The 72089-nt window shown below is 37.9% G+C and overlaps 1 protein-coding gene across 1 annotated transcript; it reads left to right on the forward strand.

Moving 5' to 3' along the window:
- The first annotated feature begins 15313 nt into the window (after positions 1-15313).
- Positions 15314-27474, forward strand: BTBD3 (BTB domain containing 3). The gene is made up of 4 exons (XM_036751439.1): positions 15314-16082; positions 16573-16663; positions 17272-17390; positions 23146-27474. The coding sequence occupies exons 1-4, from the start codon at positions 15766-15768 to the stop codon at positions 24176-24178; spliced, it is 1560 nt and encodes a 519-aa protein (XP_036607334.1). The 5' UTR covers positions 15314-15765; the 3' UTR covers positions 24179-27474.
- Positions 27475-72089: the final 44615 nt, after the last annotated feature.

The raw sequence follows: 72089 nt of genomic DNA on the forward strand, positions 1-72089 counted from the left end.
GCTATTATCTTCTAAGCTATTTCTGTAAATCTGAAACTGTAGCCAGAAAAGTAGATGTGTGGAGGCACTAACAAATTGATATACAGCCATTTTTGCATCAAATCCAGATGGTATACAAATCTAAAATAAAATGTGATTACTTAAATATTTATTTTTCAAGTTTTCCTTTCCTTTCTTCCTCCCATTTCATGACACAGGCATTATAGTAAACTGCCGTATTTCACAGTAATTAATGCAAATCAACATGGGTAATAACTGAAGATATATTGGCAAGCCCCTAACACCTTTTAGAGAAAAATTACGTAGAATGGGTCCTGTGTTTTGGAACAGGGCAAGGATGCTGCTAGAGGCCAGTGACAAAATGGTTTCACCTTTAATGACAAATTAATTATCTTTTTATCTTTGCAATAAGTTTGCTTCTAATTCTTTAGTGATTATATGATTAAATACATATTGTTTATTATTTACAATTGTTTAAATATTATTTTTATAAAGATTACATAAATGAAGAGATTTTGTTCTCATAATCATACCACACTGCTGTATATCTTCAAAGAAAGGCTAAATTAAAATTCAACTTGATGTAATAAATATACTGGAATTACAAAAACAAAGAAACAGTTACTGATCTCTGGTCTACTAGAGAGAAAAAACGTGTACACAGACCATCACTCCTGCCATCTTTCCTGCCACTCACACCATAACTTGTTACTTTGAACTGTACTGTGACTGCACTATCAATACATACCCCTTACCACAGACCAAAAGTCTCTTCCCTGGTGACCAGACTTCTTTATAATTTGTCTATCCCTATTAAAATGTAAATTCTTTAAGGGCTGGAATGGTATTACTTTTATATCTGTGTGCCCAGCACTTAACACTGGGACAAGTATGCCAAGTTCAAATATCTTTCAAAACATCTCTGATTTCACCAAAGCAGTTGATATCTCCAACTGACACAGATCTTAATCTCTCAGTTTCTCTACAGACAGTATTTCAGTAGCTGTGGTCAAAATGAATATCACTTGGTGATCAAACTTATGATTCTAAATGTCTGTAAGCTTAGACTATAGATTGCTCCTTCTGTTATCTCCACTCTCACTCCCATGTCTTCCTATCTTCAAAATAAAACACTTCACTGGATCCTTTTATCCTCCATAATCATCTTCCTACACATCCTCTGCCCTTTGTAGTTCAACTCCTTGAAAGGGCCTTCTCCAATAGGTGCCTCCTTCCACTTTCTTTTCTCTCTTTTTCTTCTTAGTCCCTTACAGTCTGGGTTCCAACCTCATCATTCCGCCAAAACTGCTCTCTCCAGTGTTACCAAAGATCTGGATAACTGCCAAATCTAATTGACTTTTCTCAATCCTCATGCTTCCTAACTTTTCCGAAGCCTTTGCTGCAACTGATCACTCTTCTTGATACTTTCTTCTCTCAGGGTTCTTGGATAACTCTCTCTAGTTTCTCCTCCTACTTTTCTGACCACCCCCCCTGCTGTTTCCTCTTCCAGATCAAGCCCTCTAACACATCCGTCAGAGTTTTGTCCTGGGCTTACTCTATACTACACTTGGTGATCTCATCAGCTTAAATGGATTTAATTCAGCACGACTGGTGGAATATAATAAGTACATAACAGTGCTTCACGTGAAATACTAATGAGAGTTCAGAGGAAATGGGATATCATTTTAGCTGGGGGATGAGTATTGCTGATGGCTCCATAGAGGAGATAACTTAAAATCCAGGTTAATTTGAATCAATATTTTGAATTTTGGTAACAGTAGCTGGCATTTGTATAGCACTTTAAGATTTGCAAATCACTTTGCAGGTTCATTCCATTCCCACAGTGACTACTTTTACATAGGGACTATTAGTGGTTCCATGAACTGAGTCTCCTTTAAAACTGGGATTTGAGGGAGGTGTCAGAGAATCACACCCAAAACTGGAAATTACTTTAGAAATCATCTGATCCACCACCCTCATTTTGTAGGTGAAGAATCCGAAGCCCACAAAAGTGGCATTTCTTTCCAGATACCCAGTTGCACAGCTGAGAACATTAGTATATTCCATATATTCATTTACCCATATCCTCTCTGGAGAAAAATTTGTAGAAATGAGAAATCCCTGTATCTCCCTAGATAAGAAACTGATCCCTGCTTGATTTTTCTTAAGGAGCACTTGTGATGTTTACTATCAAGATGAGATTATTGGATATTGCCATGTAGTGACAGAAGCAGTCACATTCATTACCTAAAGCCAGAAACATCTGTGAAGCAAATACTTTCTGCCTTTGGGTGATCAAAAATTCTGTTGTCCACTCAACTAACATTTCAGACTTTTCTGAGAGTGCTTATGAAGTAAATGTAGGATGGGGATAATCCATTACAGAATTTTTGATTGGGTTTAAGTCCTAGATTGTAATCTTGTTGCCACCAGTGCATCCTAGCTTCCTGTCCTCTCTGATAGTTTTAGGAGGGCAAGGATTGTGTTTTTTCTTTGACAAAGATCTGTATCTTTGATGCATATAGAGAACAAAGCTTGTAAACATAGTATTGTATGTGATCAGTGTTACTTTGTGATGAGGCCTATTTCTCTTAGCCTAACATTTTATGTAGGCTCTGTTTATATGAAAATAGGAGATAACTGTATTGATGTAATCTTTTGTCACTTTATTTGTTTTGCAAAGATTGGGTACATTTGTAAATATCTGATTGTTTGATGGAATACGTTTGACAAATGCAACTCTCTAGGACTTAAATGTGGCTATTAATTTCTCTTTATCTGTAGTTATATATCATAAGAATCCATTAGAAATATGAGGGTGATAGTAGGCCTTTACAAGTTTAATCAGTGGAAATTCCTGTTTTGGCATATGTTTCTAGAATTTTCGCCATACCAACAGTTGTCATAGTAGCAGCCCCAGTTGAGAATTGTGATTATATACTTTCTCATTCAGCTAGAGGATAAAAGCACAATTATTCTAATCTATTTCAGTCAGAATTCTATATTCCCAAGGGGTAGTTGATGACCAGCTTGTAAAGAAGATATTCTTTACCCTTGCTTAAATAAAACATTAAAATATACCCTATTTGGGGCACACTAATAAGCAGCATATTATGTCATTGAATTAGAATGTAAAGCAAAGTCATAACTAAAGATATCAGAGTTTATGCCCAACCGTATACTGATATACCTCTATTTGTGTAACCTTTTATATATTGTAATTAAGGTGGATTTTAGTGTGTGAGGTAGATTTTTGTTATTCTTTCTTAGAGTTTAGTTTCCCGGGATCCATGGCCATAACAACCTCTATTTGCCAGGCTCATGTTCAAAACATCTCCACGACACTTGCACAGCATTATATAATGTTAAATAATATAAACATTTGTGCTAAAATTGTAAATATTCACTGCTACTGCTCAGTGAGATATAATGGTAAGATAATGTAAACTTGTGAGGCTATTGCCAGCAATATGCCTTCATTGTGTGTTGCCCTGTAAAGAGGGTGGGCACTGGTCAGTGAGTGGGGAACGCTTAGGGTTGAATGTGCAAGCTGGAATGCTGTGTGTGCCTTGATCAGCCTGCATCAAGGTTTGGGGGGAATCTGTGTTTGCCTCAACTGGTCCCCATTGAGGCTTGAGGGGATTTAGGGAAATGCACAAGCTGTGTCTGTCTCGATTGAACCCATGGAGATGTAGGGGTAGTTGCCCTTGCCTTCTTGCCAGCCCCTGCGAGAAAGGTGATTAGGAAATATTGTAGGAGTTGGTGCGGAGTGAACCTGTGCTAGCAGCCCTCCTATGTGCTAGTATTATCTGTCTTACATATATGAAACTCTAAAAATATATAAAACAATTGGGAATTTACTATTTTCCTTTTACAAAAGACTCTTTCACTTTTTTCAAATTTACTATTTTCCTTTTACAAAAGACTCTTTCACTTTCACAAAATTATTCACAATAAGGTTTCTCTAAGTAAGAATCATCCCAATTTATTTAAAATATAATTTAGCTTACACATTGCATGAAAGTAGCATGGTATAGGCCAGGGGATAGAATATGGGTCTTGTATATATTTAGGAATCCTCCTTCAGACTCTTACTAGTTGTGTGACACTGAAGCAGATTATTTAAGCTTGGAGTCTCAAATTTCTCATCTGCAAAATGGGATAACAGTAGCACTTACCTCACAGTCTAAATTGTGAAGAGCTCATGAGATAATAATAGACTCTCAGAACTTCAGAGCTGGAAGGCACCTTAGTGGCCGTTTAGTCCCATCCTATTAAAGAAAAAGAATCTTCTTTAGGACATACCTGACAAGGTCATTATCTAGGATTTGTTTGAATACATCCATTGAGGATCCCACTAGCTCCTGAGGCATAGCATTTCAGTTGTGCATAGCTCTACTTGTTAGGAAGTTTTTCCGTACATCAGCCCTTTTCACATTTTCCCCATTGCTTGTGGTATTACTTTCTGCAAGAGGGATTAGAAGTCTTTTCTACATCACATCCCTTCAAACAATTGATGACAGTAATGTCCTACATTCTACCTCCCCAGTCTTCTGTGCTCTGGTTAAGGACTCTCAGTTCCTTCAGCTGATCTTTATATAATCATGAACTCCTTGCCCTTTACCATCCTGATTGTTCTCTTCTAAATATTCCCCAGCTTGTCACTTTCTTTCCTGAAATACGGAATCCAGAACCAAATAAATGTATATGAAGCACTTCACAAACCTAAAAATCAGCTATAATTAGCTACATAGACTTTTCAGAAGCACTTCTGTTGCTTCAAGGTAGGACACAGTAATATGATTTTAATTCAAATGATTTCACAGCAGTTACTCAATAACTGATTTTTTTAAATTGAAATTAGTCTTTTAAATATGCTTTAGTGTCTAGGAAAACTGTGTTCAGACCATTAAATAGTTGAGTAACCCAGTGACAGTGGCATCATGTTAGATTTTATTTAGAGTAGTAATAATTGTTTAAAGGCATGATCCCTGCCTTTCGTGAGTTTTCATAGAATTATGAGCACTCAACATATTAAGGCATTTTTCCAAATTAAAAAAAAAATCCTAACACCCCACAACCACTTTTTTCTAGGTCTTATTTTGCACAGTGGGAGGAAGAGATGATTCATTGGGAAAATAAGCCTGTAGCAGGTTCCACCATTTGTAGACCGTATTGCAGTGTGACTATATTTACTGTCTCATTATGTCCTGTTTATATAACCACTGTCTTTTGTATTAAAGGTAGCATTGCTGTTGTTTTTAACTATAGTGGAATGAATAACGAAACCTTATATTTTGTAAAGTGGAAGCTTTACAAAAAAGCTTCTAATTTTTCCAAAGTGCTCTCTATATATTATTCTTTTAGATCCTCATAATAACTGTTAGATAGAACAAGTTTTTTCTCTACTTGACAGATGAAGAAATTGAGGTATACAGGATTTAAGTGCTTTCAGAAAGATCACTCAGATGGTTAGTGGCAGAACCTGGGGTAAAATCCAGTTTGACAATTCTGCAAACATTTATTTAGTGCTCATTGTATGCCAGGTCTTGGTTCCCAGAATAGCATTTTCTTTCCTCTTGCTTGTCATTTCAAATTTATGAAAATGTATAGGCCATGTTTTGCTTTTATTGCTTTTTACAGTGATTCTTTTTTGTCTTGTTCAGAATGAACTACTTTGCTCCTGATTGTTGTATATTTGATTGCTGTTTACCACTGTCTTCCTTCAGACCATTAGATATTGTATTTTAGCAGATTTTTACTATGTTTCTTTTCATTCCGTAGACATTTCTAACTTGAATTCATCTCACCATATCATAGCTATTTAGGTTGCTTGCTGTAATCAGCAGACATGTCCAGAGAATCAAAATTGAGTTGTGATAAATTTGCCATTGAGTTCTCCCCTTAGTAGGGTATTTCAATCTCAGTTGTCAGTATCTAATTATTTGGTCGAAACCATAGTACATCTGTTTTCCAACTTTCATTGTACCTGTAGAATCTCCTTTTTTGCTTTCATATACTTTTCATATCAGTTATACTCCATCTCTAGCTGTAGTTTCCTTATTGAATTGACAATATGCAGACTACACAAAATAGGTATCTTGCTGACTTTTGCAGATGTAACTCTTAAGGAATCCCCTACTTTATAAAGGCAGCCAAGAATATTGTGAGTGGAAGGAACACTACTAACGTGGAAGCCAGGAGACCTATGCTCTGGTTCTGATGCCACCAAACAGTGCCTAGCATAATGCTTTACTCATAAAAATTTAATGTGTATTCAAGCTGGTTGTGTGACACTGACAAATTACATAGGCTTCATCTACAATATTGGGGAAGAGCTTGGGGAGTCAGCTCTACCTTTCAGCTGTGAAATGATCTGATCTATGAGTAGGAAGTCAGACGCGTAATTCTGAAATAAGATGTTTGAAAGCCCTACAAATTGTGGTGATGGTAGATAGTAGACTGTGCTCTGTTTTAGGACTTCGTGGATGATTTTTTATTTTTAAAAACTTTGTGCATGAAGCAAAAATAGTGGCAACCAATAATAGGCTAAATTTTAAGACTGGTGCTGTGCTGATATGTTGCTCTAGATTCCCAAAGATTCTGTTAGCTCTTTTAGTTAAATTCTCACTAGGATGGATTAAAAACATCTTTAGCCCCCAAATTCAGGAGTTCAGGTGAAATGATGGCCAACCTCCTAGCTGGGTAAAATTCAGAGTAAACATAGGCCTTGGAGGTGGCCCTTATTCTCTCATTCAGGTGGATATTATTTCTGAGTTATTGATAATATCCTTTGTCTTAAGCACTGTTAGATGGGTCCTTTATGTTTATTATTAAAATTAATATTTTTCTTTATCTTTAGGGCCATGTACCTATAGAGTTTGTCAAGTAAAGTCTTTACTGAATCTTCTCATGTTCCCTTTTGACTTTTTCTGCACCTACTCTAAATATATTCATTATTTGAGTATTGATTCTGTCGTCATCAGTGCTCTTTTAAAGATCTGCTTCCAGAGAATAGAATTAACAGAAGCAAACAGATAAAATGTATTGTATTAAAACAGCAAGTTTTTTTAAAAAGTCAGAAAACATTTATGAAGCAGCAACTTTGTTCCAGGCACCGTACTAATTACCTGACATATATAGGGGCTATATGTAAATGTTAGCTATCCTTAGCTCTTATTATGATAGGGAGCCATTGGAGTTTGTTGAGTATGGGTGTTGACATGGTTGGACTTGCACTTTAGGAAGATCGCTTTGACACCTGCACAGAAGATTGATTGGAATAGGGAGAGACTTGTGTCAAGGAGATCAAATAGTAAGCCATTGCAGTGGCCCAGGCTTGAGGTAATGAAGGTCTACAGCAAGATGGTGGCAGTGTCGGAGGAGAGATAGGTATGTATGTGAGAGATGTTATGAAGGTAAAATTAACAGACCTTGGTGCAGCTGATTGGATGTGGTGGGTAAGAGAGAGTTCAGCATGACGCCTTGGTTGCAAGCCTGGGGGACTGTCAACATGGTGGCAATCTCAACAGTAATCTCTACTTGTGGTTTGTTTATGAAAAAGGAGGAATGAAAAAAATTGATAACACTAATTTGGTATTTTATATTTCCTTTTAAAAACCAATTATTATTTAAAATATTTCTTTAGTACTTTCTTATGTCTGTATCATCTCAGTTTTTTCTTAAAACAAACCTGTGAGGTAGGTTGTGTGGGTATTAGTCGTTCCTTTTGTACAGAGCAAACTGAAACTCAAAGGAATGAAGCAACTCATCTGAAGTCACATGATAATGTAAGTAACAGAATCAGAATTTAGTATTAAAGATTGAGACCTGAGAAGACGGAAGGCAATAAATAGCATCTCTTATGTGCTAGACACTGTGCTAAGTACTTTACAAATATTATCTCATTTGATCTTCACAACAATTGGGTAAGGTAGATGTTATTATCCTCGTTTTACAGATGAACAAACTGAGGTAAACAAATTAAGTGACTTAACCAGAGCTAGTCAGTGTCTGAAGTCACATTTGACCTCAGGTCCACCTGACTCCAGGTATCTGAAAAGATACTTTAGTGGTCAGCTTGTCCACCTCCCCATTTTTTCAGTTGAGGAAACTGAGCTTCTTGAACTATCCATGTTTTGATTCCAGGGCTATTATTTTTCTCCCACATTACACTGCTTTTCATAGAGCATCCTCTATCCTTGAAGATGTATCTTGAACTTGTTATATTAAATATTATCTAGTTATAATTAAGTCCTATAAAACTGTGTCCCAGGTTGTTGATATTAGTCATGGCAGCATATTTTGTGATTGATTTTTTCCAAGTCATAATTATTATTTTGGATTTTATTTTTTTTTTAAACTAGTCACCCAGATTTCCCCTTTTGCCCTGGAAATTGAGAATTGAGAAACAACCAAAAAAGATTCCATAGTCATCTCAAAGTAGGAATAGGAAGAACCCAAATAAATACTCAGTTGTTTGAACAGGACACTTTGTGGCTTTTAAATAGTGTTTTTTTGGTAAAGAAACTCATGCTCATGAAAATTTAAATTCTTTTGGGAAATTATTTCATTAGCTATTAAAAACATACCCTTGAAGGAACCATGAAAATCAGTATCCATGGCAGTGTGAGGAGAGGGAAGAAGTATAATACAGCGATTATCCACAAAAACCCTTAAAATCTAGATATAATATAGATAACAGCACAATTTACTTTAGCTCACAGGCTTCCTTTCCCTTCTTCTCCTTAAAACCTATTTTGACAATGCAGAAAAAGTATAAATTATTAGATCTAGAGGGGCATATAACTTGATTTCTAACATGACTGTTATCTTACACATGTCTAATGTTTTTAAGTTGGTCAAAGTATTTTTCATGTATTCTTAAGGTTACATAAAGATTTTTGAATGAAAGTAAATAATTCTTGTTTTCTTCTTTTTATGTGATTCATCTTGTCAATTTATATAATCATGTAGCCTTTCAAGTATATAGCCCTTCACAAAATCTTAAAAGTCCAGAGTTGAAAGGAACCTTAGGGGCCATGTAGCCCAACTGAGAGCCCATAAAAGAATCCTCCTGCAACGTACCTGATAAGTGGTCATTTAGCCCCTGCTTGTATTTCCCCTCTCTTTCAGCACTTTCTCCCAAACAATCTCCCATTCTCTTTTCTATAACTTGAATTGAAGAGTTTTTTTCCCCCCTGACATCAAGCTTGGATTTGTCTTTTTACACCTTTTGACCACTTCTACTTCTACCCTCAGGAGACAAATAGAATTAATTGAAAACTCTATTAAACATAATAGTTCCTTCCAGTGCTTGAAGACAGTTGTCAGGTTCCCATTGAATCTTTTCTTCAGGCTAAATATCCTTGGTTTCTTCCACTGATACTTAGAGGGCATGGACCTAAAGTTCTTTTCCATTTTAGATATTCTCTAGGTCTTCCATGTCCTTCTTTAAAATGTGGTACTTATGAAGCTCAATATAGAGTCATGCTTCTCTTAATGTAATTTTACATTGGCTTTTTAGCTGCTGTATTGCACTGCTTGCTAATTGAGCTTGCTATCTACTGCTTTCTCCCTGCACTTTTTCTTCAGACTGATTGCCATCTAATGTCTCTCTCTTTGTACTTACTAAGTTGAATTTTTTTATATCCAGATTTTTGACTTGTCATTTATCCATGTTCAGTTCCATCTCAATAGATTCTGTTCAGTGTTCTAGATTATCAAGATTATTTTGGATCATGGCTCTGTTCCTCTCAGTTGTGTGTCTGCACTCTTGAGAAGTGCACCATCTACTTTTATCTAAGCCATTGACAAAAAGTGTTTGTGTAAGCTTAGCACAAATCTCAGGGGCATTTTACTCCATATTTTCTTACAAGTTGACAATGACCTATTGATGACCATTTTTTTCAGCCCAACCATTTAACTAGTTCTAGATCTATCTTTAGTAATTTTTCTAAAATGTATTTGAGAAGTAGTACGCTCCCCTGGAAAGTGTTCAGAAATAAGGGTTAGTTGGTCTCTCTCAGTCTTATTTTTCTCATATATAAAATAAAGTTTGAATAGATGTACTAAAAAATCTATTCTAGCTATAAAGTTATATGCCCTATATTCTTTATATTTATCTTATTTTATGATGGTAATGAATAACATGCTATTTCATCCTCTACTTGCTTACTAACATTTTTCTCCTCTTTTTAGATATAGTAATTTCTTATTTTTTTTCTAGGCTCTCCAAGAAATAACTTTAATTCACTTTCGATAGTGTTTGTGATTTTGGTCAATGTAGGTCCTTTCTCCATGGATGCTGATTATTGACCTTTTATGAATTAGTAATGGTTCTTGAGAAGTTGCTATTGTGAAAAAAATCATTACTTAGTGGATAGCCTGGGGATAAGCCTCCCTGAATGTAGGTGGGCTGTACGTTAAATATATGTCACCAGGTCCGTGTTACTCTATTCTTTCTTGACAGGATCTTCCAGAGGTTTGTTCTTTGATGATACAGCCTTCAAGAATCTAGAATCTTTTCATGTTTTCTCTTCCACTTATTCAGTGATCTAGTAACACTGTCCTCCTTGCTGTTGCTCGTACATGACACTCCATCCCTTGAATCTCGACATTTTTATTGGCTTTTCCCCAAGCCTGGAATTCTTCTCACCTTTTCCACCCAGCTTCCCAGGCTTCCTTCAGGTTTCAGCTCAAGTCCTACCTTCTGCAAGAAGCCTATGTTGATTCCCCCTTAATGCTCATGCTTTCCTTCTGAGATTATCACCAATTTTCCCTCTGTGTATCTTGTTTGTACATAGTTATTTGCATTTGGTCTTCCCTATTAGACTGTGAGCTCCTCGAAAACAGAATTGTTTTTTGCCTATTTGTTTATTTATTCATTCATTCATTTTTGTATCCCCAGCACTCTGCACAGTCCCTTAGGCACTTAAAAAGTGTTTGTTGGCTTGTTCAATTACAAGCCCATATCATTGTCCATTTGTAGTGTCCCATATATACCTACTTAAGGGCAAAGTCTATAGAGAGACTTTGTATAGACATTAATTGCCATTGTACAGATGAGGAAAATGAGGCTCAGAGATTTTAAGGGATTTGATATTGGATATATAGCAACTAAGTGTCTGAGGCAAATAATGAATTCATTGACCTGACTGCAAGACTGATTTTCTTTTCTACTATACCATGTTTTTTCTAATCTAGTATGGGTTGGCAAACAAAATAACCTTATTAAAATTGAAACGCAGAAATAGATCTGAACTTGGAGGCAGAGGAGCAGAGTTCAACCTCTGGCTTTGCCATCTACCACTCCCCCCCCCCCAGGGGTTTCATTGGGCAAGTCACTTACTGGACCTCCATTTGCTCACATGTAAAATGATGGGGGTTGGATGATTTGACTTCTGAGATTCCATTTAGATGGTACCTGTGAGCCTCTAAGAATTATATCTGAGGCATGAAATGAGTGAGGAAAGGTCTGAGGACTTCTCTTGTGAACATAATGCACTGGTGCTTAGAGACCTTTTTTTTGTTTCCTTCAGGTTTTTTTAGTGGATTTCATATTATTTGAATTGGCACAGTTTGATTCAGCAAACTTGCAGTATGTGTTTACCACATGTAAAAAACCTCTGGATAAATAAGATATTACTCTGTGTGGTTTTCTTATGCAAAGCTGAGACAGGATTCACATATTTTGCTTTACTTCCTGAAATGTCTTAGATACTGGTACTAATATATCCTTTCAGAGTAGTTTATTTAAGTTCTTGATATTTGTGTGGCTTTTTATTTGAAGGCCTCATCTGAAACTTTGCCTTTGTTTACATTTGTATGGCAACTCTGGATGTTTGTTATGTTCCAGAAAATAAGCTGTAGTGTACTCCGTCTCTTTCAAATAGCAGTAGAAAAGTTTGCATCAAAGGTTGTGGTTTTATCCATGAGTCAGTGGGCCAAGAAAGATAGAAGACTTTTCCACTATTAATACTTCTTTTAGTGGCTCTGACAAACTGCTATGGCAGTGATGATGATGAAAACGGGAGACCCTAGCATCTAGGAAAGTTTCAGTCCAACTTGAGATGTATTACTTACAATAGGTGTTTAAGGAATAATTCTGGGTACTAGAGATACAAGGATGAGTCAAATGTAGGGATGAGCTATGTACCTAATAAGTATGGTACAGAGTAGACAGTGATTTGGGCAAAGGAGAAGTCTAATCCACATACTCAAAGAAATAGGAGGAGGGACACCACATTCTAGCTTGAGAGATGAGGAAAAACAGTGCGGGAGATGTCATCTTAACTGGACTTTCAAGGAAGAGTTGGATTTCATAAGTCAAAAATGAGGAAGAGAGTACATCATAGTCATGTAGGAAGTCACCCTAGTTGGAATGTAGAGTACTTGATGAGAATTGAGTGGTATAAGGCTGAAAAGGTAGGTTGGAAGCAGAATGTTGAAGGCTCTAGGTCTGAAGCTAAGGAGTTAGTATTTTATATTGTACACAATCATGTTTTTGAGGAGGGGAGTGATATTATTTTGGCAGCTTTGTGAAGGATAGATTGAAAAAGGAATAGACCAATGACTATCAACAGAGATACCTGTAAAGTTATTACAATAGTTCATGTGAGAAGTAATAAGGTCCTAAAATAAGGTAGTGTAAGTAGAACATAGAGGACCAGTTGTGAAAAACATTGGTGGAAGCAGATTCAACAAAGTTTGGCAATTGCTGAGGTGTATGGGTGAGGATAAAGAGGGAAGAGTCAACAGTACTAAAATTTTTAACTAAATAATTTGGAACATGATGCCACTAACAGAAACAGAGAACTTGAGGAGATGGTCAGATTTTAGAGGGGAAAAGATGAATTCAGATTTTGGCCATGTTTTAAGTTTCAGATCTGGTGGGACAAGTTAAAAACAAGTGTCCAGTAGGCAGTTGGAAGGAAATGTGGGACTCAGAGACTAAGGTTGGATTTACTAATTTGATAGTCATCTACATAAAAATGATTATCAAAAACATGAAAATAGATAATATCATCAAGTAAAAAAATACAGAGAGAAGAGTGTTGAATATATACACTGAGGGATTATATTTGGTCCATACAATCTGGTTTCTTGGTAGGTTCAGAGCTAGGGTCTATAGAGGAGTGGCAGTGAGGATGAAATGTTCCTGCTTATATAAAGGCAGGCAAGGTGGTCCAAAAAACCAAGACCTGGAGTCTTGTGAACAGACCAAGCAGCTGAAAGGAAGAAGAGATGGAAAGCAGTATGAAACAGGAATAAAATTAAAAACCCACAAACTCTCAGCAAGATCCAAGAAGAAGGACTGGCAAGAGATAAAACTGAAGGTTGTTGGCTGCAGGAATTCAGTGCTTAATATCTAAAGGAGTCAGGTTAATCAAAGAATATGAGTTCAACTTATCACAAAAGCAGAAGAGACATTAGCAATTTTTAACTTTGGCTGTTGCTGTCTAATCCCATTTACCTGATAACCAGTGGGATTTTGAGGGGTAGGGACAGGGGATAAGGAAAAAGGAAGTGAACTAGCAAAAATGATTGAGTAGGAGGAGAACCAGGCTAGAATAGTATCATGGAGCCAAGGGAAGAGAAACTATCAACATGATGTCCTGATCATATTCTACCTTTTGATTAGGCAGTTGAGATTACTGGATATCTTGAAGTTGGGAGTTTTTATGAAGTAGGTTCTGAAGCCCTTGCAGGGTTGAACAAGTAGACGTTGAGGAAATGGAAGCAACAGATCATATAGCCTGCTATTTCTGGAAGTCTAACAGTAAGAAGAGGAGAAATATAAGACATTCAAATAGATTCCAGGATAAGAAAGGGATGTGTGTGCACATATATGTGCATGTGTTGGCATGGAAGAGACCTCAGAATATTTAGTCAAGTCACAGGATAGATTGTGAAGGTGAGAGAGAGAGAGATAGAGAGAGAGAGAGACAGAGAGAGAGAGATGATGAGAGATGATGAATGGATTGAGGTTTTGTAAAATAACAAGATACAGAATCGAAGGTACAAATGGATGGTCTGGTCTTGACGAGGTAGAGGGCCCGCCTCATCCTCTAGAAGTAGAAGGAAAGAGAAGAGGATAGATAAAGATATAGATAAGTTTAGTGTGGAAGATGGGAAATGAAAGACGAGATGATGTATGACTGCTGCTTTCTGTGTGATCTTCAGTAGGTTATTCATAAGGATGGCATCATAAGGAACAAAGGAAATGACAAGCGTGACAATGAGACACGTGGAGATAGAAAGTGGCTTGTGCTTTGAATGAGCCAATGAGGAAGCAATCAAAATAAATATGGGCATAAGATTAAATTATCCTCCTCATCAGCTCCTCTTTACAAATACGCACATTAAGAATATAGAACAGTTGCTTTGACTGTAACACTGCTTTTTGTTCCCCTTACATGAATGTTGGACTTAGATATGCCATTCAGTAGCTCCTATTTTTATGACTCAACGCAGGGAAAACCTGCCTGTGTCATTTAAAAAACAAAATAGCAGCGTCCTTAATGCTTTAAATGGGCTTATTATTAGTTTGATATTAAAAGCTTCTGGTTAATTTGCTTTAAATTTATGACAAAACTAAATAAGACTATCCACTCGAAGTTAAATTTCAAATCCTGAACCCAGTAAGTAATGCCAGCTTGTGTATTTTCAGTGAATTACAGCCTTTAAACAGCAATGTAATCTGTCTCATGAATATTATTTTTATATCTAGAAGTTGTTTTTTTAAGTGGTGTAATACAACCAGGTCTCTATAAGTAGGTCTAATTAAATGTATTGAGATTTGGGATTCCTATCAATAAGCATTATTGAAGCTACAAACACAATAAATTAAAACAAATGCATGATCTCATCTCTTTCTTGTTTTGCACTATGATATAACTTGCATCAAAAGAGACTATTAAAAAATGTTCCTGCAATAAATTTGTTTAATATGGTTTTGCTATTAATTCGTTTAAGCTTTTAGGCTTGAGAATTGTGTTAAAATACTCTGAATTAAATGCTGCCTGGAAAATTATTCTGGTGGAAATAAAAGGAGAAAACGTCCTTTGTTAATTGGTGCTATTTGTTTTTCCCTGAAAAAAATTATCTGCCTATAGAGGAGGGGGAAAAAGCACTATAGGGATAAGCTCATTTCTTGCATTTTAAATGTGCTCTGTATGTAGTTTCTTTTTTGAATGCACAGTGAGCATGAAAAAGCAACTGCTGTCCCTTTAATATAGGAGCTATGCACATTACAATAGGTGTCACTGTGTTTCTCGGTCCAATCATTGTCGGTGACTTCAGCTATTGGCTCAAAGCACTGGCTGTCTGACTCCATCTGCAGGGCTGTAATACCTACTCTCGTCAGATCCATTCAACACACAACTTCAGCCAGCTGAACAGACTCGCACTGCTACAGCAAGCACATCTTGTTAACCTAATTCAGAAAATAAGTGCTACAGCTCTATGTATATCTTCTTTGCACAGTGTAGCATTTTCAGGTGATCTGGGAAACTGAGAAAAGCTCTTAGAAGCAAATAAAAGAATCAAGAATCATAATGGAGATATATTTAACAAATCAAGTACTGGATCAAACTTAAAGCCAGTTTCTTATTCATCATAGTGAAAAGGTCACCTTGCCTCACTGGAAGAGAAGCAAAATATCAGCTTTGTTGCATACTTTTAAATTCTTGGCATCCATTCTATTTTTCTTAATGATCTTACCTATGTAGGCTATCTAGCTACACAGACAGAGATACGGTCCTCATGGTAGATGACAAGGGAAAGAACATGAAATGTCTGACTTTTTTTTTGATGCTTCCAGAGACTGTCAAGAACAGGTCCAAGAAAAGCTCTAAGAAGGCAAATAACAGCAACAGCAGCAAGTTGCCACCAGTTTGCTATGAAATCATTACCTTGAAGACCAAAAAAAAGAAGAAGATGGCTGCTGATATTTTTCCCCGTAAGAAGCCAGCCAACTCCAGTACAACCACTGTCCAGCAGTACCACCAGCAGAATCTCAATAACAATAATACTATCCCAGCCCCTAATTGGCAGGGGCTTTATCCCACCATCAGAGAAAGGTAAGTAAACAGACTGTTCTTTTTACTTTAAAAGTTTATATTCATTTGAAGTTTTTACTTTTGTACATCCTGCAACTTGTTTTTAACTCAAATATGTGTTTCCTATCTTATTCAGAAGCTTTGTTGGTAATGAAAATGTGTCTCATATCTTTTCCAAATAGTGCAGCTGTTTTCTTCTAAGATAAAAATGTTTTTGCAAGCTGTATTATTTAACTCATGTAGTTGTGCCCATGAGACATGCATAGTTAAATTCTTAGATAATGGGAACTCTTTGCTCTATAAAAAGCTTGGATGAGTTTTTTGTTTTAGTTCACAAACATTTTTAGTGATTACAAGCATGGTTATATATTTTAAGATCTTTGTTGATTGTTTTACCTTGAAGTAACTGAAATATTGCTTGGCTTTTCGATCTTTGTGGCCAGTGGGAGTGTGGACCGGGTGTGTGAAAAATGCTGGATGCTGTGAATTAATGAACTGCCTCTGTTTGTAGAAATGCGGTGATGTTCAACAATGATTTGATGGCAGATGTTCATTTTGTGGTTGGGCCACCAGGTGGGACACAGCGGTTGCCAGGACACAAAGTAAGCAACAGCTGCATTATCAGTTTCGACCTGGGAATAACAAAGAGGAAACTTTTAACTATTAGGCTGGAACTTAGTGTGAACAGATTTCCTTTGACAAGCACTGCATGGTTGGTTGTGTCTAAGCTTTATTTATTAGAGGATTGGGAAGTAGCACATCAGGAAGGGAACTGCTGCTGTGTGGTGCTTTGGCTGCTTAATAAGTCTTCCTTTGCCCACATTTATGCATTTCTATAACCCTCGCAAATATATACACACTCTTGAAGTTTCGGTCATATGATAAAATCTGTTGTGACTAGAAGTTGCTATGACAGGCTGGCAAAGTAGTGTGTGTTTACCACTCTCTGAGAGTTGGTTTGTTAGATAAGATTTTTCTGTGGGTGCCAGTTCAGCAGTCACTTTTAAGCATTTGGGCAACTAGTATAGCAGCTTAAAGGCTATTTTTACATGTAAGATTTATGAGTTTAATGTTTTTGCTTTTTCAGATGAGCTGGTGTTGGTGCTACATAGCTATTAAAACTGATTGTTCTTAGTAACTCTCCTGGGTAGTTTTTTGTTAAAAGTGCTTTCAATTTAGAGCATGAAATAAGATTTCCCTTTCTCCACAGTATGTTTTAGCTGTTGGGAGCTCTGTATTCCATGCAATGTTTTATGGAGAGCTTGCTGAGGACAAAGATGAAATCCGTATACCAGATGTCGAACCTGCTGCTTTTCTCGCTATGCTGAAGTAAGCATCATTTATGTGTTGGAAAAGAATTGTTCATGCTGTATGGTTACTCTGCTAGTGACACAGTTAAAATGTGAATTAGATTTTAACATCAACAGAAGCATGAATAGAAAAAGTTTGCTTTTTTGATATTTACATTTAATACCCAAAAAGGACTGCACATGATTACATTTAAAAGCACATTGTGTAATACAAACTTCTTAATTGAAAATTTTATCATGTGGTCTTTGGACACGTGGTCTGATTTTAGTTTTAACTCAGTATCCCTGAAGCAATAGATCTGACTAATTTAAGCATTAACTTTAAAAAAAAAATACTTTGTTCTTTAATGGAAAGAAAACTGAACCAGGAGTGAGGAGACCTGGGTTCTGGTCCTAGATGTGTTACTAATTAGTGATATGATCTTGAGTAACTCAGTCTTTCTGGACCTTCCTCAGTTTCCCCAACTGTGAAATAAAGGTTTTGAAAAGGATGATTTTTGTGGGCTCTAAAATTCAATGACTTTTTAAGATAGTGCAAAAAGTTTTTTAAACAGACATTACTTAGAATATCTTAACAGATTTAAAGCAATAATGGAGAGAACTACAGCATTATTTTATTTATCATCGATGTGCCTTAATTCATATGCTGACTGCTTGTAACCATTTACTCTCACATAATTCTGAAAGACTAATGCCCGTAGATAATATGTCATTATTTTTAAAGCTATGCTTATATTTTGAACTCATTTCCTTAGACAACAGAGTACAGAAATTTCAGTGTTTTCTAAGAATTGTCTTTTTAGGATATCACCAAGATCTAGAACTTGAACTACCTTTTGAAATAAAGTGATATTCGTTTTATGCTACTGTTGTTTTGGTTCTGACCTACACTTTCAGCAGTATGGAGAACTCCTGGTCTGGAAACTCCCTCTACCAGTGAATATCAGCAGCTTGTCTCTAACTCATCTCTTGGGTTAAATGACTTGCCCGCAGTGAGACATTTAGTATAACTAAGAGGCAGAAGTTGAACTCAGGTCTTCCTGACTCAGAGGTTCCCAGAAAGACCATCTTTTATTTTTTTTAACATGGAAATTAAAATATAGAAACAAAGAGTTATACCACATTGTTTTTCTTTCTTTCTGTGTTTACTGAAGAGTCATTTGGTATGTAATGAGCACTAGTATCTCCCAGAATTATGTGAACATTAAGCAGTTAAAAATGATCAGCCTATGTAGCATGGTACTAATGCTATATAATATAATGCTGTAGTTCTCAATTACTGCCTTTTAATCCATTAGTCATCCTAAATAATGCTTGTCAAATGTCTTAACCTTTAGTATGCCAGAATATAGTAAACAGAGCTAAAGGTAAAGTACTGCTGCAGGGATCTCAATTCATTGGAATCAAAAGCATATATACAAAGCATACATGTTGACAACTATTTACCGATTTATTGTGCAACTAACCCACCACATTCTGTTGTGATTCCATGAATGGCTAAAAATAAATGTTACATTTTACAGGCTATCTACTGAAAATAGAAATATTTTTGATATCTCTGAAGCTTGTACTTGAAAGTATTTAGTTCCTCATTTCAGCTGTGATTTGAAAGCCTGCTAAATTTTGCAAGCTGATTAGTGCTGCTGAATATAACTTTAACATTAGAGTACAGTGAAATTAGACGCATAGGGAAACATATAGCTTCAAAACGTAATAAAACAGCCATTTCTTTATTCCCTTTGCAGTCATGTTAGATATGTCCATGTGAAGAAAAAATAAATTTCACCTTCAGGTTATTTCTGCAGTGAAGTTCCAGTCTCTTATGTTTGACATTGCCTTCTTTTACTGAAGAAAATAATAGTATGTCATTAATTCAGCATTCTGACTTAACTGCAGAGTCAGGTAACACATTTGGATCAGTACATGTCTTCAGCAGTTAGAGAATATGACAAGGAAGAGCAAAGACAAAAGAAATATATTGAATGTAGCTTATATAACATATATATATAATAAGATTCTATGTAAAATCACAAGTTTTGTCTTTTCTTTAAAAGTCCTGGTAATCATTTGTGCTTCAAGATTAAGCTTCTTATGAACATATCAACATCTAAGGAAGTTGATTTATTTATAGTTTCTTAATGAGCATATTCAGTTTTCCATAAAATTGTAAAATATGGGTTTATGCCATATGATACTAATATAGTTGATATGTTATTCTGTTAAAGTCAAGGGAAATGGAATCCATAAGGTAATTGCTACTCTCTAACTTTGTAGTCAGTAGCGTATCATATTCACCATGGCTGGTCTCAGATTGGGAGACTCGGTATTGCTACCAAGGAGGAATTAGTAAATATTGACCATACCCAAAGGGGTATTAATATTTCCTCATCCTTCTATTGAAAGGGAAAAAGGGAAAAGAATAGACATTTGTATAGTGCCTACTATGTGCCAGACACTGCACCAAGTGCTGTACAGGTATTATCTCATTTGATGCTTATCACAGCTTTGCGAGGCGGGTGCTGTTATTATCCCCATTTTAAAGTTGAGGAAACTGAGGCAAACAGGGTAAGTGACTTTCCCAGAGTCACACAACTAGTAAATGTCAGAAGCTGGATTTGAACTCAAGTGGTCCTGACTTGAGGCTCACATACTAACTGCTGCACCACCTAGCTGCCTTCAGCTGATGTTGAAGCATCAATACCTCGTTAGTCCTTCGTCATGTGCAGCAGTTATTACATTCACTTGACATATTAGACTAGACTTGATCCCTGGTAATAAAAGATCAAGGTTATGATTTTGGTTATATAACTTCACTCGTCAACTACCATCATTATTTCTTTGTACTGTCTCGAGGATGGATCTAACTTTTTGAGTTACATTTTTCACGAGCTTGAATCATAATAGAAAAACCAAAGCAACCTTCAGAAATTCAATATTTTCAACTAAGGGATTCCCAAAGCAGGTGGCTATCCCATACTAGTTACAGCCAGTTCATTTAAATATCTTTTTGTCACTGTATGTCTTTCCATCCGTGTGAATTTCTCAATGACTTAGAAAAAGTACTTCAGATAAGAAGAGATTGAAAAATATAAAGGATATTACTTGCTTATTTATTTTACTTTGAGGGTGGGAAATGGTGATCTGATCAGGGGAAGAGAATTTAGTAAACATAGCAGGCAACAATTTTTGGAGATGAAAATGATCTGTTATATTGAACACAAGAGGCAGATAATAGGTTCAAGGTCTGACATTGTTTCCAAAGTGTGCTACAATTCTAGGTCATTCTCTGGTTCTGGAGTCAAAGGACCTGGGCTCAGATCTTGGCTTTTCTGCTTACTGCTTGTGTGATGTTGGGCAAATTAATTAACCTTCCTGTCTCTCAGTTTCTCCATCTGTAAAGTAAGGAGGTTAGACTTAATGGTTGTTTTCCATTTTGCCTCTGATGTTCCTTTCAGGTCTAAATCTATGATCCTGTAGTCCCTTAAGCTATGATCCTAAGCTCCTTGAAGGTACTTGTCTCTATAAATGACAGTGGAAGGTTCACGATATCACAGAAATATGTGAAAATTTGAGTTGGCTTTCCTTCACATTAAAAACATAAAGTTTGTCAATAGTGTGCTACTTATTTTTAAAGTTGGAAGGAATACATGTATTTATGTAATTATTCCAGACTCTTGACAACTTAAGGAAACTTCACCCAAGTTGATAGGTTTGGTTAACTGCCAGTTTGGGTAAAATAAGGACGCTTTTTCATCATTTACTGGTCCTAGGACTACCTGAATTATTTTCTGTATAAAAATCACACCTTTTCAGGAAAATCTAATGAGATTTTTTTAAAAAAATTAGGATGTGTATCTAAGATAAGCCTCTGTAAATGGGAGCAATTTGTCTTTTTTTTTTTTCACTTTTGAATGAGTGTACAAAACATACTCATTTATAGAAAAATATATTTCCACAAAAGAAAACATTCTCTGCTGAAATATTGTAGTTGCTCACATTTGCATAGCATTTTGTTACAAAGTACTTTATGTACATTATTTAATTTATAATCACAAACTCTACTTGTGCAAGGTAAGTAGGGCAAAGATTTATTAGAAATGCAGAATCATAGAATGTCAGAGTTGGAAGAAACCTCAGATGCCACCTGGTTCAAGCTATATCTGATTAAAAATCCCATGTACAGTAGACTTACAAATGGCCACTCGGCCTTGGAGTAACATCCTCCAGTAAGGGAAAACCCAGTACATCCTAAAGCAGCTTATTACAGTATGTAGAATGAACTTCCACTTCCACTTCTGTAATTTTTAGAATGTTTTTCCTTCTGATCCTAAGTCTACCTCAGCAATTTCCTTTGATTGCTCCTATTTCTATCCACTTGGGTAAGCAGAAACAGTCTAAGACCTCTTTCACATATTCTCCTATAAAATGATTGAAGACAACCATCCTCTCCCCTGGGTCTTCTCTTCTACAGTCTAAACCATCTTTTTTCAGCTGGTCCTCATACCACCTGATGTCAAAGTTCTTCACTGTCCTGAGCACCTTTTCCTTATGCTCTCCAGTGTTCTCACACTTACCAGTGTCCTTTCCAAAATAGGACATCCCCAAACTAAATGTAGTACTTCAGATGCAGTCTGCCCAGTAGAGTGCACACTCTGCCAAGCACAGAGATTGTTCATTTTTGTCTCTCCACCATTTTCAGCATTGCATGATTTTATCTTTGATGCTGATAGCATCTTAGAAAAACTTTATGTAGTAATTAAGAAATTTCTCGTGATGCTATATGCAAAGATTTCTCCATAAAATAATTCCAAGAACCCTTTCCTTTCACCATTTGTAAAACATATTGAACATAAACTTTCTTGTGAAATGAGAAAAAGATTTTGAAGGCAAACTAATATGTTCATTAAACACAGAATTATTACCTTCCTTATACTTCAGTAACTATATGTTCACAATATTTAGTCTCTGAGTTGTATAGACTAATACTCTGATGTAGGTTGATTCAAAGGATCTGACAAACCCATTGTAAACATCTCTCTCAAGACAGGCTGTTCATTCCACCTTTTTATCCAAGTATCATTTTGGTTACTACCAAATGGTTTGTTTCCATTTTGCAAAAGATCTCCTCTTTAATAAATCCTCCCCATTTGTAATATATATATATATATATATATATATATATATATATATATATATATATATATATATATATATATATATATGTTAATGTTATAAAAAGATCCTTGTATAGTGAAAATCAGTGCTTATCATCCTGTAATAATGTTTTTAGTATTTCTATCATACTAGCCAATTTTGAGTAGTCCTTCCATATAAAGGATCTATTTTCCTTGCACTAGGAAAACTCTCAGGCTATTTTTGCTTCATTTCTATTCATATTTGTGTGATTTTTTTATATTTGAACTTTTACTTTTTTTTTTTTTTTGGTTACCAGTTGAACATTGTCATTTTATTCCTCATTTCTCTGCTTGTCATTTGCCATTTAACACTGAAAATACCCTTTACTACATTTTCAAAGAGGATCGAAGATTCAAAGAAACCTTAGATATTTAACCCCTGCTCTTGGGTTGTTTTGGTTCTGTACTCATATATTTCAGTAAGAATAACTTACCTAGTTAAATACTTTGCTTAATTCTCTGTGATTGATATACAGTAGGTCTATGTTTGTTTCCACACAACTTGTACATTGTTGCTTTTTCTGGTGCTAATTATGTTGAGTTCTGAAGTCCCATTTACACATTTGTGTTTTGTTTCAGATACATCTATTGCGATGAAATTGACTTGGCTGCTGACACAGTGCTTGCTACCCTTTATGCTGCCAAAAAGTACATCGTCCCTCATCTCGCCCGTGCCTGCGTCAATTTCCTGGAGACCAGTTTGAGTGCAAAGAATGCTTGCGTGCTGCTTTCCCAGAGCTGCCTCTTTGAAGAACCTGACCTGACCCAGCGTTGCTGGGAGGTGATCGATGCCCAAGCTGAGCTAGCGCTCAAGTCTGAGGGATTCTGTGATATTGATTTCCAAACATTAGAGAGTATCCTCCGCAGGGAGACTCTGAATGCCAAAGAGATTGTTGTTTTTGAGGCTGCTCTCAATTGGGCTGAAGTTGAGTGTCAGCGCCAAGAGCTGTCACTGAGCATTGAAAATAAACGGAAGGTCCTTGGAAAGGCGCTGTACTTGATCCGAATTCCCACCATGGCCCTTGATGACTTTGCAAATGGCGCCGCCCAGTCTGGAGTTTTGACTCTGAATGAAACCAACGATATCTTTCTTTGGTACACAGCAGCCAAAAAGCCTGAGCTAGAGTTTGTGAGCAATGCCCGTAAGGGCCTCGTTCCACAGCGTTGCCACCGCTTCCAGTCTTGTGCCTACCGAAGCAACCAGTGGCGATACCGGGGTCGGTGTGACAGCATTCAGTTTGCTGTGGACAAAAGGGTCTTCATTGCTGGCTTTGGCCTCTATGGCTCCAGCTGTGGCTCAGCAGAATATAGTGCCAAGATCGAACTCAAACGCCAGGGTGTCATTCTGGGACAGAACTTAAGCAAGTATTTCTCAGATGGATCTAGCAACACTTTCCCAGTGTGGTTTGAGTATCCTGTGCAGATTGAGCCAGACACCTTTTACACAGCCAGCGTCATTTTGGATGGCAATGAATTGAGTTACTTTGGACAGGAAGGAATGACAGAGGTTCAGTGTGGCAAAGTGACTGTGCAGTTTCAGTGCTCTTCAGACAGTACTAATGGTACTGGTGTGCAGGGAGGACAAATTCCTGAACTTATATTTTATGCTTAAAAAATCATTTCCAAAAGAATGTGTGATCTGTGAAGTGCGTATCTGGTTCAGACATGTTGATGCTTTGCTTATCTGCAGATAGGTGATCAGTACAGGTAATTTGTAATTATTAGTGCTATGGGCAGTTCATAATTACTTTTTAGCCTAAAATGCAGCTTTCCACTCCTAACGAGATGCTCAAAAGAGCCAAGTTCTGATTAAGGCTATGTTATTTTAAGAGTTGCGTCTATATACTAAGAAAAATTGTGTACATTTTCTTTACCAGTTTTGTCTAGTTAACAACCTTTCTATAATTGTCTCAAATTTCCCTTTGGGCTTTATTTTGATCATAGTGTAAATATGTAGTATAAAATAGAGGTGAAGGGTTATTTTATTTTTGAGACTCAAGAAAAAATTGACTAGTTTGGAAGGAAGTTCTTTTACCTACAAGTAATATATAACAAGTGGGTAATAATCACTTTTAACTTTTATTCCTTTTCTCTGCTTTTCAACTTTTGCTTTGTACTTACTATGTGAATTAATTGGACTGGTACATGTTAAGCTAAGGTAGCAATTTCCCTGGAGGTGTCAATGAAAAATTGAAAGGCTGGATTTTTTTAAAGGGACTCCTTGAGAACAATTAACTTATTTTTCTTTAATCTAGAAGGACGGAATTTTGAAGCACATATATTTCTTTTGGAAGTAACTTCACAATCATAGTTTTCATTCATAACAGAAAAGGGCTACAGGCTGGAAAGAAGAGAGATCTTAAAGTTACCAAATTGAGAACACATGTTAGAATTCACAATTTGGAGGGGGAAAAAAAGCTAGAGTTTTTTCCTCTATATGGCTCTTCATACAAAATAGTTGCTTGTCTAGATTATTTACTATATACTATTATCATTCTGTATCCTCTGTTAAAAAAGTACCATACAGGGGCAGCTAGGTGGCGCAGTGAGTAGAGCACAGGCCCTGGAGTCAGGAGGACCTGAGTTCAAATCCAGCCTTAGACACTTGACACGTGTACTAGCTGTGTGACCTTGGGCAAGTCACTTAACCCCAATTGCCCTGCCACAAAAAAAAAAAAAAAACAAAAGGACCATACAATTGGTTGAATGCCAGTTAGTTAACAGTATATAAGAGTAAGTTTTATTTGATTTGCCTAATACATGTTTCAAACACATGAGAATATATCCATTAGTGATAATTCTTTAAAATTCCTAGATGCCCAGAATAGTGCCCTTTGGTCATCCTAAAGTGGTATTATATACCTACAGAAAATAGAATATGGCCTGGAGGGATTAAAGTGGATTATACTTAATATCCAAAATATCATCATTGTATGAGGTTTTCTCATGTGCTCTATGCACAACATAAATAAGGGAATGTCTCCTTTACAAGAAATAATCTTCTTTATAAGATGGCTCATGGCAGTTTGGAACCTACATTATTTGTAACGTTGAATATGATTGACCTCCTGGCCATTTGCATGTGAATTATCCATGCACTCCTGGGTTGCTTTCCTGGCCAGTATGATCCTGAGATGGCTTCCCCCCCGCCACCCAGAGTGCGGCTTCTGGCTGCCTCCTTCCCCTTGCTCAGCACAGTCCTAGACTGGCTTTTTGAAGCTAGGGGTTAGTATTAGGGTGTGTGTGCGTGTGTGTGTTTGCACACTCAGGAATTTACTTTTTTCCATGTCTGCCAACTAGGCAGTAGAACAGAAATATTCCTCTGTTCACCCTGGTATGGTGCTAGGCAGTTTTCCTTCACCCTCTTTAGTGTGCTACGAGGCTACTTTCTTCCCTCCACCTAATAAAATGGATATGGCTTTCTCATTACTTAATCTAGTAGAGGAGGACAGTGAATTGTCTGAGATTTCAGAATTTTCAGTGCTGCTGTCCCCATCAAGAGTTTACTGTCACTGGTAATTAGAGAATACCCCTAGGACAGCTTTCCAAGAACTTTAATAATAATATGATATTGTGGAGATTGTGGATAGGGAGAATAGCCAAAATACTAATGGAATAAGGGGAAATATTCCCTAGAAAATTACTGCACATTATTTTTTAATATAGTTAAAATTGCCTGTTATTCCTTGCCACCACAAAACAAGTACAAAAAATGAGCCTGATTAGGCATTGTGCATTCTTTTATAAAAGGCAAAGTATTGGAAACTAGGAAAACGGCATTGCACCAAGGATTTGAGGTAGACATGATGACCTTATTCTGAAGTTTGCTCAGTTCAGTGAGTCATTGTCCATGCTATTCTCAAATAGCTATATTCTTGGTGGCTTTAAGAATGAACGTGATGACAGCCAGCTAAAATATCCCCTTTTGTGTCTGCCAGTAAACTCATTCTCTTTTTACATTTACCTTCCATTTCTTTTTCAAAGTGCTGGTCTACTATGTGATGAGGTTAGACAGATATTCTTGAGTTAAAGTTGGGCATCATACGTACAGTGGAAAACTTTATTTTAAATCTCTTATCCCTTCAATATTTTAGACAAAGTGGAATGAAAACTGATGTGCTTGCTTTAGCTTTTCTGAGTATATTCTTGGTAGTTATAGGTTATAAAACTAGACCATATTTCTAACAAACCAGACAACTTTGGTATATAAACACAACTTCAATAAACAGAACATGCTGTAGATGCTATTTTTAAATGTACCTGGCAGTCTGTATTTCAATGTTAATTCTGGGGATAGAGGGAAACTAGGCTAGCGTTCTAATGTAACATTCTTTGTATCTTAAATAGTATTTAAGTAAATGGTTTAATTTCTACATAATTATTGCACTGAATTTTTTTAAGGTGCTTAAGCTGAGCTAATTTCAGATCACAGCAGCCAATTGTGCTTCAGGGTGCTTGAATTTAGCAGGCTTATAGCATTATTTATGAAGGACAAATATATAAATATGAAGTACCTCATGTTGAATGTTTATTGTACTGTATCTTTAATGTAACAGTGCAGATCTTGTTAGACACATGAATGTGTATAATCATGTCAAATACAAATAAACATAAAACTGGTTTGTAGAGTTACTTTCTTCAGTATTTTTTAAATGTTTGTGTAATAAACAGTCACAGTGTCTACTTTTAACATTTTTCATTTATATAGATATTTCAGTAGGATCACTTGTTTTGCTCGGTTTTAAGTTATCTTGGATCATCAAAGAAGTAACAAGTCTTGAGACAGAATCATTCAGGAACAATAAATGTGTTAATTACGTTGTTAAAGGCCGACTGTTAAGCTAATGAGATAGAGTGCATGGATGCATATATATGTATTCCTTTTATTAAATTCCTCACTGGCTGACATTTGGATGCTATAGCTTCAGAAATTTCTTTGTGAATCTTCCTAAACTAGGAAAACATGCACTGTGCTTAGGCTAAGTGACATCTAGTATTAGATATGAACATGCTTCTGGTCCCTGTTATGCCAAGCCAGGAAATATTTCAGAATTCAGATATCATATTAGAAGTTAAAAGATAAACATTTTTACTAGATCAGCTGAATTGTTTTCCATCTTATGTTCCTTTATTAAATTAAGATCATAACCTCTGTGCATCTTTCTGCTACTTTTCAACTAAAGAGTTGATTATGGAAGCCTCTCCGTGTTCACTGACCCAGTTCGTGTATTCAGAATTCATCTTTCTGAAGCAAACATGCTATAAAAAGGATTTTTGGAAATATTCCAAAGAAAAAGAGCTGTCTTCTCTCTTCATGTTAATCCCAGATACATTGAATTGCAAAAAAAAAAAAATCTTCATATCCATGAATGTCTTAGCTGTTACCTCCATCATACTCTACTTTAAAGTGTATAAATTCCTCACTGTTGACTTATCTGTTGTAGTGAACCTATCTGCCTTCTTTTTTTGTTATTTGTGAACCAACTGGTTATTAGAATTATCTTTTCTTTCCTGGTGAATGTAGAAAGATGGTGCTAAAACTGCTTGCCTGATAATGACAGAAAGAGTCAAGAGGGGATCCCTCAGTTAACATATATTAAGCATCTACTATGTGCTGGACACTGCACCAATGGGCATGGAGGCCAGAATATCCAAGAACGAGCCACTGAAGATGCTTTATAAATATGCTTTCTTTGACTTTTTGTTGTATTGTTTTAAATTATTAAAAAAGTGTAAAATTCTTATTTGTAATGCCGTAATAAGAATAGACACTTAAAATTTCTAGTTAATTTTTTATAATTTTGGTCAAATAATATTTATTGGAAACCTATTTTGTATACACCATTATGTGTATCTGAAATAGATGTATTATAAAAAAGGTTGGCTGGCTATAAAGCACAGTTCTATGAGATCTTATTAACTTCTCATTAAGATCAAATAGGCTGGACTGGATTTTTTTTTTTTTATTGAGAAAAGAGATTAAAATGATGACTTACCCCATAGGGCTCCTGGGCATTGTAGTAAACCAGCACTTCTTTGCCTTCTGGAAATATCTGGAAGCACTTTGCAGCAATTTTCTGTTTTTGTAATCTTTTCCTTGCCATTGACCCTTAACATCATCCATTACCGTAGACTCATAGGAATTTCAGCAGGATTTCACATTTGTGATTTCTGGAACTTAGTTCCCAGTGCATAGTAGGCACTTAGTAAATTGTAAATATTTGGCAAATTAAATTATCTTCCCCACTCTTTTCTTATAGTATTTATGATGTATAATAATTGTGAGCTGATTTATTAAATTTTAGTAATAAATGCAGATTTTTAGTAATAAATGCGCAAGATGTACTTAAGGCAAAAAAAAATCTTGAACATTGAAAAATGCAAAGACAGATGCCCCTTATTTTGTCAGGTTGATATTTGAATATTAAAGTATTGGTATTAGAGTTCTGCATATGAAGTTTTTTGAATGGTGACCAGTATTAGTGACATTTAAACACTAACTTACCGTTTAATAATAGATATCCTAGAATTTCAGAGTTCGAAGGGACCATGGAGATAATGTGTTTCCACTCTCCCAACCTGCATAGGCAATTAAGGTAGTAGCCTTCCAGAAGTATTTATTTTATAATTGAAGAGTCTGAGATTCAGACACAGGTGAAATGAGTTTGCCTGAGGCCACATAGCCACATACGTGCTGTTAGAGCTACTCCTGGAATCCAGGTCTCTTTGACTTCTTGTCCAGTAAACTCTTTTCATTTCACAATTTCAGTGTAAATTATTGTTGTGTTTGCCCTTCGTTTTCGAAGAGGACCATGACATCAGGGAAATGATGATATGACTTGTAGTTGACTTTGATTTGAGTGAGGGAGGGCTGTGCAAGGTCACCAGCCTCACTTTCTCCAGAGCCATCTGGATCCAGTGAATATCTAGTCTAAATGTTTCTTTGTTAATAGTGACTAGGCTGAGATTTAAACAGAGGCATATATTGTAGAAGATATTCTGAAGTCTCTAACTTAGTTGACTTTAACCACAGTGGTGAACATTATACTTCAAAATCAGGTCATACATTTTGATGATTTTCCACAGTTTAAGTGCAATATACTATTCCCTTATGTCATAATTATTGCTTAGATTATTAATAGTGGTGTATGTGAAAGGAAATGCATTTCAAGAGTATACCAGTAATTTATTCTATATTTTTTAAAAAAACTAAGCCTGTTAATAAATCTGTTTAAAATGACCAGCATATAGGGTAAACAGCTCACAAATTAACACGAACTATTTTACCATGCATTGAATTCTTAGCACATCAGATATATTATGGATAGAAAGCTTGCATTTTTCATTTTTAAAACTATATGTTTAATGTATCTGAATGAAAGATAGTGACTGCTAAAATGAAGTATGAAGTAATTTTTCAAGGCAGAGAGTATACCACCTCTTACTACATTAATGGTAGCATGTATGAAAATGAGCTTGTTAGGCTATTACAAGTGAGGTGCATAATAATAGCTAATATTTATATAGTGCTTAGTGTGTGTCAGTATGTGCTTTACTCCTTTATTGTTATCTCCTTGATCCTCGCAACCATGCTGGGTTTTTCCCATTTTAAAGACTGAGGCAAACAGAGGTTAAGTGATTTGCCCAGGATCGTACATCTAGCGTCTGAAGCCTGATTTGAGCTCAGGCGTTTCTGGCTCGGGCCTGGCACTCTAGTCACGGCACCATTTATCTGACCAATTTGGAAGATATGTGTGGTACCCTAAGATGTCAAAGTCCGATGCTTACAACAACCAATTCTGAACTTTGTTTTTTATTATACCTCCCTTTCCCCAAATACGTTAAACGGGGCAGTAATAATTACAGTTATCTCCTTTGCATATTCGATCAAATAGTAATTTGAAGTACCCAACACAGCATAAATGAGTTTGAGTCCCCTTTTCCCCTGAAACTTGATAACTATGTTTACACTACCGTGTGTACCCTTTTCTTGCGCTCTCCCTCTGGTTCTGCAACCATGAACAACTGCCATTTTCCTCAGATGGCCCCGCTCACCATCTCTATAATTTCATTTTTTAATTAAAAAAAATTTGCTTTTGGACATCCCTTCTCCTGAGCATTTTCACATTCAAAGCAAAACACAATAAGAGGATTGTATATGAAACTGTTATATTCACTTCATGTAATTTGTTTAAAAAAAAAGTTCCTCACCTTACTTTCAGAATTCTGTTACCTTCTGCACACTGTATTTTACAAATTTTTCAATCGTTCTTTTTTTTCTTTTTGGCATCATGATTGCTAACACCCACCTCCTCACTCTCCCCCCGATGCCTACCCCTAACTTGAAAAAAAAGGGGAACTGAAAGCCCTCGTAACTTAAGAATAATGAGTGCATATAGTAGCCATGTCCAAAAATGTATGTCTGCCCTTCGATTCCATCACTTGTTTGTTAAGAGGGGTAATATGCTTCATCACAGGTCCCCTGAAAATATAGCTGGTCAAAGCCTTGGTCAGAGTTCTTAAGTCTTTCAAAGCTGTTTTTCTTTACGGTGTTGTCCGTGTATCCATTGTTCTCTTCACTCTATCAGTCCATGCTACCACGGATTCTCTGGCAATCTCTTTGTCTTTTCTTATGACACCATAATTTTTCATTATATTCATATGCCATACTTTGTTCAGCCATTCCCACATGAAAGACCTCTCCTTATATTTTAATTCTTTCCTTTTTTCTTTTTCCTTTTAAACACCCCTTCAGTTGTTTTGTTTGTGATTATTCCCTCTCTCCTATTATCCTCCCTTTTAAGTCCTACCCACCCACTTATTTCCCTGTTGACTTTGAGGTATTTCTGCATCAAACTCTGTGTGGAGGAGGGAGGGAGAGCCAGGGACTCCAGACCATGTTCTCGGTAGAGACTGAAGACCGACACAATGTTCCAGATAAGAATAAACAGTCCGCTTACTAGTTCTTGGAGGCTACTACTTTAATTCTTTAATTGCCTATGTTGATGCTGTTTTGCTGGTAGCTCTATGCTTCTGGATAAGATTTTGGCCAGTTCTATAATGGAAATAGTCACTGTAATTTCTGAGTGGATTTCTTGATTGCTATTTGGTCTGGAGCAAATTTCATGTTTTTGGTTAAGTTGGTGAGAAGTGGGCAATCAGCTTCTTGAAAATCCCTACTATACACTTTCAAATGGCCTTTAAGCTGGTATTGTGCTTAAACCCTGATTAATATAAAATGTAAAAGCATAGGAAGTCTACCCTTTTTGGAGAAAATTAAGTTCTGGAAATATTTTGGATACTATATGAATTAAAGGAATGTTCATTGTAGCTAAAGGTACAAATCCCAGCGTTGTAGCTAAACGTTCAAATCTCAGCTTGATAAAAGCTGCTATCCAGGATGCCAGAATCTCCAAAGAGGGAAAGGAACAAGTATTTTTTCCCCCACTTAATGAGTATTTTATTTTTTCCAGTTACAGGTAAAGACATTTTTTTTCTTTTGAGTCTTTACTTATGGTCATAATGGAGTTTCTTCTCTTGGGTTGACTTTTTGATTACCCCTGGATCGCTATATAATTTTTGTAGTATTTTGGTTTGCTTAAATTTTCATCTTCAGTTCTTGAACTGGGGCTTTGCATCCAGTGCAGGGTCCACATCCTGCTGTGCCTGTGGGTAGAACGGTCTGCCCGATTTGGTCTCACCCTGGGTTACCTGTATTCCTGAGGTCCCTCTGCATCTTTGACCATTGGGTTTTTAGGAGTCTCTACAACAAAGGTGTCAAACACAGCCCAAGCCAGACTAAAATGTAATTGAGAAATATTTAGCACAACAAATAAAAATATAGTAAAACAGATAAAATTACACTTTAAAACTAAGTCAATATGTGGCCCATAGGGATCTTTGTTATGGATTACCGATTCCATTTCTATTTCAATTCGACACTGCTGCGTGATCTCTCAGGACCTAGTATTAGGGATTTTAGACCTGCTGATCACCTGAGCTGCCCTGGTCTGAGCATCCCCTTTCCATACTAGTCACAGCTATTCCCCAGGACTTCCAACGTCCTTACTCTCCCACCCTCCCACCCCCTGGTTTTTCTGATAATCCTGAGGCTTTCTGTGTAAAGATAATTTCCAACATTCACTTAGATTTTGAGTTACAAATTTTTTTCTCCCCCCCTTCTCCCTACCCACCTCCCCAAGACAGCATGCAATCTGATACAGGCTACAGACATACAATCCTATTAGAAATATGTCCACATTAGTCATGTTGTGAAGGCAGAATCGGAACAAAAGGGAAAAACCACGAGAAAGAAAAGGAAAAAAATAGTATGCTTCAGTCTGCATTCAGACTTCATTGTTCTTTCTCTGGATAGCATTTTCCATTGTGAGTCTTTTGGGGTTGTCTTAGATCATTTTATTGCTGGGAATAGTTAAGTCTATCAAAACTGGTCACCTCACAATGTTGCTGTTACTGTGTACGGCGTTCTCTTGGTTCTGCTCACTTCACTCAGCATCAGCTCTTGTAAGACTTTCAAGGTTTTTATGAAATCTACCTGCTCATCATTTTTTATAGCACAACAGTATTCATTCACAATCATATACCACAGCTTGTTCATCCATTCCCCACTTGATGGGCATCCCCTCAATTTCCAGTTCTTTGCCACCACAAAGAGCTGCTATAAATATTTTTGTACATGCGGGTCCTTCTCCCTTTTTTATGATCTCTTTGGGACATAGATCTAGTAGTGGTATTGCTAGATCAAAGGGTATGCAGTTTTCTAGCCCTTTGGGCATAGGAACAAGAATTTATTAACCTCTTACTATATTCTAGGCTCTGTGCTAAGTGCTTTATAAATGTCACATTTGAGGATTCTGGAGAGGCAGTTTTCCATTATTTTGAGATTCATTTGTTTATTCCACATTTTTAAGGGTCTTCTACTATGTGAAGACCACTGGTAAGCACTGAGATAAATATAAAATTTAAGTAAGACATCTAATTCATGCCTTTGTGGGGCTTATGATCCAGTTGGGGATAAAATACCAACAAAACCCAATATACGATATTACATGATAAGGACATCAAATGCTCAGCTGTTTCAACTTCAAGAAAGTTGTTTAGGAAATTGAAAATAGCTCTACGTTGGGGAGATTCCTAGCCTAAGTCTGTTGTCTTACGGTGGTTCCAAAGATGTCTTGAGAAACTTTTATGAAATTAACTTTTCAAGAGTAGATTACCAATCATTGTCCTGGATCCAGGAGGACCTGAGTTGAAATCAGCCTCTTATAAGCTTTGTGACCCTGGGCAAGTCACTTCACTCCAGTTGCTTCCAAAAAACAAAATAAGCAAACGACAACAAAGTAGTTTTCCAGCCAAGGCAGGTCATATTCATTCTAGAGAACCAGCTTGGTGTAGCGGAAGGAGCACGGAACCAGACGACCTGGATTGTAATATGGTTTACTTTGGCTACTCTGCTCTTTGCTGCTCATGTGTCCTTAGGTGAGCCAATTCACGTTTTTGAGCCACAGTTTCCTCATTTATCAAGTGAGGGACTTGGGCTATATGGCTTCCTTATAAGGTGTTTTTCCACTTTAGATCATCCTGTGATTCTTAAGGTGATAGAATAAGGCAGAAGTCCCGTCATCTTTGGCAAAGCAAAAATGGAAGACTCTTGTAACTGCTGCTGCTGCTACTGCTCCTCCTCCTCCTACTACAACAACAACTACTACTACCACTGCTAATGCTACTACTACTACTGCTAGCGTTTACACTACTAGAGCCTAATACCTGCCAGCACTGTGGTAAGTGCCTTACAGTTATCTCCTTTGATCTTCGAATTAATCTTGGGAATTAAGTGCAATTATTTTCCCCATTTCACAGTTGAGGAAACTGAGGAAAGTAAGGGTTAAGTGACCTACCCAGGGTTACATAGTAAGTGTTTGAGTCCACATTTGAACTCAGATCTTCCTGACTCCAGACTCGATACTCTGCTCTATCCACTAGCACCTAGCTGAGATAATGTGAAAACAAGATTTTCACAGAATGGTCTATATACCTTTCTTATTTAATGTAACTAATTAAAAAATAGAGTACATACAGGCAGCTAAGAGCCAGGGCAGCTAGATGGCACAGTAGATGGAGTGCTGGGCTTGGAATCAGGAACACTCAAGTTCAAATCTGGCCTCAGACACTTACTAGCTGTGTGACCCTGGGCAAGTCACTTAACCTTATTTGCTCTAGTTTCCTCCTCTGTAAAATGAGCTGGAGAAGGAAATGGCAAACCACTCCAGGATCTTTGCCAAGAAAACCCTAAATGGGGTCATGTAAAGTTGGACGGGACTGAATAACAACAAAAAAGCTAAGAGCTAGCAAAGATGAAAAGAACAGAGGGTGTTCTGAAAGCCTTACTGCCATTTTAAGTATTAAGGCTTTTTGTGATATCCTGTATAAAATGAACCTACATTCTTGATTAGGTTTTCTTTTTGTAGCTCTGCTTCCACGGAGTCTTTCCATTACACCCTGTAAATTAGACATGGGAGTGGTTCCTACTAGCATGGGCAAGCTCTAGCTGATCACCGAGAAACCTTTCTATTTCAGTGAATGCCCTGGGATGCCTCAGAAGATGACTCTTAGAGAGCCGAACATGCGTGTGCATGCTGAGTGATTAAGACCTGCTCATGAGATGGTCTAGGAGAGCATTTCATTTTGCAAATGAAAAGAATAGATGTTTAACCAGTACTACCTTAGCCTCAGGATGACATGCCTTACTTTAGTTGAAATTCTAGACACTTTTCTAAGTTCCTCCACACTTCCCCAAAATTATTGGAGGCTAAAATTGGTGATTTTACCAATGCAGTATACTCTTTGGGGTAGCTAGATGACTCAGTGGATATGGTGCTGGGCCTGATGTCAGGAAGACTTATCTTCGTGAGTTCAAATCTGGCCTCAGACACTTACTAGCTGTGTGACCCTGGGCAAGTCACCTCTTTGCCTCAGTTTTCTCAACTATAAAATAAACTAGAGAAGGAAATGGGAAACTGCTCCAGTGACTTGATCAAGAAAATCTCAAAAGGAGTCACAAAGAATCAGACAAAACTGAAACGCCTGAACAATGAATATTCTTTCAAGTAATCTGAACCATTATAATTACTTTATTCTGGCTACTTCTAGGTATGATGTCAAAATAATATTTTACTCTTGTAGTGGGAAAGGTGCATTACTTTTCATGACCATACAATGCACAGAGAAAACAGTACACACCTAAAAGTGCTAAGAAGAAAAACACTGAGTTCATTAAACTAAATAATAACCTATAGACTCCGGTGGAAAGTGACCTGATATTTTCAAAGTCTGATTAGGAATTTATTTTTTAAAATGTCCTGTTCACTTTTTGAAGATGATGTGTTATGAAAATAACAGTTCATTTAAAGTGATTTTTCTAGTGGTGGTAATATTTTTTGTTTTCATTTTTTTTCAAATTTTTAACATTTTTTATTTAAATTTTTTAGTTCCAAATTCTATCCCTCTCTTCCTCCCACCTGTCCCCCATCCCTGAGACAATAAGCAATCAGATATAGGCTATACATGTGCAATTATGTAAAACATTGTCATATTAGTCATTTTGTATGAGAAAACAAAAAAGATGAAAGAAAGTAAAAATAACATGCTTCAGTCTGTATTCAGTCAATATCAGTTCTTTCTCTGGAGGCAGATAGTATGCTTCATCAATGGTCCTTTGGGATTGTCTTTGATCATTGTATTGCTGAGAATAGCTAAGTCATTCACAATTCTTCATCAAACAATAATGCTGTTACTGTCTACAATGTTCTCTGGGTTCTGTTCACCTCACTATGCATCTGTTCATGTAAGTATTTCCAGGTTTTTCTGAAATCATCCTGCTTGTCGTTTCTCATAGCACAATAATCTTCTATTATAATCGTCTACCACAGCTTGTTTAGGCATTCCCCAGTTGATGGGCATCCCTTTGATTTTCAGTTCTTAGTCACCACAAAAAAGCTACTATAAATATTTTTGTACAGACAAGTTCTTTTCCCTTTTTTAGATGTCTTTGGGATATAGACCTAGCAGTGGTATTGCTGCATCAAAGGGTATGCACAGTTTTATAGCCCTTTAAGCATGGTTCCAAATTGTTCCCCAGAATGGTTGGATCAGTTTACAACTCCACCAAGAGTGCATTAATGTCCCAGTTTTCCCACAAACCCTCCAACATCCATCTTTTTTGTCATATTAACCACTCTGATAGGTATGAGGTGACACCTCAGAATTGTTTTAATTTGCATTTCTCTGACCAATAGTGATTTAGATCATTTTTTCATATAACTATAGATAGCTTTGATCTATTTGTCTAAAAACCGCCTGTTCATATCCTTTGGCTGTTTATCAATTAGAAATGACTTGTATTTTTTTTTTTATAAATTTGGCCCAGTTCATATATTTGAGAAACGAGGTCTTTTTCAGAGATATTTGTTGCAAAATTTTCCCCCAGTTTTCTGCTTTCCTTATAATTTTGTTTGCATTGGTTTTTCTGTGCAAAAACTTTTTAATTTTATATAATCAAATTATTTATCTTACATTTGTAATGCTTTCTAGATCTTCTTTAGTCCTAAATTCTTCCCTTATCCATATATCTGACAGATAAACTATTCTATGCTCTCTTAATTTGCTTATGGTATCACCCTTTATGTACCCATTTGACCTTATTTTGATATACAGTGTGAGATGTTGGTCTATACCTAGGTTTTGCAATATTGTTTTCTAGTTTTTTCGGCAGTTTTTGTCAAATAATGAGTTTTTGTTCCAAAAGCTTGGATCTTTGGGTGTATCATATACTAGATTACTGTGGTCATTTACTATAATGTAATTTATGCCTAATCTATTCCGTTGATACACCACTTTTATTTCTTCGCCAGTACCGGATGGTTTTGATAATAACTGCTTTATAACAAAATTTGAGATCTGGTGTGGCTAGACCACCTTCTTTTACATTTTTTTCTTTGATTACATTGATATCCTTGAGCTTTTGCTCTTCCAGATGAATTTATTTTTTTTCTAGTTCTATATTTTTTTTGACAGTTTAGTATGGCAGCGAATAAACAGATTAATTTAGGTAGCATTGTCATTTTTATTATATTGGCTCAGCTTACCCATGAGTAATTAATATTTTTAGTTATTTAGATCTGACTTTATTTGTGTAAAAGTGTTTTATAGTTGTGTTCATATGGTTCTTGGGTTTGTCTTGGCAGGTAGACTTCCGAGAATTTTATATTGTCTACAGTTATTTTAAATAGAATTTCTCTTTCAATCTCTTGCTGCTGCTGATTTATATGTGTATATTTTGTATCCTGCAACTTTGCTAAAGTTGTTAATAATGTCAAGTAGTTTTTTAGTTGATTCTCTAGAATTTTCTAAGTATAACATCATATCATCTGCAAAGAATGATAGTTTTGTTTCCTCATTTCCTATTCTAATTCCTTTAATTTATTTTTTCTTCTCTTACTGAGAACTTACTGAGAACTTTTTTTCGTCTCTTACTGAGAACATTTCTAGTACAATGTTAAATAATAGAAGTAATAATGGGCATCCTTGCTTCACTAGCTTATCCCTATTACAGATAATGCTTACTGATGGTTTTAGATAAATACTATTTATCATTTTAAGGTAAGCTCCATTTATTCCTGTGCTCCCTAGTGTTTTTAATAGGAATTGGTGCTGTATTTTGTCAAAGGCTTTTTCTGCATTTGTTGAGATAATCCTATGATTTCTGTTGGTTTTGTTATTTGTATGATCAATTATGCTGATAGTTTTCCTAATATTGAACCAGCCCTGCATTCCTGGTGTAAATCCTACATGGTCATAGTGTATGATCCTTTTGATAAATTGTTGTAATCTCTTTGCTAGTATTTTGTTTAAAATTTTTCATTAGAGAAATTGGTCTATAATTTTCTATCTCTGTTTTGACTTTTCCTGGTTTGGGTATCAACACTGTATTTGTGTTGTAAAAGGAATTTGTAGGACTCCTTCACCTATTTTTCCAAATGGTTTATATAGTATTGGAAATTATTGTTCTTTAAATGTTTGGTAGAATTTGCTTGTGAATCCATCTGGTCCTGCAGATTTTTTCTTAGAAAGTTCATTGATGACTTGTTCAATTTCTTTTTTTAAGATTGGGTTATTTAAGTATTTTATTTCTTCTTATGTTAGTCTGGGTAATTTATATTTTTGTAGATATTCATCTATTTCATTTAGATTGTCAAATTTATTGGCATACAGTTGGGCAAAATCATTCCTAACAGTTGTCTTAATTTCCTCTTCATTGGTGGTGAATTCATCTCTTTCATTTTTGATAATAATTTGGTTTTCTTCTTTCCTTTATTTAAATCAAATTAACCAATGGCTTATCTATTTTATTGGTTTCTTCATAAAACCAGCTTCTAGTTTTATTTATTAGTTCAATGATTTTCTTACCTTCAGCTTTATTAATCTCTCCTCTGATTTTCAGGATTTCTAATTTGATGTTTAATTGGGGATTTTTAATTTGTTCTTTTTCTAGTCTTTTTTTTTTTTTAGTTTCATGCCCAATTCATTGATCTTCTTTTTCTCTATTTTATTAGAGAAATTAGAGATATAGAATTTCCCCTAAGTATTGCTTTGGTTGCATCCCATAAATGTTAGTATGTTGTTTCATTGTTTTCATTTTCTTTAATGAAATTATCAATTGTTTCTATGGTTTGTTCTTTGACCCACTTTTTTTCGGATTAGATTATTTAATTTCCAATTAATTTTTAATCTCTCTTGTCCATTATTGAATGTAATTTTTATTACATTATGATCTGAAAAGGATGTGCTTACTATTTCTGCTTTTTCTGCATTTGGTTGAGAGGTTTTTATGTTCTAATACATGTTCAATTTTTGTGTAGGTGCCATGTACTGCTGAGAAAAAGGCATATTCCTTTCTATTCCTCTTCATTTTTTTTCCAGAGATCTATCATATCTAAATTTTTAAGAATTTTATTCACCCCTTAACTTCTTTCTTTTTTTGTGTTTTGGTTAGATTTATCTAGTTCTGAGAGTGGAAAGTTGAGGTCCCCCACTAGTATAATTTTATTATCTATTTCTTCCTGTAACTTATTCAATTTCTCCTTCAAAAATTTGGATGCTGTACTATTTGGTGCAGACATGTTTAGGATTGATATAACTTCGTTATCTATGGCACCTTTCAGCAAACTGTAGTTTCCTTCTTTATCTCTTTCAGTTAGATCTATTTTTGCTTTTGCTTTGTTTGAGATCATGATTGCTACCCCCAGCTTTCTTTGCTTCAGCTGAAGCTTAATAGATTCTGCTCCAGCCCCTTACCTTTACCCTGTGTGAATCTCTGTGTTTCTTGTAAATAACATATTGTAGGATTCTGGTTTTTAATCCATTCTTCTGTCCACTTCCATTTTATGGGTGAGTTCATCCCATTCATATTTATAGTTATGGTGACTAACTCTGTATTTCCCTCCATGCTATTTTTCACTTTTTTATCCCTCTGTCTCTCACCCCTTACCCTTTCCCTTCTCACAAGAGTTTTACTTCTGATCACCACTTTGCCCAATATACCTTCCCTTTTATCAGTCTCCCCTCCCCATTCTATAGTGCCCATGCATTTTTACTTCCTTATAGAGTAAGATAGATTTCTATATCCAACTGAGTGTGAATGTTATTCCCTCTTTGAGCCAGTTTTGCTGAGAGTAAGGTTTAAACTTCACCCTCCCACCCCCACCCACCTTCTCTTCTATTATAATAACTCTTTCATTCCTCCTTTATGTGGAATAATTTACCCCATTCAATCTCCCCTCCTCCTTCTTCTGGTGCAATTTTTTTCTCACCACTTTATTTTATTTTTTGGTGTATCATCCTGTCAAAATCACCTTATATTCACACATACCTTCTAATTGCTCTTATAGTAATAAAGTTATTAAGAGTTACCAATATTATCTTGCCATATAGAAGTATACAGTTAACCTTATTTAATTTTTTATGTTTTCTCTTTGTTGTTTCTTTTTTACCTTTTTATGTTTCCATTAAGTCTTATATTTGGCTATCATTTTTTTTTTATTCAGCTCCAGTCTTTTAATTAGAAATGCTTGAAAGTCCTCTGTCTCATTAAATATTCATTTTTTTCCCTGAAAGGTTATATTCAGTTTTGGTGGGCAGGTGATTCTTGGTTGTGATCCTAACTCCTTTGCCTTCAGGTAGATCATATTTCAAGCCCTCTGGTTGTTTAATGTGGAACCTACCAAATCTTTGTAATCCTGACTGTAGCTCTACAATATTTGAATTGTTTCTTTTTTGCTGCTTGCAGTACTTTCTCCGTGAGCTGTGAGCTCTGGAATTTGGCTATGATGTTCCTGGAAGTTTTCATTTGAAGATCTCTTGCAGGCAGTGACTGATGGATTCTTTCAGTTCTGCTGCTGGGTTGCTGTAGAAACAGGGTCTCTCTGCTGGTAGGCCCCAGGGGTTGGGTCTTGCTGTTGGTCAGTCCCAGGGAGGGACTTCACTACTGGTCAGCAGTGAGGTCAAGGCCTTGCTGGTGGCTTGTGTTGGGTGTGGGGTCACTGAGGTGCAGCCTTGCTGTGCTGCACAGACTGTACACTTGCCTAGGGGGCTGCTGGTTTGCAGGAGGGTGGGGCCTCCCCAGGCTTGGAACTTTTCTGCTGGCCCCCTGCTATGAGATTGGCTGCTGCTGCTGCTCTTGGACTTTGCTCCCCTCCCACCCTAGTGAGATAGACCTTTCCTGCTGTGCTGGTAAACTGCTTCTCTGCTTCTAGATCAATTCTGAGGTAGTTTTCTATTTGTTTGGAGGGGAATTTTGGTGGGTTTCAAAGGGTTCCTTCCTCATCCTGCCATCTTGGCACTGGAAATCCTCAGTAATTAATGTATACTGATTAATTTACCTTTTCACAAAACCATAGCTTTGAGCCCCTAGCCCCTATTTGCCAGACAGCTATTTACATTTAATGTGTCCTAACAAGAAATAAAGCCCTGTTAGGAAAGGCAAGGAACAAGGAGAGTAGAGTCCTACTGTGTTCTGCCCCCATCGTGCGTCATCTGCAATGTGTCATTCCTGTGTACCACAGTTTAAATACTTGGTTTCCAGAGGAGGGCAACTAGATGATGGCACAGGGAAAGGGGGAAAGCTAAGGATGATAGCCTTCTTCAAGTATTTGGAGGACTATCTGTGGGAGGGGCAATTTGACTTGTTCTCTGTTCCCAGGGGACTAAGCCAGGAGCAGTGGGTAGAAACAGCAGAGGCAAATTTCATTTAGGCTTGATGTCAGGGAAATTTTCTTAATAATTAGAGCTGTCCAAAAATGGAATGCCTTGTCTTAGCAAATGATTGATTCCCACTCCTCAGGGCTTTTCAGGCAGAGACTGGGCAATTGATCACTTGTTGGGTATATTTTAATGGGGAGACTCCTTTCGTGTATAGGTTGGACTAGATGACCTCTGAGGTCCCAGTCCCCCAAATTCTGTGATTCTGTTTAGACAAGTACTCCATGATCAGTTCTGTTCCATAGAATAACCCTCTCCATTATAATAGCATACAAATACCCCAAGACACTCCTCTGTAGGCCTTTCATTGGAGCAGATAAAAGTTTACCCCTTACCTCTGACTTCAGGATACCTCTGACATCAGGATACCTCTGACTTCAGGATACCTCTTCCTATACCCAAAATATAACACTATTTCCAAGAATACAGCTCTCCCTGAAAACCTCTTATAAAAATTACCTTCCAAACACATCATTGCCCTCCTTACTTTTCTACTGCAATATTACATTAGCAGCCTCAACCCTCACCACTGGCAGCATCTTTTTCTAGTGTGAATGTTGCTGCCAAAATATTCTTCCAAATGCAGAGGTCTGACCATTTTTCTTCTCTACTCAGAAACCTGCAGGCATCCCCCTTTTTGCCTAAAGAATGAAAGATAAATTCATTTGCCTGGCATTTAAGGTCCTGTACAATTTGGCTCTAATCTGCTTAGCCAGCCTTATTTCACTCAATTTCTTCCAGCTAAACTGAGCTAGAAACTGTTCACCAGTCTCTCCCTCTTCTGCTTGCATGTGTTTAAACTAGTCTCCCTTAAACCTAAAACACATGCCCTCTTGCTCTTGACCCATTGAAGTCCTTATTCTTTTTTGAGTAAACTTAGCACCACCTCCTCCTGGAAGCATATCCAGACCTCTTCCCCTAACCCCTTACATAAAAGTAATCTCACCATCAAGTTTTTCTAGAGCAATTTGTCTGGATCTCCTGTACCTCTTTCACATTCTGATATATTTATCATACATATTTGAGTGTGTGTTACATATATACATATATGCATAGACACACATATCATCCCTCCCTCAATTAAATTGTAAACTCCTTGAAGGCAGGAACTGTCATTTTTTCTTTTTTGTAGCTCTAGCGCTGAATGTACTTCCCCGTACATAGTAGGCTTTTTAGATGTTTGTTGACTTGAGATCCACCCTATTGAATTCCAACAAGTTATCATTAGTAATCTTGATAGTAACTGATAAAAATAATTCTGTGGCCAAAGTATTAAAAGGTAAAAGAAGAGTTGCTAATTCTTCCTGCCTAGTCCCCAAACTAATAATCTGACATTTTGTAGCATAAAAAACAATTCTGTATTGGAGCATTAGTCAATTTAAATTCATTCTTCAGCCACAAAATATTAAGGGTTCTGATTCCTTCTTATGCTCAGATCCTACTTTTAACGTTGCCTTTGGAATTAAGAAGAAAAAATTCACCAAAGAGAAAAGTTCGTCAATTAATTATGATGGCCATGGCTGTATTCAAGACGACAGCTTCTTGATCAAAAAACAAATGATGCACATTTTTAAATACACATTTTCAAGTATCTCCTTAATGGCGATGCCTAACCAATCCAAACCTAAGGACATTCATGACATCAGCCTTCAAAGAAAGGGCAAAGTTCCAATTTTACTTTAAACTATTTTTAAAAAAACTCACTTTTTTCTGTTTTACTCAAAAGATAAAGTTCAGGTGGGAAATGATTAGATTCTATCCTGCCAGGGCAGGAAAACCTCAATATTCTCAGGTAATGTGTTTGTAACTGAGTCTTCAGGCACATTAATTAATCACAGTTTTTGAAACAGAATAAGAGTCACATTCTTTTCCCCACAACACCTACTGACTATGTCATCAAAGAGACTAGAACAGCTGAGAAAGGACAAATTAGACAGTCTGAGGAAGACAGCTTTGACTTTTTCAGGATGGACTGTACAAGGGCCTAGCCTTTGGGGCTCAGCAGAAAGGTGTACGTACATCAGGAGAAACATGAATATATCAGGAAGAGAAAAAAGGACTTCCATCCAACAAGGAGCTATGAATTAAATTCATATGTGTTTTCTAAGCTCGAGTCTACTTCCCTAGGGACTCTGTATATATTTATGTCAGATTGGGTCCCCAGGTAATAAACTTTTAACCAGCTGAACCAATGGTCTTGAGGCAGATTCAGAGGGTTGACCTCAAGTGAATGTCATATACATAGAAATATTTCATATTGAAGATTCTTGCAAGTCTCAGCATTCTAAAGTTGAAAACAACTAACTGGTGGCCAACTGGTCCAACTCATACCTGAAAAGTCATTCATTGTTTCTGTAACATACCCAACAAAGGATCATTTAGCCTTTGTGTGTAGGCCTCTGTGTGTAGGGAACCAGCTCCCCTCCTGAGGCAACCCATTACACTTTCATATAGCTCCAACCATTGGCAACTTTTTCCTGACCTCAAGGCTAAATTAGGTTCTCTGTAACTTCTACCCATTCACTACCTCTAGATCTTCCCTCTGAGGCCAAGGACAAGTCTTGTTTCTCTTCTACATGACAGCCCCTCCAGACACTTGTAGACACATGTCCCTCCAGAGTCTTTTCTTCTTCGGGCCCAATAACCCCAGTTCTTTCAAGGGTTTTTATGGTTTTGGGAAGGGGAAGAAGAAAATAAGCATTTATGTGGTACCTACTTTATGCCAGGCACCGTGCTAAATGCCTTTTTTCTTTTTTTTAACAAATATCTCATTTGTTCCTCACAACACCTTGGGAGGTAGGTGCTATTATTATCCCAACTTTACAATTGAAGAAACTGAGGCAAACAGAGGTTCAGTGACTTGCCCAGGGTCACACAGCTAGCATGTCTGAAGTCAGATTTGAGCTCAGGCATTCCTGACTCCAGACCCAGTGATCTATCCAATGGGCCACCAGTTGCTTCTGGCAACATGATTTTGTTACCAAAATGGAACTTTGTGGCAGCAATTCATGCATGAATATGGAAGAGTGTGTGTGTGCATGTGTGTGTGGGGTGGGGGGACAGTGGCACAAAGTTCTTGAAAATGATGAGAGAAAAGATTTCTTTCAACTTAAAAAAGATATCAAATAATAATCCAGTTTGCCTTTCATTTGTTGGGCATCTGACGATTGTTCAGGTGACACACTCAGCCCTTGCCAATATGCTCTGGTTAAAAAACCAAATTAGTAGGTCAAAATGAAAGGTCTTTCAGAGATCATTATAGAAACAGATTCTTTGTCAGTCGAGAGCCTATTTGGGAGGAGGCAGCAAATTTGCTGGGCCTTGATTGTCAAAGGGAAGCTTTTTAACTATTTCCTGCTGTCCTGTCATTTTGTACCAACCCCAAATGGCTGTGTTAAATTGATGTCATCTTTCCAATTTGCTTCACCGAAGTATTTTTCCTTTCTTAGTTAACAATGGAAACATTTGCATGCAATAAGAAGGGGACAGCAGCCAAACATTAATATTACAAAAACCAATAAGTGTTAGATGGATGCATTTATTTACCTATAGTTGATTTTTCAAAACTAAAATGATAGAGTAGCTTCCCAACTCTGTAACACAGGTGTTAGTAGCCCCTCTGGGCTAACTCTTCCAACTTGGGCTGGACTAGAAATTTAGGTCCCCAGAAAGTGATTGAATATATCTCCCCTTAGGGTTTTATGGGTAACCCTGATGGGCTGAGTTTTCTAATATCACTGTGCATGAGCCCCTGCTAGTGTGTTCCCCATTGATTATCGAGATGATATGACTTAGCTAATAAGAATTAATTAGCTGTTAGGGATATTTAATAAGGTGGCATAATAAGAAAAATTGTAGAAAAACATTTTTTCCAAAAGTTCAGGGACCCACTCTGACGTAAATACATACAGAGTTCCTCAGAAGGTAAAGTCAAGCTTCAGTAACATTGAATGTTACTGTTAAATTCATTAACATGAATTTAAGGCATAGCTCCTAGTTGGAAGGAAGTCCTTTTTCTCTTCCTTGAATATTCATGCATTTCCCCCTGAGGTATGTGAAATCTGGGCCCTGGCAGAATGCAGAAGCTGACCTTGTCTCCACCCTGAAGAAGGCATGCTCTCCAGAGCTGTCCTCCTCAGAGTATTCAATTTGTTCTTTCTCAGCTGGTCTAGTTTCTTCAATGACACGGTCAGTAGAGATTGTCAGGGAAGGAGTGTGAGTCTTCTTCTGAGTTACTCCTTCCCTTCCCCAATCTCCACCCCACCCCACCCCCCCAGCCTCTGGTAGAGGCATAAGGGGTCTATCTTCTCAAAGTACTTCCAAAGCCTGACTCCTGAAGTAGTTGCTAGCACACTAGAATCTTCTCTGAAATATGTAGGCCCAAGGATTATTTTTAAATTCTTTCAACCAATCCTCTTGCCAATCCTGACATCTCATTTCATCCAATTGCCGGAAACATTTCTTCCCAATTGATTAACTAGGTTGTTGGCACTCACTTTTATGCCCTTGATTGATGTATTGATTCACAGCCCTCCCTTACTTAAATCCAATTCACCTGGCGTGTCATGGCATCACCTCCATGGTGTCCTGGTCCCCTTTGAGAATGAGGACAAACTCTGTGTGATTCAAAAGAGGTACCTGGGAATCGTTTACCCCTATTTTATACTTTTGATTCTATATTGCAAAGAGGTATGCTCACCTGATAAAAGCATCAAAGCTATAACATCTTGTTAGACTACATTATTTGGGGATAGAGGATGCCACTCTTACATAGGGAATCATTCACTTTGTTTCCTTTTTAAACAAAAAAGTGGTAGAAGATGACGGAACACCTAGGTCTGAAGGCTGGCTGCTATGGGGTAAAGTAACAACAACAGAAAGAATATTGCATGGGGAGGACAGATAGTTCAGAGATGGTTTGCAGTGTCTGGACATGGAAATTATTCTTCAGATTCTTAACATTGGTCTCATTGTCACACTCCAGTAGTTCACAAACAAAAGCCATGTTCAAAGCAGAATATAATTTGGTCTGGGCCCAATGTTGGCACAAGGTTCCCAGGGAACAACCTGCCTTTTGATCCATAATACAGATAAATGTGATCTTCATAATAAACTAAGCCTCGGTGATTTTAAATATTGTTATAAATTGTTATTTTGTATTTTAAATATAGTGATTAATATTAATGTTTACTTATTTAAGTAAAATGTCTATTTTGGAAAAAAGTTATAATTTAGTGGAAAAGAAGGCTAGAATATTTATCACAATTAGTCACATCAGTTGCATAGGAACCTGGCTATTCAGACCATAATGTCATAATCATGGCACCATTGTTCATCTAGTGGTGGTGTGTTTTAATTGCTGGTCAAATACCAAGGAGGAAAGTTGTCCTTGAACACCTGCATCTATAAAATTGTGTCACAGTTGGGTTAGAACAATTATTTATTAAAATATATCACAATCGTTATCAGGTATTTGTTAATTTACCTATGTGCCGAGAGCTAGAGATACAAATGCAAAGAATGAAACAATCCTTACTCATAAGGAATTTATATTCTAATGGGAGAGACAACATGTACATATAAAAGTATATACAGAATAACTATGCAGAAAATAAAATACAAGGTAGGTAGATACAAGGCTGTTAGGGAGGAATAGGGAAAACTTCATGTGGAAAGCAGTGTATTTTGAACAAAAAGAGTTCATTCTGTGAGGCGGCAATGAGCAGAGTGTGCATTCCAGACATAGAAGACCAGCACAAAGGCATGCAGACAAGAGATCTTGTTTTCTATGTGAGGAACAGAGAAAAGGCTAATTTGGCTGGATCACATAGAGAGAAACGTCCGGTGAGGCTGGAAGCAGGTTGTGACAAGCCAAGCGGAGGAGTTTATATTTGATCCTAGAGGCAAAAGGTAGTCTTTAGCATTTATTGATTAGTAACATTACATGGCCAGAGATGAATATAAGGAAATTCACTTTGACATCTATACAGAAGATAGATTGGCATGGGAGATCAGTTTGGAGACTTGCAGTAATCTAGGTGAAAGGTGATGTAGGCTTCAACTAAGATGGTATTTGTGTGAATAGAGAAAAGGGGTCAGGTGGGAGAGGTTATAAACAGCAAGTTTGGCTATGTGGGGCAGTTACAGTCAAGGATAATATCAAAGTTACAAACCTGGGAAACTTGAAAGAATGGTGGTGCCTTTAAGAGAGGTAGGGAAGTTTGGAAGAAGGAAGAGATTTAGGGAGTAGAGATGAGTTTGTATTGGACATACTGAATTTGAGATATCTCCAGAACACTATATATTTTATACTAAATTTAAAGAAAAATACATACACAATGCAGGTCTGACCATACCACTCCCCTATTAAAAAGAAAAAGAAAAAACAAACTCTTGCCCATCATTAGTGAATTAGTATGTATTTGAAGCCAGACTCAAACCCTAATTTTCAGATTCTAGCACCGATAATATTCTTCTCTCCTTCTTATAAAGTTAACTCTTTTTTTTCCCTTGAAATTAAACCTTTTGTTCTTCTGAATTTTGTAAGTGTCATTTTCTGTAACCACAGGCCCATCACTTTATGAACATGGCTGTTTCCTCTATGGGAAATGTTAGTAGTGTTGTGGAAGTATCCACAAATAAAGCTCATCTAGGGGCAAGGCCCCAAAATTAAGGATGAAAGAGCCATTGACAAGAAGCATAACATACAACAATAGATGCCAAGTGGACACATGGCCTAAACTTAAAAGGTCATATCTTATAAAAATTACAGAAGAAAAAATAAAGAAGAGATACAAACAAAAGTTATATCTATCTATGCACAAGTCCTTCTTAAACAGAATGTATATAACATATTTAAAGTTTCTTATGGTTTTTTTTACAAGCCTCTTTCTTGTTCTTTCTTGATATATTTGTGTTTGGAGAATATTAATTATATATACATATATATATACACATTAATATATATTTATGTATATGAAATATGTGTGTGTTTATATCTTTATCTGCCCATTAAAGGCAGCATGGTGCAGAGGAACACACAACCAACCACTGGATCTGGGATCTGAGAACCTCAATTTCAATCCTTACTGTCCCAGTTAGTTGTGTGACTTTGGGTAAGTCATTTTTCTCCTCTGGAAATTCCTCAGATTCCTCATCTGTAAAATGAAAGAGTTGGACCAGGCTGCTTCTAAGGTCTATTCTAAGGTTATAGATTTAGAAATCCATTCCATTTAGTCAAAATGAAAAAAAAAACAACAACAACATATTTTGCATACAAAGACATTCTGTTTGGGGAATTCTTGCCTTAACTTCTGCCAGTACTTTTCTGTTTTGTCCTTTTGTATCCTTATGCTTCTATGTTTTCCAACTCAAATAAACCTCATATTTCTGACCCATGCCTTCTCAGTGAAAACTGGCATTGCTGCCTTAAAAAACCTCTATTCTCCAGCGGCAAACAGCCCCCAGAGACAGCAGGCTGACTGTCCTCTGTCGATCATACTCCATACATATCCTCAGAACTGGACTAGATTTTCCCCTGGCTCAACTAACTACCCAGCAGACAGAAAAGCCACTATATACACTGTGACACACTGGCTTAGCCTGTTTTCCTCTTTTAAAGGTACGCCATATCCCTCTCCTAGTTACAAATCCAAGCTTAACCAAATAGAACATAAATTTTTAAAAATGCATTTAAAAAGAACTTGACAAGATTTCCAAACAGACATACCAAGTGGTTTCATTATACAGATATATGTGTTGTGGCAGCAGTTCACTTTTCTGGAAGGCCCAGTAAGAAATATGCACATTTATAGGGGCATACCTTTTTTGGGATGGCTGTGAAAACATATCTCCTGTTTTGTGTAATCAGTTATCTTATTATTTTCGAAGGCTTATTTAATTTCAAGGTTTGTTGATATTGTATACGAGATATAAGGAATGATAAGGAATTCTTAACATTTTCATTTATTTTTGGTAAGTCCATTATGCAAATATGGAACATAGTTTCAATCTTCTCTTTAAGAAGGCAAGAGCATTCACTGACACTGGAGTCAGAAGACCTGCGTTCAGATGCTGATTCTGATGCTTATCACCTGTGTATCCATGGGCAAGCCACTTATTCACCCTGGGCCTCAGTTTACTCGTCAGTAAAATTAAAATGTTGAATCAGATGGCCTCTGAGGTCCCTTCCAGTCTTGGATCTATGATCCTGTGGTTCCTCAGGCAGGGGAGATTTTATAATATCCACTTTATAGATGAGGATCTGAGACGTGGAGGTCCCACAGTGAGGAATGAAATCAGGACTAAACACCTTGATCCCATGAATTCTTATCTGGTGCCCTTTCCACTCTCCCACTTTGTGGCAATACAAAGAAATCATATGCCAAAAGAAAAGGTGTTAGCACTAGAGTTCATAGGGGATCCCACAGCCAAGGCATTGAAGAAAAGAGAGCGAACTTGGGAGTCAAGAGATTTGTGGAATCCCAATGCCGCCACTGACTAGTTGCAGCAACAAAGGGTATGACGCAAGGCTTTGGCATAGTAAATCTTTTACTGTGGTAGAAACAACTATCTGAAAGTGTTTTAGAAGATGGTAAGTAATAACACTCTATCATATGACCTTGATTCCCAGGAATAATGGAAGGAGAAAATGCCCTGTCTAAATCACTTGTCTCTTATAAAGTATTTCTTGATAAAATGAAGCTGTTGGTAGAGTTGCCATGTGTGTTGCTGGTAGGACTACTGAAGAAAATCACCAATGGCTCCAGACCAAATTACAAAGAAGGCAAAGCTTGTCTTCCATGTAAAATAGGCCCAAGCAATTGTGAGCCTAAAGCAAGAGGTCCCATCAGCATTCATTAATTCAATATTGAATAATCATTGAATACATCCTAAAGGCAGTGTATGGTGCTAGATGCAGGACTGACACAAAGATAAGCTTTCTGACCTCGGGAGTATTTTTACTATTACAGAAAAAACTATACAAAGATCAGCTGGGACGAGGACTCATCAATCCAAGAAGAGGAGGTCTGTACCTAATCCATGATGAGCACTTGTTAGAATGTTCTAAAAACCTTCATCTATAGATAGATAGTCAGATGTTCTATGAACAATCACTTTTTAAGCAGTAGGCGTATAGAGAGCGTACAAAGATCACCATCTCTGCCCTCTAGGAGCTTGCGTTCTATCAAGGGAAATATCATGGTCACATATTAATAAATACAATAGGTAAATACAAAGAAATTTTACGGAAATACCAGTAGCTAGGAGGAATTGGAAAGACCATATAAGAAGTGCAACTTGACTTAAGTAAGCCTTGAAGGAAGCTAGGGAATCAGAAGGAGAAAGTGAGGACTGAGTTCATTCCCGTAATGAAAGGACAGCCTGTGCAAAGATGTGGAGAGAGGGGACAAATGGACCAATAAGTTTGCCTCTTTGACCACAACATAGAGATCATGAAGAGGAACAAGCCTTAGTCAGGGTGTTCAAAGTTTGGGCTGTTTTGGGGAACTTGGGGAGTGGTGGGTTAGGATCTGTGATTTCATCAATGTAGGAAACTCCTGGTGAGAAATTTTTACCTTTGCAGATCAGGCAGTCAGGCAGTTAAAAAGCATTTATTAAATACCTAACTATGCATCAGGCACTGTGCTAGGCACTGGGGATACAGAAAAAAAAAATCAAAATATATTCCCAGCTTTCAAGGAGCCCACTGTACCTTGTCATCTTAAGAGAGTTGCCTGGGGCCTTCTGAAAGTTTCAGTTACCCAAGGCCAAACAGTCACCTTGTGTCTGGGGCCAGAATTGAAGTAAGGTCTTCCTGACTCCAGGTTTGGCCTCTTCTCCACTACAGCATGTTCTCACAAAGCATTATTGCCATGAGAAGTTTCGAATGCCACCCAAAGGAAAAGGTATCCTGAGCATGATAAACGACTCCCGCGGAAATCCTCATTAACTGGCTCGCTCATTCCTCGCTCCCCTTCATGTTCCCTAGTCGTAAGTGCCATCCAGGAAGCAAATACAACCTACTGAGCAGCCCCAACACAAACATGCAGCTGCCTTTAAAAAGGAAGGCTATTGAAATGAGATTAAAAAATAATAAGATTTTCCTGAAGTTTATGCTGAAGGACGAACTCATGCAAATCTGGCTGATTTATCCAGTGCCGCTCCCCGGAGAGGATGCACTGGGGAAGCAATTTGTATCTTTTTAACTAAGACAGGAAGCTCTGAAGTCAGCGAGTTGTCTAGCTCTGCAAGGTTCCAGGCTAATCATGGGGAAAGGTGTCAGATCTAAAGCTTGCGTGTGCGTGGTTAACTACACATGATTTCTGCCCCCCTCCCACCTTCTTCCTCAGTGTTTACGGTGATAGCAATACAGAAGCTCCAATTTTCCAATGAATTGTGATGCTGAGACTGTTGGTTGTGCAGAGTCCATTTACAATCATGCCCCTTACATCCCTAGAGCCTTTTTCCTTTCAAAAAGTGCTTTTGCTTCACTCTCTTGCTTGACCCTCACTTGCCTCTGTGGGTTTGTAAAGGCAAGTATCAGCATTTTATAGAGTAGGCCCCGGAGACTTAAAGACTGGGTGGTGGCTCAGGGAGGGAGTCAGAATTAATCAATAGATCAGTAAACATTTATTAAGCACCTACTACGTTCCAGGCACTGTGCTAGAATGCTCTCTGTACCATGTCACACTTTGTGACAACAGGGAAGAGGTATTTGCATTAGGAGGAATGTCAGGCTCTGGAAATCTTAGAGGGGTTAAGCAGAGATCAGGGATTTGAACCACTTGAACCAGTTTATCCTTTGGAAATCCAATTGAACAAAGCACTTAGTAAGCATTAAATTTAAAATTAAATTTAGTTAAGTCTTGAGCCAGGAGCTGGGGGTGCAAAGGCAAACTGAAAAAAAGTCTCTGCCTTCAATTAGCTTTCATTCTTTTGGAGGAGGAGGGATACAAGACATATGCTTATGATTGTTTGAAGAGGAAGGAAGAACTAATTACAGATGGGATCAGAATCACAGAATTCATAATTAACCATCTAGTCCAATTCATACCCCAAAGCATTCCTCACAATGATGAACCTGACAGGTGATCAACTGGCTTTTCCCTAGATGTGACTGATGACGGGGATCCCACGAGTTGTTAAGGTAGCCTATTTCACTTTTGTACAGCTCAGTTAGGAAGGTTTTTCTTTTCTCTTTTTTTTTTTTCCTGACTTCAAGTTTCAGTTTGTCTCTTTGCAGCTTACAACCGTTGCTTCTGGTTCTGCCCTTTGGATCCAAACAGAATGAGTATGATTGTGCCACCACTTGGTAGTCCTTTTGAAGATGGCTACCGTTCCCCCATGCCCACCAGTCTTTTTGTCTCCAGGCCAATGTGCCACGCACCAAGGCCCTTCACTATGTTGGTTACCATCCTTGGTATCCTTTAAAATACCAAACTGAATACAATGCTCTAGATATGGTCAGACCAGGACAGAGAACAGTACTTGTATTACTTTACTTCAGGAAGCTATGCCTCTTCTGATGGCACCATATACCAATGATTCATATTGAGTTTACAGGCCACTAAAATCTCCTGATGGTTTTCAGAACAAATACCGTCTATCAATGCTTCCTCCACCTTATACTTGTTAAAATGGCTTTTTTTTGGGTGCAAGGATAAGACTTTATATTTATTCCTATTGAATCTCCTCTAATGATATTCAGCTCAATGCACCGGCTTGTTAAGATCTTTGTAGATCCTGGTTCTGTCATCCAGTGTCTTAGTTAGCCCTGTAAGTTTCATGCCATTCGCAGGTTTAATGAGTTCATCATTTATACTGTTAACCAAGTCATTGATAAACATGCCCAGACCCCCAGGCCCTACACTAGAGATCTCTGGCCAAGTTGACCTTGCACACCTGACAGCTATGCTTCTCCTTGACTCTGGCTATTCACGGCCGCTTCTAAATTCCTCTCATTTATTACTGTCTACGCCGTATCTCCCTACCCTTTCCACAGGAATATCATAATATCATTTATCATTTCATACTTTGCTAAAATCTAGGTAAATTGTAGCCAAAGAATTCTCCTGCTCTAGTGCTTTTTATTGTCAGTTGTGGTTCAGTGATTTCAGTTGTGTCTGACTGTGACCTCATTTAGGGTTTTCTTGGCAAAGATACTAGAATGGTTTGCCATTTCTTTCTCTAGCTCGTTTTACAAATGAGGAAACTGAGTCAAACAGGGTTAAATGACTTGCCTAGGGTCACACAGCTAGGAAGCATCTGAAGCTAGATTTGAACTCAGAAGATGAGTCTTCCTGATTTCAAGCCCAGTGCTCCATGTATTGTGCCACCTACTTAGCTGCCCCTGTAGTACTTTTAGTATATATAAGGAACTAACCCGTTTTTGAAGAAGCCATGAGAGCTCTTTGTTATTGCCACTTCTTCCTGTATTAACCACCTCTTTAATGATCTGTTCTAGAATTTTCTCAGAAATTGAAGTCAGCTTTATTTGTCCTCTAGTTTGCACACTCTGTTCTCTTCCATTTTTTTTTTTCTTTAAGTCATGCAGTAGATAGAGCTCTGGGTCTCAAGTTAGGAAGAACTGAATTCAAATCATACCTCAGACATTGACTAGCTGTGTGACCCTGGACAAGTCATTTAGCCTCTGTCTTTCTCCGTTTCCTTGACTGTAAAACTTACCAGGGTTGTTGTGAGGATCAAATGAGGCAGTATTTGTAAAGGGCTTAATATGAAGCTGGCACACATATAAATGCTAGATATCATTATTATTACTCAATATCATTATTTTTTTGAAAGTCAAAATATTTCCCACAATCTTGATTTTTTCAAGATCATTGACAATAGCTCAGCTATCATATCCATCAGTACTTTCAGTACCAGAGAATATAGTTCGGTCAAGCCTGGTGAGTTGAATTCATCAATTAAACAATCAATCAAGAATTTATGTGGGCTTCAGTGAGGTGCTAGGTACTAAGGATAAAAATATTAAAAGGAGACGGTCTTTTCTGTCTAGGAGCTTTCATTCTTCTAAAGTGTAAGCTTCTAAGGTCTTAAAGTTCATCTTAAATCATCAGACTAAAAAATTTTCACTTCAAGTTACCTTAAAATAGGACAATAGATATTCTATTACTATTTCCTTATTAGTCTTAGCTAGCAATTCCCAGTTAGCCATTTTTATTCCATCATTTCCAGTACAAACATCATTCTTCTTGGCAGAGAAAATGGAGCAGCTCTGTCTCCTCCCTGTTCATAGTCATTGCCCCACCCATCTCAAGGAATGGTGAAATATCTTCTTTGAGCCTTCTGTCTCCCCCAAGAGAGCTAAATGCAAAAACAAAACAAAACAAGACAAAAAACACCTTTTGTTATCTTTAGCTTCCTCTTAACCTCAGTTCATTATCTACTTTAGCACTCCTGACACCCTTTTTATACAACTGTGTGATAATTGTATTCATCCTCTATTATCTGTCCTTCCTCCTGTCTTCTATATTTTTGTTTTAAAAGTTTGTTTGCTAGTGAGTTCCCTGTGCATCCACATTAATCTCTTTAGAGACCTCCTTTTTTCCCCTCTTTACTAGAAGTATTTCTGTTTGTGTCCTCAGAATTTTATTCTTAAGTTTCCCATTACTCCTGGGCTGACTTGCAGAATTTTAGTTCATTAGGTCATACCTAGCCTTCCTCTGAACTTTATTTTCAGAAAATGTAGAGTATTTCTCAAACTATATCTTTCTATTTCTCTATCACACTCTGTCAATGGAAGTGTGCTCTTTCCATTACATTCTTATCATTTCTAATCCAGGTAACTAGCTCCTCTTGGTCAGTGAGGAGCAGATTGAGTACAGAAATTACTCCTCATTGGTTCCTCCACCTTTCGAAAGATAAATTTCTTATTAAAGCAAGTAAGAAAATATCTACTCTACTTTTGGCAAAAACAGTTCCACTTTATGTCTGGATAATTGAAACTTCCCATTACTGATGTATCATTCCTCGGTGCCAGCTTTCTGATTGATTTCTCTGATTTCTTTGTACTATTCATCGACGACAAAATTGCTGCTGCTTCTTCCGTATTGACCATGAAAAACTTCTCATAGTTGGAGGCACATTGCTGAGCCTTTAAAGAAAAGAGGGATTATGAGAAGTAGAGGTGACACAGGGGTACAGTCCTGGGATGGAGGACAGCCAGTACAAAGGCAGCGGTTGTAAATGAAATGCTGGGTTTTGGAGAAAAGCAGGTAGGTTGAGTTGGCAGTAACACAGAGTGTGTAAATGGGGAATATAGTGAAGCATGTCTGTGAAGGTAGGCAGGCTGGAGCCAAATTGTGAGGGCTTTAAATGTCAAGCCGAGGAGTTTATTTTTATCCATGAGGCAGTTGGGAGCCACTGAAGATTCTTAAAAACATAAATGGAGTATCACAACAAGGAATTAGTCTTATGATGGCACAAAAGAGCAAACAACAACAAAGAGAGATTATTTGCTTAAGAATAATTGAACCCTGAGAAGAGAATTCCTTCTGATGGCCAAGCTTGTAATCCATATTAAGTCTAGAGACATAAAATGGCAGCTAGTAATTGATAATAATACTAATAACACTTATATAACACCTACTATGTGCCAGACACTGTGCTAACACTTTACAAATTGCTCATTTGCTCCTCACCACAATCCTGAGGGGTGGGTGATATCATTATCCCCATTTTACAGTTGAGGATTTGAACTGAGACCTTCCTGATTTCAGACCCAAGGCACTATCTACTTTGCCACCTGGAGGCAGAAAAGATTGAGTCCTCTGTGGATTAAGTAGGGCCATGGAATGTGGATCCGGATGGGTCCTTATGGAGGACATGGACCTTAAAGGAAAGGTAGTACTTAGGTAAGGGAATGGGAAGGATTTGCAGGGGGAGCAGAATTGAACTCTTAAGAGACTTAAATCATGCAACTAATCCATGGCTTTGTGTACAGTATGACTAAGGTGTGGTTGGGGAGTGACTAGATATTTGATAAAATAGTGGAGAGGTTCAGAAAGTTTCTTCACCCTCTCTCTACTTGAGTAGAAAAAGGACTCAGAGAATATTTGCTTACTCTGTGGACCTTAGAGGGTGGTGCAAAGGACCAAGTGAGGTCATTAGATGGGAAAGTGATCAGAAAGAGTATCCAAGTGTACCACATCACTATCATAACCCAGCTATAGTCCTTTGCCTCCCTTTAAAACGTTGGAACTGATTTTCAGGAACTAAAATTCTTAAGGAGAAATACAGGGTGGTTGTCTCCTTTAGGAAATCAGGATGAGGAGGGAGAGGCAGGTGGAGAAAAGGGAATTTTTCATCAGCAAAGAGGAAAAAATTGTAAGGTTTATGCTTAATTAGGTCAGATACTCATTCTCCTCAGAGTCTCCTGCTTGCCTTAGAGCTCCTTTTGAAGTCAGTAGAAGCCCTGGGCAAAGGAGAAAAAAAGCAACAAGAGAATTGAGATTGAGCCTCCTCTGTATACATTTAAAAAAAAATCAACCCACCAAGCCTTTTTAAGGGTTGAATGCTGATAAATTCAACCATCTGTACTATCAGTTTAGAAAGAAAGGCTTTAACTCAAAGAGGAGCCAAGTTCCCCAAAGGGAGTGGAAAGGTTGAATCACTGGTAAACAACTACATTATCTTCATAATCTCAACAACAACTACTACTTCAGGAAAGTCTTTAGGATACCATTGAACAGCTGGCCTGGTGACTTTGATATTCTCTATAAAGTGAAAAGAAAAACAGTTAAGGAAAAGACTATGAAATTGAATTAAAGAATAAGCAGCATGGTGGAGGGAGTGCTGGTGGGGAGGGCCCCCAACCTAAAGCCAGGAGGCTTGGGCTCTCATTCTGGCCCTGTCCTTAACTCTGTGACCTTAGGCATGTTACTTCACCTCTAGGGCAGCTAGATTTCAGAGCCAGCCTTTAGAAAGCAAGGCCAACCTTCTTATTCTACAGGTGAGAAAAAATGAGCTCCACAGAAGGGGTCTGACATCTGTGGGCACACATCTGGAGTAAAATCCTGATATTTTAAAATTTTAAGTTTACGTGTTTTTTTCCCCTTCCCATTTGACCATGAAGATGAGTATTGCAATTTCCTTGTCTATAAAATGAGGCATCCAGGCCCAGTATTCTCTAAGATCTCTTTGAGCTCTAAACATCTCTGAGCCAATGAATGTAGGTAGCCAGTGCCCAAGAAGCCCCCATAGTGTGTGGCTATCCCAGGGAAAATCCCATGGGAAAAGTCATTGGTATGGTTGATTGGAGGGGTACCCTTTGCAAATCTGGTATTGTAGCATAAAGACCTCATCTCTGGCTGGCAGATAAGATTATTCAAAGCTTTATTAGACAAGCCGATCAGTTTGGGAGATAGAATCCATTAAGGTCCTCCAAATTGATTCAGTACAGTATAATGGCAAGAAAGTGGGACTTTTTGCTGTTTTTTTTCTTTTGGAGTACTTCTCAGCACTAAGGCAGTCAGGTACCTTTGATTGAGTCTTGCCTTGTTTGAATGAAGAGTCTTTGATTGAATCAAGAGTCTTCAATTAGAAACAATACATATACTCTGAGGTTAGCATTTTGCTTTGGGGGATCACTCATTGGAAGAGTGTTCTTGTGATTGGGCTAGATGAGACTCTGGGTAGCCATTAAGGAGCCCTCTGGCTTTGAATACTCAGATGTTTGTGCTTCTCTTGCTGGTAACTACGTATGTATTGCTATGGACAGACAGAAGCCCTATCTGCTAATATGTATTATTTGCTCTGGTTATATAATTTCTGCTTGTGTTTTCTCTGAAGTTCAGGATGCTGACTTTTTCCCCTGAACTAAGTGGATGTTATATATATATATATATATATATGTTTAGTTAAAGTGAGATCATAAACCCCTTAAAGTTTCTTTCCTTACAAAAGCAGATCAAAGGACCTAAGCTAGCAGTCCTCCTGCGTGCTGGTGTTATTGACCTTACACCTCCACAGCAGCTGCAAGCAGCATTGTTACTACATGCAGTCCTATGAATATTATTATATATCAGTAAAAAAGGAGACAGAAACATCACCTGTGGGGACAAGTGAGTATCAGGATGCATGTTGGCGTCCAGACCTTTTTTTTTCTTTGCAAGAAACACTTAAATATCGCTTCAGGTTTACTTAAGACCTTTGAGCTAGCTTTTACCGTTGGGCAACCCCTTCCTGGGCCCCGTCAAATCTGGAATATCTTCTAGTTACTAAAGAAAGTGGGGCAACTTGCAATTAGAAACGAGGAACATTTCAAGCCTAATGAAGACCAGTTTTCAAAATGGAAGTGTGTTAGGAAACTGGCTGTCTCCCCAGTCACAAAGTACTGACAAATGAAGGAAGCCTTTTGGAATCCAGTTCATAAAAGGCTTCGTTTGGAAAGGCTGCAGTTTGTCTTCCAGGATTTTCTAATATATAATCGGCCAGTTTCCTGTTCCTTTCATAAATATGATGTACGTGAGTGGAGTGATCTAAATATCTCGCTAGTTCCAGAAGCTTGACAGTGTTTTCCCATTGATCTCCCCTACAATAAATCAGGCCTTGCAGAGCTCCAAACTTCATCTCCAATAAAACTTCTCTGGATGAGAGCGGCTGCTGTTTATGCATTTCTTCAGCCGTGAATCTCCTGGATGGCTTTCTTGCTGACTGAAATGCCTCGTAGCAGTTAGCTAACAACTTTCCCTGTTTTGCCAAATTATTGGCTCAATTATGTTTTGAGAGCAGCGTCTAAAAGGAGGGAAGGAATGAAGATGCGGAGGACTCAGGAATGATAACTAATCATAGTGCTAATAAAAGAGGGATCTATTAGACTTAACATTTTGAACACCTTGAGACACTGGCAAAAAAAAAAAGACAGATGGGCTATTAATGAAAGTTAACATCCTTCCTTCCCCACCTCCCTATATCCATAAAACTTTTGTCAAGATCTCAGATTCTAAAGCTTTTTAAAGTTACTCATCGTAACCCGAATAAGAGTTCAAGAACTGTGTTTTTTCTTTCTTCTGTAGCTCTCTCTAGATCTCAGTCTTCTGGGTCTCCTACCTCTAAAATGAGGTAATCAGAGTAGATGACAGCTAGGCAGCAGAGGGGATAGACGGCCAGGCCTGGAGGCAGCAAGACCTGAGTTCAAATGTGACCTCAGACGCTTCCTAGCTATATGACCCTGGGAAAGTCACGTAAGCTCTGTTTGCCTCCGTTTCCTCGTCTGTGAAATGGGGATGATAATAATAGCACCTAGCTCTCAGAGGTTGTTAGGAAGATGATATAAGATAATATTTGCAAAGCTCTTAGCACAGTGCCTGGCACATAGTAAGTGCTATATAAATGTTAAGACAAAACAAAACAACACAAAACAAAAAACCAAACAGGGCTCTTCCAGTGTAACACACTCCTATGTCTTTGATATTCCCTGAATATGTTTTTTTTTTTTTGCCTCTGTGTCTTTGCTCTTTGATCATCTTGAACTTCCTTTCCTACATACACAAATCCACCAAAATAATCCTACCCAAACATTCAAGGCTATTTTCAAAGGATACTTTCTCCACAAAACTTTACCAGAACTCCCCCACCCTCCCACTCCATCCTATAATTAAGCACCTAGGTAATACATTGGGTTGCCAGTTAGTATGCTGGTTAAAGTACTGGACTTGGATTCAGGAAAACCTGAGTTCAAAGCCAGCCTCAGACACTCAGTAGCTATGTGATCTTGTGATCTCTATATCTCTAAATTTCCTCATCTTTACATGTAAAGAGGAAAATTTTTTTAAAAACTGAAAATATTTTCCCTCGAGTTTCTTTAACATGTACATTTTTATTTGAACTGGTCTTAAATCAGTGTATAGGTAAATCTCCTTCCCACCTCCATGTACTAGAACCAATCTAATAGAACTCCCAAGGAGATGGTTTATAAAGCTTTCCTTCATATCTATGTTGGGGAGCAGGGAGGGAAAGAAGGGGGCCATTATGGCTTGGACAGTTACAAAAAGGTACAAGTACTAAGACAGAAAATGCAAAAAAGTTGTTTATTTTTTTTTTTTAAGGATTACATAATTTACAAGTACACAATACTACAGCCTCTCCTTTCCCCATCTCTTGTTTGGATTTACGTTAAACAGTTCCTTTTTGTAAAGCAAGGCAGCCTTTATAGAGTCAAGTTACTCCCAGGAACAATGTATCATCCAATGTTTGGAATTATCATTAAAAAATGTACCATCAGAGTCTTTAAGATGCACTGCAGAATTTGGGGAATGTTTGCCTCTGACATACTTAGACTCCTCCTCACTTTCACTGTCCCAGTTTTAAAATCCTGAGTCAATAACAGCACCTACCTCTCATGTTGGAACGACAGAACGAGATAATATTTGTAAAGCACTTTATAAACCTTAAAGGGTTATGTCAGTGCTGGCTATTACTATTACACGGACAGCGGCGTATCCCTCTTCTCTATCCCCATCACACCATATACCTCCCCTGTGGTGTTTATCATTATCCTCCTTGTATCCCAGGTATTGGTATCTATGCATGATCCTGATCCATTTTCCCTAAACAGATTATAAACTAGCTGGGTTTAGCTGTAACAGCCTATAGCCAGCAGCCACCCACTTTCAAGTTTTCTTCACCCCATCCCAATCTGCTGCTGTTAGCTGGGGGTGGAGTCTTCCTGAGAGCACTGAGGAACGATAGACATTTTGTGTTGTATTGGAAAGAATTCTGTGCTTCATCTCAAGAAGACTTGGGTTTGAATTCTGATTTTAACAGTTACCAGTTGTGTGACCTTGGACAAATCAGTTAACCTACGTGGCCTGTTTCATCCTCTGTAAAATTGTAGATATCAATATTGTTAATCAACATGAATAATTAATATGAATAACTACAGTACCTATCTCAAATAGCTGTTAGGAAGATCAAATGAAATCATATTTAGAAAACACTTTGCAGATCTTAAGTTCTACATAAATGCAAACTATTGCTTATTATCATTATTACCGCAGTAGGTTTAAGTGGAAGAATAGTACAGTGTAATGACGAAGGAAGGCCTACCCTAAGTCAAAACTGGGACATTTTTAGTGTCAGTCCCACCACCCTAACTCACCATTGCCCTCTAGTACCCTCCAGCCACACCTTCCTTTCGTTTGCCAATATTAAATCACACTTTAGCATGAATTCACATTCCTAGAGTATTTACATTCTAAACCTGTCATCTTATTAACAAAAGATTTTGAAATACTAAAGTCGTTAAAATGAAAGACTTTTTTATTGAAGAATTGTCAGGTCATAAGCAAAAAAAAAAATCATTTAGGGAATGGGGAGGGGGTGAAAAGAGCCCCGGATTTGGAATTAGAAGTCTTGGGTTCAGATCTTTGCTTTACCACTTAGTATGTGTGTGAATAATTCAAATGACTTCCCTTCTCTTAGACTGAGTCTCTTCATCTGAAATTCTGGGATCTTTGAGCCAAAGTAGCCTTCTCTCTGGTCTTCAACACAACACTCCTTCTCTCTGTCTCTCCCCTCTCCAGGACTTTGCTCTCATTGTCCCTCATGCCTGGAATGTACTGCCTCCTAGTTCCTACTTCATAGAGTTCCTCTTTCCCTTTAAAAGACAGCTCAAGCATCATCTTGTACATTAAGCTTTTCCTGATGCTGCCAACTACCTTGTATTTGACTGCTGTACATATATTTGCATTTGTGCTGTGTATGTTTATATATGAACCTGTTTGTCTCCCTCATAAGAATGTAGGTTTCTTGTGAACCAGGATGGTTCCGGTCTTTGTACTTGTACTTTGTACTTGTGTCCCAGGACTCAACACAATACCTGCTACGTAGTTAGCACTTGTTTGTTGATTGATCGATTCACAGAAGAGAATAATTTTGTCCTTCTGATCTCACAGGATTGTTGTGAAGATCAAATGAGAGGCTTTATGGAAAGCTTTTTCTAAACCAAAATGTACCATATAAATGACAGTTATAATCACACCAACTAGGTCAGCACCTACAAGTCATCCCTGATAACAACCCATGGCAGGCTTTTCTTGTACCACTGATGGTACCAAGAAACAGCTTTTTATGGAGCATTTCCTATGTCCTGGAATAGATGTTAAGAGAAATGATAACATGATCCTTGCCCTCCCAGAGTTTATAATCTGATCAGGGGGAAAAGGGCAGGGACTACGTGGACACAGATAACTGATACAAGATAAGATTGTGTGGGCATTACAAATGAAGTGTTCAGAAAAGGGACTTATTGCTGCCATTTGGGAGGATCAGGAAAGTTTTATGGAGGAGGTATCACCTGAACGTGGCCTTGAAAGATATTTAGGATTATTTTAGCAGATATGTGTACGTGGGGAAAGTACTTCAGGCAGATGGAAAAGTGAAGGCACAAAGGCAAAAAGGGACAAGGAATATGCGGAGAATACCGGATAGTTTGGCTAGAATGCCAAGTATACGGAGAAGAGTTACCAGCGCCATACTGGAGAGAGTTTTGAATGCTAGGTTAGGGAATTTAGATTTAAGTTGTAGACAGTGAAGTGCCTTTGAAAGTTTTTGAGAAGGGGGGTGATGTGGTAAGAACTGTATTTTAAGGACATTAAGTCTGGCAGCATGTATAGGATGGATTTCAAGGATAAGAAACTGATGACAGGGAACTAAGCTGGGAGACTATTACAGAGAGATAATGATAGTTTGAACTAAGCAATGGGAATAGAAAGGAGACAGGAGACGGGGTGGGTGTGAAAGATGTTGTAGAGAAAGAATTGACAGGACATTGCAGTAAATTGGATATGGTGGGGGGGAAGGGAGAAGAAGGCACAAAAGATGATTTGAAATTTTCAGTACTGGGTGAGTGGGAGTTGCATCTAATAGAAAAAAAGGGAAGTCAGTAGAAAGAGCTAATTTTGTGGGAGAAAATCAGTGAGCTTGGTTTTAGGCAGCTGAGTTTGGGATGGTGGCTAGACATCCAGGCATGTATCAGAATGTCATGGATTTTGATCTGGAAGGGACTTTAAAGGTTTCTTCTTTCATAGAAGAAGAAACTATGGCAATCTCCTGACTCCAAAGCCAGTGCTCTTTCTAATATATCATGAAGTCTAGGAGGAAACTAGACTGGAATTCAAGAAAGAAATGAGGGCTAGACATATAGACTTGGAAGTCACTGCATGATGTCACAGACTTTCTGATGTGGATGAGTCATGAGGGGGAATAGTGGACATAACTCTTGACCATTGTGACATATTGGCTCAGAGTAGTGTTGGAGAATCCACAGAGCCATGAAGAAAGGGCTGAAGCTTTATGGATATAGGTCAAATCAGTCAAAGGCTGTCTCCCCAATATGTCATATCTTGCCCTATCTTCTGGTAGTGATCTCCTGACCTCCCGATCTCAGCTCTTGCAAACAGCTTCTTGCTTCCATCTCAACCTTTGGATGTAGGTGTTTTCAAAAAGCATTGGTACTCACCAGGCTTGGCCAATTGATTTTGTTTGCTTGAATTCTGACTTAGACCCTGCCCTTCTTTACCTGGAAGCGATTTCCTGTTCCCAACCCTGATGATTGTATTAATCATGGACATGTGTCCAAACACTGATGAAACACACCTGTGTAAAAGTGGTAGTTGAAGCTGTGAGAATGGATGAGCCTACTGAGGAGAAGAATGTAGGGAGAAGAAAAGTGAAGACTGAGTGAAGAATTATGGAAAATGCCTACATTTAGGGCATGGCAGAAGAAGCAGGGGTTGAGGCGGAAAGGGAACTAGATATAATAGAGAATATAGTAATGTAGAATGTGTAATATTAGACTATATTGCCAGTCAAGGGAGAAGAATTTTAAGAAAGGAGGGTGGTCCTAAATGAGGGTTGGGAGCATGAGTTTTTAGTGGTACCAATCAACCAAATATTATAACTTTCTCCAGAAATACTTGACAGCAGAAAAGCAAGAGTAGAAAATCAGTCAGCTAGCAAGCATTTAAGTAGTGCCTACTGTGTGCCAGGAATGGTGCTAATAGTGCTAGAGATACAGAGCCAAAAGTGAAATAGTTCTGTTTTCATGGAGCTTATATTTGAAAGAGAGATAATGGGGTTTTCTAAGGCAGTAGGAGCAGAAAGCCATGAAGAAAAGAGGGTCAAAGGCAACAGTGAATGAATCGTTGAAATGGCCGACTGGCTGAGACTATCTGGATAGGAAGACTAGATTGTGAAGAATAAAAGGGGTGAATATTCCGGTGTATTCCAATTGTTCTGTGATCTTATTGCTAGAAGAACTCCCTTCACCAGTCCTTAATCACTTACTGTGCGTCAAGCATTGTATTAAGCACTAGGCTAGGGAAACAGAAAAATACAAAGACAGTCTCTGTCTTCAAGGAACATACATCCAAATGGGGGAGACAACATGTAAACAGCTATGTACATACAAGATATAGACAGAACAGATGACAGGTAAACAGAGAAGGAAGGTGCTTAGCATTGTGCAGAAGCTGACAGAACATGTGGACTCTCCCTCAGTAATCTCTCACTCTCACCATTATGACTGACCCATTTTTAAAACTCCTGTCATACATTTTTTGTTAATATTCCAGTGATAAAGGACTAAGGAAACCATTGAGGGACTGAACCTTGGAACTAAATGGAACCTTAGAGATTATGTAGTCTAACCACTTCATTTTCCACATGTAGAAACCGAGTCTCAGAAAAATGAAATGTCTTGTCCAGCATCTCTCAGAATTAGTAACAAGGCTGGGACTTGATCTCAGGCACTATGACTCCTAAACAAGGATTCCATGACACTTGTTCTAACTTTAAAGGGTTGGATTCTATGTAAGCCTGAAGTAAATATCCTTCTATTTAAGGATAATATTGACTAGGTGCCTAATGGCAGACTTTGCAGCCTTAAGATGTCGTTTCCTCTTGTGAGTCTAAGATTTGGTAACCAATGTATCAAAGGAAAATGGGAGTCCAAGACTTGCCTCACTCTGTTTTGTGCATTTGATTCTGTAAGGTAAGAAATATCTCTAGGGAGAAGGCGATAAGAATGCTTTCTCTCCAGTTATTAAAAAAAATTAGTGTGAGACCACTGACCATCACTCATCCAAATCATCCTTTGATTTAGAAACTACAACAGAGTTTTAATCTACTGGCCTATTGTCTGTAAGATCAATGCTACAGTGAAATTGGTTCTTTAGAGAGATCTCAACCTTTTTTTAAAAAAGAAAGAAAAGAAGAGGCAGAAAAATTATAAAGAAGGAAAAGAATGGAGGAAAAAAGATTAAATTGCATAAGCAAAATGGAGCAAAGAGAATACAGAAGGAGAAATTAATTGCCCTGCACTTTGGCTGATTGACTGGGCATACAGGCCCTTCCGTAGTACAGATTAAGGTAGGGAGGGTAGGTCAATATCCTTTTTGTATCTATGTCAAACATCTCCTATGACTTTAATTGAAGTTATTATCAGAGCATCAGAAGAGCCCAAATACAAAAGCTTAGTTCAACATGACCTTTCTGAAATCTTTCTGGATGTGAAGTCAGGGATACACGCTATCACTGCCTGAGCTTAGTTACTTATATACAGAATCATGGCATGTTAGCACTAGTAGGAACCTCTAATTCTGGACTGCTTAATGATAACTCTTCTATAATTTCTGGTGGCAATGACCTGATCCTGAATTGCTATAATAAACCCTCTATTTCTATAAACAAATCTGCATGACAACTGTTTCTCTGATTCCATACACTGTGTTCTCCCCTCCTCCCTCTTCAGCTTCTTTTTGTGTGTCTTCTCCTATTAGAATGTAAGCTCCTTGCCATCTGGGACTGTCTATTTTTGCTTGTATCTGTATCCCCTGTGCTTAGCATGTGCTTGGCACTTAGTATGTACTTAATAAGTTCTTCTTTCCTCCCTCCCTCCATCCCTCCTTTTCTTCCTTCCTTCCTTCCTCCCTTCCTTCTTCCCCCTCCCCCTCACTCCCTCCCTTCCTCCCTCTTTTCCTTCCTTTCTTCCTTCCTTACTTCCTTTCTTCTTTCCTTCATTCCTATTTGTGATTTTCTGGGTTCTATGTATACACAGTTCAGAGAGCATTATCAGGAGAATATTGCATCATAGAATATAAGTGCTTGAAATGAACATCACTGGCAGTGGAACTTATCTCAAGAAACATTTGCTACTGTCAGGGTCCCTCCTCAATTTTTTGGTCTTGTGAGGAGGACCATATGGCATGTTGGAAAAAAACAAACAATGTTCCTCTCCTTTCTCTTTTTACTTTATGTTACACTATGTTTTGTGTTTTTTTTTAATTTCGCCCCATGAATCACAGAATTGAGGAATTTTAAAGTTGGAAGCGACCACTAGAATTGGAATGCTGTCCCAGAGACTTCCTACCAGCATGACCCTGGACAAATTACTGAGCATCTCTCAATCTCAGATTCTTCTTCTGGAAAGTGTCACTATCATCACTACTTATAGGATTGTTGGGTGGATCAAATGAAGTCATGTATATGGAAGTGCTTTGCAATCCTCAGTGTTATATACTTGTGGTGTTTGTTGTCGTCGTTCTGATTCATATCCCTCAAAAGACTTGGTTCTGTAAGCAAATCTCTAGCGACTTAAAGAATGTTTATGGCCTCAACCTCAGTGTCTTTTTAAAATTAATTAAAAGTCATTTTTTTGACAAGCAATAAAATGTTTTCAAGTCCCTGTCATTATTAGGTAATTCTTATATCTTTATCCTTTGGATCTGGTGGCATTTTAGAAGACACACAACCACCGTATCTGATGTGCTGACTCATTAAGCAACTAGCAACTAGTCCATTTTCCTGCCTTAAAATAAAGGAAATCAAGACCCAGGAAGCTGAATTATCTCTGGAGGAAAACAGGGTAATTAAATAGTAGCATGATTTGACCCCCATTTCTCTTGCTGATGAAATGCACAACTGCCTTTGATAACTCTTTAAAATCCAGGTCCTTCCTAATAACCACTTTAATCATCAGTGACAAATTACTCTAAAAGTGATTTGTGAACACATTTTGTGTAATAGGAGGAAAAAGCAAGGTTGGCCTCCCTAAACACCAAAGGCCCAAGTCACCAAAGGAATTTATGTAGTCATTCCTAAGCCTTTCAGGCTTGAAACATTAGGACTGAATAACTGTCACCACCCTAACCAAATTGCGTGAAGTGCCAGCTCTGTCTGTTCTGAGTGAGATATCAGCTCCATCCACTTATCACTACCATTTTTCCTCATGTCTGCCTTGGAGTCTGTCAGCAAGATTAATTGAGACTGTTTTGTGGTATTTTATATAATCTTAGGTGATGCTCCACATAGTGCTTTAAAGATTATGAAACTCTTCATATAGAATAGGAAGGATAGAAGACCATAGATTTGAAGTTAGAAGGGATGTTAGAGGTCATTCAGTCCAAGCCCCTTCCCTTTTCAATCAATAAACAAGTATTTATTAAGAGTCTACTATGTACCAGGGCACACACTAAGTCCTGGTCTTACAGTATAAAAAAACTCTACTTACAAAGAGCTCATTCTAAGGGGAGAGACACGTAAATATATACGTATAAACAGCATAAATACAACATGAATAAATATAAACATGTGCAAAGTGGATTGTGAAGGAGGGAAATGACAGCTGGGAGATCAGGTAAAGCTTCATAGAAATAAGAACTAACATTTATGTAGCACTTACTGTGTGCTGGGCACTGTGCTCAGTGCACTGCAATTAGTATCTTAAGTGAGCCACATGACAGCTCTGGGAGGTAGGCGCTATTATGACTCTCATTTGACAGACGAGGAAACTGAGGCAAGCAGAGGTTAAGTGACTTGGCAAGGATCTCCCAGCTAGTAAGTATTTGAGGCCAGTTTGGAACTCAACTTTGAACTAAGTGTTCAGTATTTGAGACCCGTTTTTGAGGCCAGTTTTGGCGATGTATCTGCTGTACCCCCTAGCTTCCCTTCATGCAGAATAAGGTGCTTCAGATGTCTCTTGAAGGAAGAGAAGAATTCTGTAAAGGTGAGGAGGGAGTGCTTTCCAGTCACATGGAGCGGCCATGCAAAGACATGGCAACGGGAAATCAAGGGTCGTGTTTGAGGAATAGAGAGAGGCCAGTTTGGCTTGTCTCCCGGTGTTTTTGGTTTTTTATATAGGAGGAAACTGAAAACCTAATCCCTCCACCTCTTGGTTCTCTCCAGGGCCATCAGCTCTGCACTAGCCACACTCTACTTCTTTCCCTATCCTGGCACCTTGTTGAACCAGTTCAATTTTACACAGTCCCTCACTTTTGAGTCCCTTGCCCCCTTCTCATATGGCCATTTGTGCTCTACCAAGCCTCAGTCTAGACTCATTCCCTCCGTTTACTGCCCTCATTCTTACACATGTACTATTGAAGGAAGCTGAAGGAAATTACACAACTGGTCTGACTGTGTGCACTACAAATTTATGTTACACAATCTCAGCTGGGCTCTCAACTGCAGCTAGCTGATCCTTTGACATCTCCCTAATCAGCTCACTATTCCATTCTCCACAGCAGTTCTTCCAAAACTTTTTATCCCCTGTCAAACCTCCCAGCGCTCCCCTTACCTCCATCGTCTCCACTGAGAACCTTGCTTTATATTTCACTGAAGAAACCGGCCATTCACCTAGAGTTCCTGCTTCTCCCTTCCTGCTTTTCTCATGTTGCCCAAATGCTTTCTGCCACTATCTTCTCCCCTATCTCACATGATGAAGTCCTTCTTGCCAAGGCCAACCCTCTGCATGCTCAAGCGATCCCTTTCTATCCAGTCGCCATATTGCCCCCTTATGATAACATCCCCACTCCCTCACCCATCTTCAGTCTCTCCCTGTTTACCAACTTCTGCCCATTTCTCCCCATCCTCAAAAAAATCCTCACTCAGTCTATCCATCCCATATGGATGTCCTCCCATATCCCTTCTGCCTTCTGTGGCTTAACTCCTTTGATAGGCCATCAACAGTAGGTACCTCTGCTTCCTCTCCTCTCACACTCTTCTCAACTTTCTACAGTCTTGTTTCCAGCCTCATCAATTCACCTGAAACTGGTCTCTCCAAAGTTACCAATGACCAAATCCAGTGCCTTTTCTCAGTCTTCATTTTCTTTGACCTCTCTGCAGCCTTTGACACTCGTGATCATCCTGGAGTCCTTGGAGTCTCTTTTCTCCGGGTTTTTGGGATCCCACTGTTTCCTGGTTCTCTTACCTACCTGACTTCTTGGTCTCCTTTGATAGTTCTTCATCCAGGTCACCTCACTAATTGTGGGTGTGCCACCAGCCTCTATCCTGGGTCCCTATTTCTTCTCCCACTGCGCTATTTCATTTAGTGATATCATCAGCTCCCCTGGATTCAATTGTCATCTCTGTAATAATGATTCTCAGATCTACTTATCCAACCGTAACCTCTTTGCTGACCGCCAGCTTTGCATCTCCTGCTGCCTCTTAGGCATGTTGAACTGGATGTTCTGTAGACATCTTAAACTCAACATGAGTTTAAACTAAACTCATTATCTTTTTCTCCCTGAGCCCTCCGCCTTCCAAACTTCCCTTCCCTTGAGGGAACCATCATCTCAGTTTCCCAGGCTTGAAAGCTAGGTGTTGTTATTGGCTCCTCACTGTCTCTCCCCACTCCAACCCCTGTGTCCAATCTGTTTCCAGGACCTGTCATTTTCACCTTTGTAACATCTTTCTGATATGCTCTCTTCTCTCCTCTGACACTGCCACCACCCTGGTTCGGTTCCTCATCCCCTCACCCCTGCACTACTGCGATAGCTTGCTGGTGGGTCTGTGTGCCCCAAGTCTCTTCTCCCTCTCCTCCATCTTCTTCTACTCAGCTGCCCAAACGATTTTCCTAAAGCACAAGTCCAGCCATGTTACCCTCTTACTCAGTAAACTCCAGTGACTCCCTGTCACCCCCGGGATCAAATATAAAATCCCCTCTTTGATATTCAAAGGACTTCATAAACTAGCACTCCTTTCCCCAATTCTCCATTCTTCTTATACTTTACATCCCCCTCCCACCCTCATATGTTCCTCAATCCAGTGACACTGACCTCCTGGCTGTTCCTCAAACAAGACACTCTATCTCTCAGCTCCAGGCATTTTCTCTGGCCGTCCTCCATGCCTGGAATACTCTCTCTTTCCTCATTCCTACCTCCTAGCTTGCCTGGTTTCCTTTAGATCTCAGCCAAAATCCCATCTTCCACAGGAAGGCTTTTTCCAATCAACCTGATTATTTCCTATTTATCCTGTATATAGCTTGTTTGCATATATTTGTTTGCTCGTTGCCTCTTCCTTTCAATTGTGAGCTGCTTGAGGGCAGGGAAAGAAATTGTATCCCCAGCAATTATCACAGCACATAGTAGGCCCTTAATAAATGTTTATAGAGGCAGCTAGATGTCACAGTGGATAGAATGCTGGGCCTGGAGTTGGGAAGACCTGAGTTCAGATCTGGGCTCAGACACTGTGTGATCCTGAGCAAGTCACTTGACCTCTGTCTGCCTCAGTTTCTTCACCCATAAAATGGGAATAATATTAGCACTTACCCCCCAGGGTCATCATGAGGATCATATGAGAGAATATTTGTAAAGTGCTTAGCATAGTGCCTGGCGCATAATTAATGAATGTTTGTTCCTGTCCCCCTTCCCTAATGACTGACCCACGGACTGACCAAGAGGTTATATAAGTTGCCCTAGGTAGTAGGATTTGAACCTTAAAGACAAGGACAGTTTTTTTTTTCTCTTTCTTTGATTGATTAGATCTTCCCAGTAGTTTTGTAAGATGGGTATTACCTTTCTAGGGAATCCTGCCTGACAGAAGAGAAAACTGCTACCTCTAGTGTTTAAGTAACTTTTCTAGAGTGACACAAGAGCTGGGAGTATCCTTTAAACCCGTCCCTCCTGACGTTCAGTTCAGTACTCTTTCCACTATGCCGTCCTTCCTACCCCGAGAGGAACAATGGAAGAAAGAAATCCCTGGGATGTGCATAGATGTTGTAGAGAAGCAGCTGCTTCAAAGGGCCATCATCAGTGTTCTCCTTAGTCATTAAGCGGTCCGTCCCCCTGTCAGCTGCTGACTTCTGGGGAAGGGGAGCTTTCGTGGAGGGAGATGTTCAAAGAGGATCGATGGGAAGTTCTCAAGGCAGATGGAAATACTGCTTTAGA

Source organism: Trichosurus vulpecula, chromosome 3 (assembly GCF_011100635.1).
Source record: "Trichosurus vulpecula isolate mTriVul1 chromosome 3, mTriVul1.pri, whole genome shotgun sequence".
NCBI lineage: Eukaryota > Metazoa > Chordata > Mammalia > Diprotodontia > Phalangeridae > Trichosurus > Trichosurus vulpecula.

What these genes read in the sequence shown, in the direction of transcription:
- BTBD3 (XM_036751439.1), top strand. Translation starts at nt 15,766, where the DNA reads ATGGTAGATGACAAGGGAAAGAACATGAAATGTCTGACTTTTTTTTTG. An exon ending in AGCGGTTGCCAGGACACAAA is followed by an intron (nt 16,664 to 17,271) that starts GTAAGCAACAGC and finishes CTTTCTCCACAG; the next exon opens with TATGTTTTAGCTGTTGGGAG. An exon ending in GCTTTTCTCGCTATGCTGAA is followed by an intron (nt 17,391 to 23,145) that starts GTAAGCATCATT and finishes GTTTTGTTTCAG; the next exon opens with ATACATCTATTGCGATGAAA.